Genomic DNA, 72,089 nt, shown 5'->3' with positions numbered 1-72,089 from the left:
CAATACAGAGTTGCTTGCCAGGAAGTGTCAGCCCCTCTTTTCTCATACCAGGTGAGTGGTAAATTAATGAAAATGGCTATGCCAAGTTTGCCAACTTGGCAGGGTTAAAAAAAATTCTCGCAGGGTTCAATTTTGGGCCCCCTTTTATTCACTCTGTATGTGAATAATATTGCACTCCCTTCTCCGCACTGGGATGTCCATTTCTACGCAGATGACAACATTTTATACAGTAATGGCCCTACATTGGAAGTGGCCACTGCAAATTTGCAGACCGCCTTCAATAGGTTTCAACAGGCTCTAATTGACCTCAAGCTTGTTTTAAACTCTAATAAAACAAAATGCATGGTTTTTACTAGGTCTCCAGATTTAAATCCCTTTACTGGTATTTATACTCTGAAAGGTGAACTAATTGAGCTGGTCACTTCTTATAAGTACCTGGGCATTTGGCTAGATGCCAAGCTCTCATTTAAGGTTCATATTGAGAACCTAATCAAAAAACTAAGAGGACAAATAGGTTTCCTTTATAGAAACAGGTCATGTTTTTCTTTTTCCAGCAGAAAGACTATAATTCAATCTGTAATAATGTCTGTTTTTGACTATGGGGATATATTGTATATGCATGTGTAGTGAAGTGCAGTGAGCTGGGATTGAACCCGAGGCTCCCACTCGCCAGTCCAACGTGTTACCAGTCATGCCAATAGGGCTGAGCCCGATTGGCAGGTCTTTTGCACGCCGGTTCTGGCTACTATGACTGTGGGGGCTACAATCACCCCCCTGATCTTTGGAGCGCATCCTCGCGCTTCGCACTTCACGCCGCGGACCACCGTACACGACGTCCCTCATGTTCCTCACGCAAGGATATTACGCTCCTCATCCTGCCGACAACGCCAATCCATCCCACCCAATTGCATCGTCGGCCCGACGATGACTTATCCCAACACGACCAAACCCTAACTCCAGGGTCTATACAAGGCTGAGACAGCGTTCGATGCCGAAACAGGGGTGGAGACCAGTCCTCTATCCACTGCCTGTGGAAGATGGAACAGGTTGGAATGTTGGCCAGCTGTAGACCTGGAAGTTCGGCGTTGGACAGCCTCGCCACTACTGGATGGATCCTCCGGTTGAGAGACCAGTGATCTAGAGAGTGGAAGTACCCTGTTGGACTCAACTAAGTCCACAGGCACATCCGCAGTTGGTTCAAGAGCCGCCAGCACAATGGGGACCAAATCACCATCGTGAGGTTCCCCATACTCTGGACTCATCTGTGGATCACTGTCTCTGTTGCCGGATGGTTCGTCCAACCGAGGAACAGAGGATCCTGAATGTAAGTCTATTAATACCAGCAGGGTGCTCGTTCGGATTAACAGGCCCAACCGAGATGTAATCTGGTTGGCTAGAAGGACACAGGGGAGGCCCTGTTAGAAGTGGACCTGCGGGTGGGACCAGTCGGGACTGAGGCATGTCTGAAGACAGAACAAACCAGTCTCCATCACTCTGGTCTTCACCCGCCAAGGGTGGTGACTGCAAGGGAGGTGACTTCTCGATCCGTTGGTCACTTGGGGAGGTGCCGACCGGAGACTCTCTCCCAATCCGTTGTTTGAGGAGGGAGCGATGGATATGCTTCACTCTGCTCGGGTCACTGACCGGCGCAATAGTGTATACGGCCCCACCAGGCATGGGCGCTCTAAGTACTCTATAGACTTCGGAATGCCACAGGTCGTGAATTTTGTGGCGGCCTCTTACACCAAAGTCACGAAGATAAACTAGCTGCCCCTCTTCCAAGGACGGGTCCCGGACTTTGAGGTCATGATGCGCTTTCCGGCGGTCTGCCACAACCTTCAACCGATCCCGAGCCCCCTCGAAAGCTATCTGAAGCCGGGTCTGATGTTCAATGACCCAGGCGTTTACACTACCCGCTACCGGTTCCGGGACCCTCCCCAACAGGAAGTCCACAGGTAGACGTGGTTCCTGCCCGAACAGTAAGTAGTAGGGGGTTTCGCCTGTGGCCTGATGGGGGGTGGTGTTATAACAGAATAGCATCTGGGGAAGGTAATCGACCCAGTCCCTCTTACGAAAAGAGGGCAGAGTGCGCAAGAGGTTATGTAGAGTTCGATTGAAGCGCTCGCACTGTCCGTTCCCAGCCGGGTGATATGGAGTAGTGCGAGACTTTTGAATGCCGTACAGATTACAGAGCTGTTGGATGAGTGATGCTTCAAAGTTTCGGCCCTGGTCAGAATGAATGCGGCCAGGGACCCCTAGTTTGTAAAACCATTCATTGACCAGCACCTGGGCAACAGTTGACGCCCGTTGATCGCTAGTGGGAATGGCCAGTGTATATTTACTGAAGACGTCCGTTATGACCAAGACATTCTCCAACCCTGTCCGGGAAGGTTCTAAGATGGTAAAGTCGACGGCCACAATCTCGTTGGGCCGGGAAGCCAGTAAGTGGCCCATGTAACTTCGTGCAGGCGGTCGGGTGTCCTTGGCCACCTGACACCGCTCGCATTCCAGGCACCAGCGGGCCACATCAGCGGACATACCGGGCCAATAGCACCGCTGACGCACCAACTCCGTGGTGCGCTCGACTCCCTGATGCCCGTGGTCCTGATGTAACTGGGTCAAGACCTTGTCCTTCAGGACAATGGGCAAGACCAATTGGTCTGACTCTGCTCCTCCATCCGGGCGGAAAACCCTACCGTAGACCACACCCTCCTTCTCAACCAAGCGGTCCCATTGACCAAGCAGTGCTAACGCTGTCTTTGACAGCTGTTTACGCTCTGTAGGATTTGGACGCGTCCCCTGCCTCCAGTACCCGAGAACCTCTTGAATGACCGCGTCCCCTGTCTGTAAAGTCTGCAAGTCAGACAAACTATGGCCTGGCAGTGCTGTGATGGTGGCCTGAGTAGCCAGAGCTATTTGCTCCGGTGGCTCCGCCAATTGCAGCATCGTTGGAAGGGCTGTCCCCGGAACCAACCCCTGTAGTGCCGTAAGCCCTAATGGATGCTGTCGAGAAAGCGCGTCAGCATTTTGGTTACTCTTGCCTGAGCGGTACTTAAGCTCGAAGTCGAATCGCGCCAATTCACTGGCCCAGCGCTGCTCCACCGCGCCCAGTTTGGCCGAAGACGGGTGAGCAAGTGGATTGTTGTCGGTATAAACGAGGCACCGTTGTCCCAGTAAGTATTCGCGGAATTTCTCGGTCATAGCCCACTTGAGCGCCACAAACTCCAACTTCATAGAACTGTAGTTGGACATGTTACGCTCAGTGGGACGGAGACCACGGCTGGCAAAAGCCACGGGGCGCACCTTGCCTCCCTGCTCCTGGGAAAGGACAGCGCCCAACCCGCTGTGGCTGGCGTCCACCTCCAGAATGAAGGGCAAGGAGAAGTCGGCGTAAGCAAGGACAGGGGCGGATGTAAGAGTCTTCTTCAAAGCGTCAAAGCTCAGCTGGCACTGCTCGGACCAGAAGGAAGGAAAGTCTCTTTCTGATGTTCTAAGGGAGGCCCTCTTAGACTTCGTCCCCGCCAGCTGAGCTACCAGTGCATGTAGGGGGGCCGCCATTTTGGCAAACCCCTCCACAAAACGGCGATAGTAGCTGGCGAAGCCCAAGAATGAACGTAACTCTGATACTGTGGCCGGCTGACGCCAGTCAGCGACAGCCTCGATTTTACTGGGATCTGTGGCGACTCCCTTGCTAGAAATGACATGGCCTAAGTAATGAACTTCCTTTTGGAAGAAAGCACACTTCGCCAGCTTTGCTTTTAAGCCCTCCCGCTGCAGCCTGCCAAGAACGATTTCCATCCGTTCCAAGTGCTGGGCTACAGTGGAAGAAAAGATGACAATGTCATCAAGGTAGAGGAGTAAGGTCTGACATTGTTGGTCCCCGAACAAACGCTCCATCAGCCGCTGAAAAGTCCCAGGAGCGTTGCAGAGCCCAAATGGCATTCGGTTCCACTCGAAGAGGCCAAATGGGGTGCAAAACGCGGTCTTAGCCCGGTCCTTCTCAGCGACTGGCACCTGATTATACCCGCTAGCAAGATCCATGGCTGAAAACCAACGCGCTCCGGACAGAGAGTCCAGGGACTCCTCGATACGAGGCAAAGGGAATGCGTCCCTCCTAGTCTTGGCATTCAGCCCCCGGTAGTCCACACACATGCGGAGGCTACCGTCTTTCTTCTTTACCAGCACTATGGGGGACGCATAAGGGCTGCTACTCTCCCTGATGATATGGTTCTCCAGTAACTGGTTGATGTGGGCTACCTCATATTCAGAGGGGGGTATGCGCCGGTACCGATGACGAACAGGAGCCTCGTCAAGAAGGGGGATCTCGTGGGAGATCAGGTCAGTGCAACCCAAATCCCCCTCGTGAGTAGAGAACACTCCACTATACTTCCGATGCAGGGCCCTGGCCGGACCTTGATCTTCACTCGACAGAGCACCCAAATCAAGCGCCTCAATCTGTTCTGGTATGGAAGTCGACGCGGTTGTAGAGGAGATGGTAGCGGCAACTGAACCAACCTCTGTGACACCTGAAGGCAAGGTGACTACCTGAGTGCTACTCAAATGGCCCAAGATAGTCCGTGGATAAAGTAATACATCGATAGTCCCTACATTGACTACGGGGACGTAGACCGTGCCTCGAGTCACTCTGAGCAGGGCTGGAGAGGCCAACAAGCCAACCGGTAGGCCCGACTCAGGGGGCTCAAAGAGGACGGAGGTGGGAGATTCCTGCTCTATACACGTTGCCGCAACCAGCTTCATCGTGCCTCCAGGGATGCGCCATGCGTGCTTACCACGAACCTTAACCCGTCCCAGGCCACCCACAGTAGATTTAATCTCGGCCTTGTGGCACCGTTGTAAAGCCTCTATAATGAGACTGGGGGCCTGTAACACAGACCGTGTTTTAAAGAGGCCTGCCCCATGCTGGCCAAAGAGCTCTCTATAACGCCGAACCAGGACATTCATGCCCAGAACCCCCGGCGCCGGAGAAGTAAGAGTGGTGGGGGGATCTTTGACGATTAACACCCCACATTTTGGCACCGACTTCCCACAAAGCTCCACATCGAGCTCTATGTAACCCACGTAGGGAATAGGAAGGCCATTAGCTGCGCTCAACTGCAACCAGTGGCAAGACCGAAGACGATCCCGCCCCCAGGGTTCGAAATGCTGCCGGAAGAAGGACTCGGTCATTGTAGACCATGGACCCAGTGTCGATCAAGCAAGGGACACTTACGCCACCCATGCAAACATCCAAATGTGGGCAAGATGACATCAGACTTGATATCATACCTGCATCAGTAAGAACTCCCGAGCCGGTGGGGTCCCCACCCGAACTGTGGCTCTGCAGCTCGGTGGGTGTCAGTTTTCCGTCGGTGCACGAGGGTGCGACGGCCTGCCCCCACCTGAAGGTGGAAAGGCAGTAGGGGGGGGTGGAGGATCGGGGGGATACCATTGGGCCTCGCATTCCCTGGCGAAGTGGCCGGGCTGCTGACACTTCCTACAGAATACCGAGCCACCTCGAGGTGGTCGACTAGGCGGTTGAGTGCTGTGTAGGAGTGACACTGTCTGTGTGAGTTGGTTTAACTGCTCCTGTTGTCTTTTAAGCATCTCCTTCAACTCTGTAAACTCTGAGCGCTGAGGCGAGTTACTGCCTGCTGGGCGCGCCCCACCATGAACAGCGTACTGAGTGCCATGTGCCGAAGGAACGGAATAGCTACGACCCCTCGCACCCCCTGGCATGCCCTCCCTTTCCCACCGAATCGCTTCCTCTCGAACTGCCAACAAGGTACTGGTTGGACTACGACGTACCAATTGTTTTAGTTCCCGTCTAAGGGAGCTGTCCAAGACATGTTCAGTGAACTGATCTCGTAACAGGGCTTCGCTATTAAACATGCCAGCCGGTGCACGCTGTCTGACTCTCTCCATTAGGCTCATAAGAGCGAGAGAGAATTCCTGCAGTGTCTCTCCGTCTTGCTGTTTCCTGCAGAAGAAGGCCTCCTGTAAAGCTACATAGGACTGTGAACACCCATCTTCTTCTTCATCTTTTAGAATGCCAATGATTTGATTGGGATCCTCCCTCTCCGCAACAGGCCGATATTTTATCTCCTCTCGTGCCTCACCCTCCAGGTGATCAAATAAGAAAAAAGCTTGGTCTAGGGCCGAAAGATAGCGAGCATGCATACAAGCCTGTGCTTCTTCCACCCATTCATTTATACTTACACCTGACTTGCCCCCGAAATATGGGCACTTTCTATCTCGCGGCACAAAGACCAACCTTTCTGGTGCAATCGCCCCAGCACCACCCAACGGGGGTGCAGGAGGAGGTGGGGCTGACACGTCAGAGGGAACTATACTAGTACCTGGCTGTGTATCTCCCTGCTCCTGTCTTAATGAACAATTATCTGCCCTTAGCTGAGCCACTAGCTCCCTGAGCTCCTGCAGCTCCGCCTCCATAGCGGTGACAGATAACTTCCACACTTACAACCAAATTGAGAACACAACACAGGTCCTGAAGTGGAAACCAGGGAGCCCGTTTAGGCGACCAATGGGTCCTCTCACGTCCACTGATACCCCCTGCTGCTCTGCTTTGCTTTAAACAAAAGAAACACAAATTAACAACAAAAACCAAACAAATTAACAACAGAACAGAAAAATACAAAAATAAAGCTAAACACGTCTCTGCCTTTGATCTGTACGTCCTGCCGACTACGCCAATTTGTAGCAGGGCGGTATGGGTAAATATATATTATAGCCAACTACGCCACCTGGGGAGTTGCACCCCAGGAAATGATTACAGTGTAAACCAATCGCCTGAACAAAGATTGCTCCTCACACAAGTTCGTTGTAAGATCAAATAATTAAAAGGCAGAAACAGTGCTTTAGGCAAATATACAAAAAGCTTTATTATAATTAAGAACAGTGTAAATTCATCAATAATAAAAAAGGGCAAAACAATTAATAGCTAAAACAAAGTAACAATGCAATCAATAATAAAACCTAGGTGCCGGTAGGGCCGATGCTGGGGGGGAAGGGGGAGGAAGAGCAGGCCGACCGACCCAGAGGAAGGGCACCCCGGCACAGCACACGGTTTCACACTCAAAGCACAGCAAAGGGGGGGGGGTTACCACAACCCGACTGGGCGGCCGCCACCTGCTTCCACACACCAAGAGGTCCCCAGCAAAAGGCCTGCAAGACAGAGAGTAGGTTTTAGTGGTGTCGGACAATTAGAGTAGTTTAACATTGGACTTGGATTAGGGGAGCTATGTATAATATATATATATATATATATATTTACTATATCTTATATATATTATAATGGAATGCCGTCTGTAGGCCTAGTCTCACCCAGAAGAAACAATAATCATAAAGCACTAAATAAACAAAATAAACAAATAACAAAAGTAATAAGCAAATAACAAAATAAGTAATAATAAGCAAATAAACAAAAGCAGATAACAAAATAAGTAATAATAAACAAATAAACAGAAGAAGCAAATAAACAGAAAAGGCAATAACGCTAAATAATAAACAAATAAACAATAAGGCTGGCTGAGAGCCTGAGTGGGGACATTTGCGTCGGGAAGTAATACTCTAAACCCGTATGAGGGTGTACGCTCAGCTGAGCCAGTTGGTCCACGCCGTTTAGAAACGGGGAGAGGAGAACCTCAGCGAGGAGCGTCAATAGGAAGGGTTTGTAATACAGGCGTGGATGAGTCAAAAAGCAGCAGAGCAGCAGGTGGTATCACAGTGCCTGAAACGATAAGTGGCCGTGTCATTCTACCAATTTATAATACTAATGTTCATTAAGACAGGAGCAGAGAGACACACAGTGACGTACCGCTATGCAGCAAAGGCGGAAGCCATGATGGCCCGCTTGCAGCGGCGGACACCGGTAGGAATAACTGTAGCAATATAAAGGCCATGATTACTATAGTGCCGCTATGACATAGAATTAATTGGTTATAATGTGGAGAGGAAGGACCACCAACGTACCCGTTGTGCAGCGTGAAGCCAACACCGGACTGGGCGTAAAACGCCGACGAGGTGGATAAACACACCGAGGCTACAAATGACACAAACGGTCATGGTCAAGTTCACGACCATGCACCACACATTATAAGACAGTTGCATAAACAGCAAGACGGAGAGACATACCTGCGCTGGTGCGCGATGCAAATACCGACAGGCGAGCCCAACAGGCCAGCCTGAACAAGTAGTGGACCGGTGTGGAGACAGACAGACAGCTTGTGACAATTGCACATTATTATTATTAGTATTCCACTCGACCTGTGCATGTTATTATATTTGTAAAATATACTATATGTAACATGTTTGAAGCCATGAGAAAATATGAACTTGTCCTATTCACGTGAGCTGTAATGGGTCTGATTGGGGGGATAATTGAATCAGTGTTGCCACCCGAGGTTACTAATAGAGGGTGTGGTAGGGGAGAGTGGGGTCCAACGACGCACCCTTTTCTATTTCCCTCCCTGCAAAGAGATTACTTAATTTCATGTAACCATACTTTTTTGTGAACAAGAGACACTTGTCCTCTCCCATTACCCGCAGTCCGTTTTAATTTTAGTGAAACGAGTCGAACGCAATCGGTAAGTAAAGTGACGTTGCGCTACTCTCCGCACACGGCCGCCAGTCGGGACGAACGGTGCATACACGGGGGTCGGACGGCGCGGTCGGATGAAATGTCCTATAACAAGTACAAACGTTACATTTCTGGCATCTAACTCTCATTGATGCTTCAGTAGAACCCTACGAGCAAATGACCATGCTGATAGTCAAATAAATGTATCATGTTAATGTCCCCTCTGTCTGTTTCCTCAACTTTGTGTTTTACACATGCACCGTTCGTCCCTCCCTGTCCGTAATGCATCGAGTGGCTTAATGCGCCGTTCGTCCCTCCCTGCCCTCCCCGGATGTTTTGCTAGCTAGCACAAAAGCTAATGAATATTTTTCAATGGAACCTTCACTGAGAGTTAGCCCACAGATTAGCCTAACAGACAAAATCCATTTACAATCGGCACCAAATAAACACAGCAGTACAAATGGAAAACACTCAAATAGGGTATTTTTTACTACAGTGTGGAAATACACAAAAGTGGCTTCAACTCTGCCAATTTTGATCAGAACTGGGAAAAAAATCGTGTCTGATGTTTTCGACCGAAGACGAAGAGGGTGACGTCGCCGAATTTTAAGTGTAGTATGAAAAAAGGTCTGTGTTGCAACCGTCCCTGCGCGTCGTTCGTCCCGGTTCTACCCTACACAACAGAGGGGTTGAACGAACCAAACCGTTTGTGCCAGGTTGAACGGAGGAAGAAAGGAGAGACCTTGAAGCGCCAGTTTACCATTTAGTTCGAGTTTAAATGTGACATTAGACTGCAGCCAAGGTTAAGAGAACATTAGAGCCCAGCGGAGGTTGGAACCGGCCGTTTCTGCCGTGCGTTGGGGCTTTGAGCGCTGCGGTGGTGATCGAGACGCCGGCCGGGATTGGAGCCGACAGCCGAAACCGGTGAGATCAACCCGAGCGTTCTGCTCATTTTGGAATACAGATTAGAGGGGTACCCCGACATCTAGTTATTATTTGGGCCGCATCGGGCGGAGAAGACTTTTCTTTTCATTTGGAGCAAAAGGATTAAAAGGAACTGTTGCGTCGCGGGAGCGCGATCCAAAGAGAGCGGTCGCGGGACTATTTATTTATTTATTTAAGCAGCGTGCGTGCATGACAGACTCTTAAACGCCGTGTGCACTTGTTTATTGTTTGTATCTTGCATTGTGACCCGCGGGGTTACAAAGGACAGTGGGATTTGTTTGGGTGGGAGGGGCAGTTAAAGTGATTATTGTTTGTTTTTGATTTATTTGGTTGTTTGCTTGTTTATTTTATTTATCAGGGAAAGTAACAGGGACAGAAGTCATTTCAAAGTGATATTATTTGATTTAAACACCTTGTGTTCTGTCAATTTATACAAAGGCTTCTATATAAAAAATCTTATCAGTTAAAACACCCACCGATCTCGTTGTTTTTCCTTTTTAGTAGTAATTATCCTTTCAGATAAAAAGGCAGATTGTTACAAGCTAACTGAGTTTGAGGGTGCGTTAATACTGTTGTTGTTGAACTGTTGTGAACCATGACTATCTTGAATGCTCTTATGCTGACGTCATATCATTGTCATCTGTCAATCACAATCAGTAGGGGTTGTACTAACACAGCTGGTGGTAATAAAGAGATCACGGCTTGCTCACTCGTGAGATTCAGTCAGTGTCATGTGAACTACATGCAAGTGTGTGGCGTCTTTTATTCCTCCGTATTTGTCCAAGGCTATCTAGACCTTTGCTGGTATGGCTGCTGCGCCAACAGGTTATGGGCCCAGAAAGGATTTTGGAAGCCGATGGAATCGTTTGTGCTTTGACGGAGATGAGAAAAACTACGAGTTGTGGGAAACAAAGTTTCTTGGCCACCTGCGTCTACAAGGCCTGAAGAGCACCATATTGAAAGTGCCCGAGCCTGACAACGGCGGGGACGAAGAGGATGCAGAAGAGGCCGTGGTAAGAGCCGCAGAAGACGTTGATAAAAATGAAGAAGTCTACGCTGAACTTATTCAATTGTTGGACGATAAAATCTCTGATCATGAGAGATGCAGCGGATGATGGGAGAAAGGCGTTGAAGATTCTGAGGGATCACTACGCAGGTAAAGGAAAACCGCGTGTGATCAGCTTGTATACAGAGCTTACGTCTCTCCAGAAATCTGCCAATGAGAGCATCACAGACTATATTATTCGAGCAGAGACTGCCATCACAGCACTGAGAAATGCAGAAGAGATTTTGAGTGACGGTTTATTGATAGCTATGATTCTGAAGGGGCTGCCAGAGTCATTTAAGCCATTTTCCATCCACACTACACAAAGTGACGAGAAGATCACCTTCGCCGAGTTCAAGACGAAGCTGAGGAGCTACGAGAGCACTGAGAAGTTCAGTGGAAGCTCAGTTGAAGACAGCGTGATGAAAGTAAGAGGCAAAGACTTTAATGTGAAGCTGCTGTCCTGTTATAGCTGCGGCCAGAAGGGCCACAAGGCCCGTGAGTGCAAGGCTCAGGCTGCTGGTCACAGGGAACAACAGAGACAGTGGTGCAGTTTTTGCAGGAGTTCCACGCACAGTGATGCAAACTGCAGGCGGAGAGGACGACGAGACAACGGGAAACAGGCCATGGATGAAGAGGACCGCCACGACGACCACCACCACACATTCGCCTTCAAGGTACGCCAGGTGGACAGCGACCCGGGCGGTGGACTGAAACAGAGGGGGCTTATGGTCGACACCGGTGCTACATCGCACATAGTGACCGACATGAACAAATTCAAGGACTTTGACGAGAGTTTCGAGCCACGAAAACATGTCCTGGAGTTGGCTGATGGAGTGAGGGCCTCTGGCGTAGCGCTGAAGAGAGGTGCTGCAAAAGTTTGGCTGAAAGACAATACGGGTCGAGAGGTGGAGACGATGCTGACGGGGGCGCTGTACGTCCCATCCTTTCCCCAAGACATTTTCTCGGTCAAAGCAGCGACGACCAAAGGAGCCACAGTCATATTCAAAGAAGGACAGAACAAGCTCATTCACGAGAACGGTACGACATTTGACATTAAGGTGTATGATAGATTGTTTTATTTAAACACAGTTAATGATGAGAATGTTGATGAATGTCATGGGTGTTTTGATATCAAAACATGGCACGAAATTCTAGGTCACTGTAACTACGAAGATGTGTTAAAATTGCAAAATGTCACTGAGGGTATGGCAATTAAAGGCAAAACTGATACATCTAATTTGACATGTGAAGTGTGCACAAAAGGTAAATTTGCTCAGAGCAGGAGCAGAGAGCCAGATGAAAGGGCAAAGGCTGCACTGCAGCTTGTACACACAGATTTGTCTGGACCTATAGATCCTACTGCTAAAGATGGGTTCAGATACACATTAGCTTTTACTGATGACTATTCAGGAGCAGTTTTTGTTTATTTTTTGAAATCTAAGAGTGACACAGTCAAGGCTACTGAGAAGTACATTGCTGACGTTTCACCTTATGGCAAAATCAAATGCATAAGATCGGATAATGGTACAGAATATACTTCTGGTCAATTTCAATCATTGCTAAGTAAGAATGCCATCAGACATGAGACCTCAGCTCCTTATTCACCCCATCAGAATGGGACAGCTGAGAGAAATTGGAGAACATTATTTGAAATGGCAAGATGCATGCTAATTGAGAGTAACCTACCAAAAGAGTTGTGGACATATGCAGTTTTACCACGGTTCTCCGTTTACTACTCACTATGGGATATCAGCGCCCTCAGGCGATGAGACAGAGCAACACACACGCTCCCGGTGCCAATACTGATTGGCTAAGGGTATGTCACGAGTCCGGAAGACCCGGGAGTATAAAGCTCCCTCGTGACGTAGGCTCTTCCTCTTTTCTCCACTCTGCAAGCGAATGCGCAGAAATTCACACACAAGAAGCAAGAAATTTTTCAACTTAAACCCAACGAGGGAATACGGAGTATCTCCCCACGGGAAAATCCTTGCAAATCAGTTTCTCCCGGAACTTATTATTAAGTATTATTATTACCTATCCTCTCAGTTTTCCCTTTTCCTGGTCCTTGAAAATCGCCGGTAGCTTTTTTCATTCATTCAGCGGCTAGGCTACTGGTAGCAGCTAGCTAGGTGCTACTGGCCAAAGTTAGGCCGCTGTTTTTCCAGACCAGGAATGGAACCACCGAGGACCTGCGGACGACCGAGCTGCGACCTCCTCGTCGCCGCAGACGACCCCCACCGCGTCTGTATCTACTGCCTGGGGGTCGACCATGCGCTCACCGCTAAGGAGCGCCAGGGCGAGAGGGACGAGTGCCCAGGGTGCTCGTCCTTCACAAGCCAGCAGCTCGACGCCCGGCTGGACAGGGTAGAGACCCTGGTCCGCTGGGTCAGGAACGACTCAGCCGGAGCTTCCGCCGCCACCGGCACAGGGACCCCAGGAGTGCCGCCCGAGAAGACACTCATGGGACCCCCACCGGTGCCGACGCCGAAGATGAAGCGGCTAGCGGCGACGACGCTGACGCCACCTTCCGCCGCTGCCGCTGCACACATATCGCCGCGGCAGCTAACCAGCAGCGCCTCCACCTCCCCCCGTCGACACTATGACTGGGCTGCTTCGCTAGCCGACAGCGAGGAGTCACTGGCCTTCGAAGAGCTGGAGGACGAGTTGGACCTCGCGCCATACCAGGACGTCCAGGAGGTGTCCATGGCGAGCGCCGACGGGGAAGGCGGAAACCCCGAAACCGTCGAAGAAGAGGTCGTCGAACCGGTAACGGCGGTGTTTAAGTGGGCCATCGCCAGGTGCGGTTTGGTGCAGCCCGTGGAGAGCCGCAACGCCACCGCTACTACAGTAAGCTTCCAGGGCTTGGAGGCTCCACCAACACGGGTGGTGGAGTCCAAGAAGCTCCCTGAAGCGATGGGGTTCAAGACGGCCTTGATGAGCTCCTGGGGGGATCATCAAGACCCGCAAAGGCTAGCCTTCCCCATCGACCTCATCTCCGCCAGGGACCTGGGGCTGATCGAAGTCCCTCCGATGGACCCTGTGCTGGCAGAAGGACTGGAGGACATGCAGTCAGGTACGGTGGTGCTTGGGGGCGCCACACCGTCCTTTTACAATGACGAATTGAGAAAATCCTCCGCGGCGTTGAAAAAGACCTACGCCGGACAGGTCGCAAAGACCCTCAACGCCGTCACCATCCTCCAGGGCTCCTCTGCCGTGCGGCTCGCAGAGCTGAAGGAAAAATGGGGCGATGACGCGAAGGAGCTGCATCGCTTAAACCAGCTCACCATCTCCTGCACCCAACACGCCATCAATTGGACCGGCCGGGTGTTGGACGACTGCGCGACCATCGAGAGGGTGCGGTGGCTCGACCTCGCCACCTTCACAAAAGTCGCGCAGAAGATCGACGCGAAGAAAAAGCTGCTGGCCCTTCCACTCACAGCAGGTAACCTCTTCTGCGGGGCAGAAAAATACCTGAAGGACTCCACGGAGTCGGCGAGGGCCCGGAAAGAGGCAGCGGCGGGTCTTTTGGCCCCGAGGTCTCCCCAACCAGGCAGACCCCGCCAGGAGAGGTCTGCCTTAAGGGGGAGACTCTCCTCACCTCGCCAATCCAGCGCCAGCGGCAGCTCCCGCAACTCCTCAACCCGTCCCAACAGAGTGGAAGGGCCCATGTCGCTGGGAGTCGGCGACGTCCGTCGCAAGGACCCCCGCTCCCCCCCTCCCCCTTCTTCCCCAAGATCCACTCGACGCAGCGGGAGAGGACGTGGTCGCGGGCAGCGTGTTTGACAATTGCCCCCCGGTGTTACCGGTTGTTTGGCTGCCCCCCCCACATCCACACGGACGGAGTGGGGGGGGATTAGCCCCCCTGGTCACCTCGGGAAAAAGACTTGGCTTTTCCATGGCCCCGACGGACTTGAAAACAAAAAGACTAAAGATGACAATAATGTTACAGAGCCAGGCCTCTGCTGTATTGCCTTGTCAGAATGTTGTTTACCAGGGTGTATGTGTGACAAATGTGGTTCCAATAAATGTTCTGAAATTTACAAAACCTCTCATCATTTCACCCGCCTCAGAGCGGCGATGCGGAGGGACCCCCCTTGGGGGGGCCCCTCCGTATCAATGCCCTCCAACCATAAGCCCACAGCGCTTGGACAGTCCCTTTGGAGACTGTCCAAGCGCTGTTGGGATGAATACTGTGCATGCTATGAACAAGACAAAGGTATTAAATCCATTGCTAATTCTAAACGCCAATGTACAAGGGTCACGCCAAAATTTCCATTTTTACCATCCATCCAGCAGAGGGCGCCAGAGGCCCACTGTGAGAAGGAAGGTTTACAAGATGGCGGCGCGGGTCGAGGGTCACCCCAATGTTTACAGCCTGCCGTGCACCGTGTCACGCCAGCCTCTGGAGGGCAACAGAGTGCCTCCGCCAGTAGAGGCGGATCCGTCGCTTCCTTTAGTCAGGCCGAGAGGCCTAGTCAAGATGGCGGCGGACCTTGTAGGCAACAAGGGAATAGTGTGGAACACTTCCGCACTAGGTCACGTGATCTCCACACGCAGAACGTCAGGATCGATGCGGCCTCTTTTGTCTCTAGTGAGCTCCACAGCTGTAGCTCCGCTGAGCAGAGTTTTAGCGTCTCCGGTTCCCATGGTCACGGTTTCACGACCAGTGAAACTAGCGATGGCAGCATCCAGCGACAAGCCTCTCGCTCAATGCTTGGATCAATGGAAACTTTGCAAGCCGTGCCCTTGGGTGCTGCGCACCGTTCACAAGGGTTACAGACTGCAGTTTGCCAGGAAGCCACCCATGACAGACAAGGTATTGTACACTCGAGCGTCGGGCCAAGCGGCCAAAACCTTAAGAGAGGAGGTAGCCTCCCTTCTGGACAAGGGCGCGATAAAGAAATTATCTCCGGATCAGAACCGTCTGGGGTTCTATTCGGAATATTTTCTGGTGAAAAAGAAAGGGGGGGGGGGCGTAAGACCCATTTTGAATCTGAAGGGACTCAACAGGTTCCTGCGGGTTTTTCATTTTCAAATGCTAACGACCGTGAAGTTATTACGCACGGTGCGTCAGGGCGACTGGTGGACAAGTATCGATCTGAAAGATGCTTACTTCCACATCCCAATTTATCCCCCGCACAGAAAATTCCTGCGCTTCGGCTTCGAAGGGGAAGTGTACGAGTACATGGTTCTCCCTTTTGGTATGTCGTTGAGCCCACGGGTGTTTGTGAAGTGTACCAACGCGGCCATTGCTCCACTACGGAGACAGGGAATCCGTCTGTCGACCTACATCGACGACTGGTTGATAGCCGCAGGCTCGGAGGAGGAGGTGGCACGGCACACGGCCGTGGCCATCTCCCATCTGACGTCACTGGGTTTCACAATCAACGTCAAGAAGAGCGTTTTGGTTCCGTCCCAGCGGGCCACCTTTCTGGGGATCTCGCTGGACTCGAACACGCTCAGGGCACGTCTATCCAAGGAGAGGATAGACAGCGTTTTGGCTTGTGTGAGATCTTTCCGCCTGGGGCGGAATGTTACTTACAAACAATGCATGCAAGCAGTAGGTCTCATGGCCTCAGCCATTCACTTAATCCGCTTAGGCAGGCTCTACATGAGACCCGCTCAGAGGTGGCTGAGGGCCCTTCGGATCCCACCCACCTCAGGTCGTCGGCTTGTGATGGTGTCTCCATGGTGTGTGGAGGCACTCAGACCATGGTCACAAGCAGCCTTTCTGTCCCAGGGGGTCAGTATAGGAGCTGTGATTTCGTGGAAGGTCATCACCACGGACGCCAGTTTGACTGGGTGGGGTGCCGTCCACATGGGCAGGTGGACCAGGGGAGTGTGGGATCCGACACTGCAGTCGGCTCACATCAACTACCTGGAACTGCTGGCGGTTTTCCTCGCTCTGAAACATTTCGAGGCACAGATCTTGGGTTGTCATGTCGTGGTCAGAACGGACAATACGACAACCATGTGTTTTATCAACAAGCAGGGAGGCTTGACCTCCCTGGTGTTGGATGGTCTAGCACGCGAGATGACGCTTTGGTGCGAGTCACGGCTCGCGTCCATACGGGCGTCTCATGTACCGGGCCTCCTGAACTTCGGAGCGGACTTGCTGTCCAGGGGCGGTCTCCGGTACGGGGAATGGTCACTCCACCCGGTAGTGGCGAAGGATATCTGGCACAGATTCGGTCGCCCACAGGTCGATTTGTTTGCCTCCGAAGAGAACGCGAAGTGTTCTCGGTTCTTCTCAGTGAAGAGGGGGGACCGTTCCATGGGCATGGACGCCTTGGCACACAGTTGGCCGAGCGAACTGCTTTATGCTTTCCCGCCAATGGAGTTGATCCTCCCCACCTTGGAGAGGGTCAGGCTCCAGGGGTTGTCGGTGTTGCTGGTGGCTCCAGCATGGGGCACGTGGAGGTCGGAGATAGCTCCGCTCCTTTACGATGCGCCTCTGGCCCTCCCTCCCAGGGCAGACCTGGTGAGGCAGGGAGGGAACAAGCTGTTCCACGAGCGCCCTCAGGACCTAGACCTATGGGTTTGGCCCGTGAGAGGGCGAATTTGACTTCATGTGGCCTCCCCCCTGACGTGGTGGCTACCATCCAGGGTGCGAGGGCCATGTCCACAAGGGAAGCTTACGAGGTCAGATGGAATATGTTCGCATCTTGGTGTCTGGAGCAGTCACCAGTGGTGGTGGCTGTCCAGGCCCCGGTGGGCAGCATTCTTACTTTTCTACAGGGAAGGCTAAATCAGGGTTTATCCTTCTCGACGGTGAAAGTGTATTTGGCGGCCATTTCGGCTTGCCACCTAGGTTTCGACGATGGCAAGACGGTGGGTCAGCATAACTTCGTGCGCCGATTTATGAACGGCGCCAGAAGAGCTAGACCGGTCAACAGGCCACTGTTCCCAGTCTGGGATTTGACGGTGGTGCTGGATGCACTGTGCCGTCACCCGTTCGAGCCTTTTGAGTCTATGGATCTGAAGGTCATTAGTCTAAAAACGGTCCTTTTGGTGGCCCTGTCCACGGCTAAACGGGGCAGTGACTTGCATGCGCTCTCGGTGAGCCCGGAGTGCATGAATTTTCTGAACAACGACAGGAGGGTTTTGCTTAAACCAAACCTGGCGTTCGTTACAAAGACCGGGGTGGTGGCCCCAGATCCGGTTGAATTGGTGGCGTTTCATCCGCCTCCCTTCGCTTCGGCGGAGGACAGGCGGTTACATTGCCTCTGCCCGGTGAGAGCTTTGAAGCTCTATTGCCAGAGGACGGCGGCCAGTCGCTCATCGACACAACTCTTTGTCTCTTTTGGCGTGGGGGTTCAGAGGAAGGCGGTCACCAAAGCGACGCTTTCTAGATGGATCCGTGATGCCATTAAGCTGGCTTATGTGAGCAGTGGTGTCCCAGTCCCGGGGGGTCTGAGGGCCCACTCTACTAGAGGCATGGCTACGTCCTGGGCTCTCTACAAGGGAGCTTCGATCCAGGAGATTTGTGCGGCTGCAAATTGGTCGTCACCATCGACTTTTGAGGCCTTTTACAGTCTGGACGTGGCGGCGTCATCAATGGCGCACGCTGTCCTGGGTGTGGCTGCTGCCTCCAGGTCAGTGGAGGATAGGGAGTAGGCTTGGGGCCTTTTCTCCATATCTTTCGACTTCCTCTTTAGGTTTCCTTGGGACCAGCAGGGCTGTGTCTTGGGGATAGGGCCCTGCTCCTCATTATTATGAGGCGGACTGTGTCTGCCTGTTAGAGAATAAGGCAGACTCTAGAGTCTGTCAGGGCCTACTCTTATTATCTATCCCGCACCCCAGCCCGGTGGGCTGGGGGGGCGCCCAGGGGCCGTAAGGTCGTGGACCTATGGCCTGGGGGTCTTAGGTCACGTCCAGGGGGGACGTGACCTAGGGGCTGAGGGGCGTGCGGGGTTGTCAGGGTTGTGTGGCTCATTACCTCAAGGGGGGTTTATGAATCCCATAGTGAGTAGTAAACGGAGAACCGTGGTAAAACTAGAGGTTACGAATGTAACCCCGGTTTTAGTAGGTTCGGAGTTTACTACTCACCAGACACCCCTTTCTGTGCGCATTTGGCATGCAGAGAGGAGAATGTTAAGAGGAAGAGCCTACGTCACGAGGGAGCTTTATACTCCCGGGTCTTCCGGACTCGTGACATACCCTTAGCCAATCAGTATTGGCACCGGGAGCGTGTGTGTTGCTCTGTCTCATCGCCTGAGGGCGCTGATATCCCATAGTGAGTAGTAAACTCCGAACCTACTAAAACCGGGGTTACATTCGTAACCTCTAGTTATGACTGCTGCTGTCATTCGAAATAGGTGTTTCAACAGACGTGTAGGACAGACTCCATACTATATGTTGACAGGAAAGAAGCCTAATCTTTCAAAAATGAGAACATTTGGGTCACCATGCTATGCTTACAAGCAAGACAAGAAAAAGTTGGATTCAAGATGTGAAAAGGGTATTTTTGTAGGGTATGATAAGAACAGCCCTGCTTATTTGGTCTTTTATCCTGACACAGGAAAAGTACTCAAAAATAGGTTGGTCAAATTCATCACCAAGAGTGTAATTGAGAGTCAGACTCAAACAAAGCAGGAAACATGTGATGAAGATTTCAGTATAAGGAGAGCTGTAAACCACCTACCAAAAATTGTAAAGGCAAATGTAATCCCAAAAGAGTCACAGGAAAATGAGACTGAGATTTGTGATAACATTCAGACAGGTGAAGGCCAAAATAGCCAGAGTACATCTTATCCACAAAGGGAAAGGAAAACTCCTCAATATTTAAAGGATTATGAGTGTAAAGTAAAATCTGATCACCAAGAAGAGCTAACCCTTGATTATTGTTACAGAGTTATTTGTGATGTGCCCCAAACAGTGCAGGAGGCTATGGCATCACCAAATTCTCAATTATGGGCTAAAGCTATGGAGGAAGAAATTGATTCACTGAGAGAAAATGACACATTTACTCTGACCACACTGCCAGAAGGTAAACATGCAGTGGGGGGCAGATGGGTTTACACAGTAAAAGAAAACCCAGTAAAAACATGCAAAGCCAGGTATGTAGCAAAAGGCTATAGTCAAATTTCTGGTATTGATTATAAGGAAACCTTTTCTCCAACTGCAAATATGACATCTGTACGTAGTTTAATGCAAATCGCAGTACAACATGATTTAGAGTTGCATCAAATGGATGTTAAAACAGCATATTTACATGCTCCGATAGATTGCGAGTTGTATATGGAACAACCTGAAGGATTTGAGGTTAAGTCAGAGAAGGGGGAGAAACTGGTCTGTAAACTTAACAAATCACTGTATGGTCTGAAACAATCAGGACGGAATTGGAATAAAATGCTCCATGATTTTCTAAGTGAAAATGATTTTATTCAAAATCCGGCTGACCATTGTGTTTACAATAAACTAACATCTAAAGGTGAACAGATTATTTTAATAATCTGGGTTGATGATCTTATCATTGCAGGAAGCAACAGTCAAACAATCAAAAATGTAAAAGAAATTTTGGGAGCCAAATTTAAGATGAAAGATCTAGGCAAACTTAAGAACTTTCTAGGCATTGATTTCACACAGACAGATGGTGAAATAAAGATGAACCAGAAAAGGTACATCATGAAAATTTTGCAACGGTTTGACATGTCTGACTGCAAGGCAAGATCGACTCCATGTGAGTATAAACTAAAATTTGACAATGAAGGTGAATCTGTTGATCAAAAGAGGTATCGTGAAGTGGTAGGCAGCTTGATCTATGTAATGACATGTACTAGACCTGATCTAAGTTTTATTGTCAGTAAGTTGTCTCAACACTTATCCGAACCAAAAGAACAGCATATGGTAACAGCAAAACATGTGTTAAGATACTTGAAGGGAACTGTAGACCAGGAGTTGTGTTACAAGAGAAGTGATTCAAAACTAAAACTTGTTGCATATTGTGACGCTGATTGGGCAGCAGATCAAAATGACAGACGGAGCACAACTGGGTACTGTTTTAGTCTATGTCAGACAGGACCTGTTATTTCCTGGAAGTCTAAGAAACAGCCTACAGTTGCTTTATCCACATGTGAAGCAGAATATATGGCATTGGCAGCTGCTACACAGGAAAGTTTTTATCTTGTGCAGTTATTAAAAGGAATGGACACTGGAAATGTTTATGCACCAGTAACAATCTTTGAGGACAACCAAGGGGCAATTGCTTTATCAAAGAATCCTGTATGTCGTCAAAGGTGTAAACATGTTGACATCAAATATCATTTTGTTCGATCTGCAGTTAGTGATGGAAACATTATTATCGAATACTGTCCAACAACAGAAATGGTTGCTGATATGTTAACCAAACCTGTAACAAAGGTCATGATTGAAAAGTTTATGTATTTTATTTTTGGTGTTGAAGGTTAAAATGAAATTGAAAAGAAAAAAAAAAAGGTTGTAAATGTATGTCAAAAGGTTTTGTCAGAATAAGATCAAGTGGGGGTGTTGAACTGTTGTGAACCATGACTATCTTGAATGCTCTTATGCTGACGTCATATCATTGTCATCTGTCAATCACAATCAGTAGGGGTTGTACTAACACAGCTGGTGGTAATAAAGAGATCACGGCTTGCTCACTCGTGAGATTCAGTCAGTGTCATGTGAACTACATGCAAGTGTGTGGCGTCTTTTATTCCTCCGTATTTGTCCAAGGCTATCTAGACCTTTGCTGGTATGGCTGCTGCGCCAACAGTTGTCAATCAGCCCACTGATGAGTGGGCGGAGGATGGCAGCGTGGGAACCCACGCCCATACTGCTACACATGCTTCACTCTCCACACTGAAGCCTCTTGATGCAGTCTACCACAGTGCCCTGCGTTTTATTACTGGCGATGATTATCTCACCCATCACTGTATTTTATATGATAAAGTGGGATGGCCATCTCTCACAGTACGTAGAGAGCAACATTGTATTTTATTTATTTATAAGGCCCTGTGTGGAAAACTTCCTTTGTACCTATCCTCGCTTCTGAAACCTAAAGTTACAGGTCATTCAACACGTTCACAAACCCACATTAGATATACCAGTCCTTGTAAGAGCAGCAGTGAACAAGGAAAGACTGCTTTCATGTATTATGCTCCACACAAATGGAACAAACTTCAGGATACTCTGAAACTGGTGCGATTGGTCTCAATTGAGACATTTAGGGTGCTTCTCGAGGACACACTACATAGTGATTGTACCTGCTTCATGTAACTCTATGCTTATTTGCATCTGTGACACTGTAATATGACTCAAATGTTTGTTATTGTTTTTCATTATGTATGTATTGTATTTTGTATGCTGTCATCAGGGCGTCCTTGAAAAAGAGAGCTTGCTCTCAATGGGCTTCCCTGAATAAATAAAGGAAAAAGAAAGAAAAAGAAAACTCCAAACAGCCCCAAAAACACGATGCCAGCACTATAGTGTGTGGCAACGTGTTGTCACCACGGGGGGGGGAGGCATAGTAGCTGCAGACATACTTGTGGGGGGCAATGTTAAGTCAACCTGTTTATACCCCACAAAGATGTCCGCCACTACCAAATGACACTTGTTGACGCCCCCTTCAGGATTTTTGGCACGCACTATTTGACCCCACTGATTCCGAAAACAGAAATTAAAGGAGGCGGTCTGTTTTCGGCAATACAGATTTGTTTGCCAGGAAGTGTCCGTCCCTCTTTTCTCAGACCAGGTGAGTGGTAAATTAATGAAAATGCATATGCCAACTCCAAACAGCCCCAAAGACACGATGCCAGCATTATTTGACCCCACTGATTTTGAAAGCAGAAATTAAAGGAGGGTGGACTGTTTTCGGCAATACAGATTTGCTTGCCGCCCCCCTTTTCTCAGACCAGACCTGGGGCCTGTTCCTCAAAAGGTGAATTAAAAAAGCCTGGCCTTAAGCCAAATCCAGGCTTGACAAAGTCGGGTCCGAAAAGCCTCGTTTATTCCGTTCCTCAGACGCCAAGCCAGGCTGAAAAGGAGCAACTTTGTCGAGCTAGGCTATGTCAAGCCAGGCTGTGTCCTATTTCTATAAAAAACCATGAACTCGAGCGCAGATTCCTTGAACTTGACCAATCATGGCAGCGGGGAACAAAACTCGAGCAGCGTTTTTCTCTGTGGCCGAACAGCAGCAGCTCATGCAAGCATATGAGGAAGTGAAACATGTTATCAACAGAAAAGGAAACGCGACCGCAATAAATAGATCCAGGGAGAAAGCGTGGCAAAGTATTGCAAGCACACACAGAGTGTGTGTGTGTGTGTGTGTGTGTGTGTGTGTGTGTGTGTGTGTGTGTGTGTGTGTGTGTGTGTGTGTGTGTGTGTGTGTGTGTGTGTGTGTGTGTGTGTGTGTGTTTGCGCCGGACGGGCAACAGGACGTACGGACGGGACGGGGGTCACGGGACGGGACGCGGGGGGACGGGCGGGATGGACGGGACGGGGGGGGGTGAGTTTGGGTTGTGTAAGTTACCTTGCCATCATGATGTAACTCCAAAGGTGGACAAGAAATACAAAATAATTTCTCCATTGACTAGAAATTGATAATTTAAAGTATGCTCCTTATTGACTTACAAAGAGGCTCCTTTAAACCCGTAACTAATAATGTATATATATATTTAAATATATGTATATATGTATATATATATATATATATATATATATATATATATATATATATATATATATATATATATATATATATATATATATATGTATGTATATGTATAGGCTATGTATGTATGTGTTAGACATTTTTTATAATATTAAAAAAAAAGGTAATATATTATCAAACATCTAACAACAATATGAACTATAGTGTTAACAGAGTGACAATGACATATCACATGAGTTATTGTGAAACAATTATGATTCATGGTCACACACTATTTCGGTAATATAATTACATTGATTATATCTTATTGTATTGATTTCATTTTATTTGAATGCAGGGTCATTCAAATGAGTCCATATACAAACACATGTGTTGAATTAACTGTGGAAAAACTTGAAGAACAAAGACACCGGATAAAGTAAGCTTGGCTGTTAGCCTGCTCCTGACCAGGCTAACTTCACAGCTAAATTGCCATGGTAACTAAGGTAGGCTTGCTTCAATTCTCTTTTGAGGAATCGGATAAGGCTAAACTTAGCCAGGGTGAACTGGCTAAACTAATCTTCAAGATAATTCACCTTTTGAGGAACCGACTCAGCTCTAATCCTGGCTAAATTAAGCCAGGATAGGTGGTAAAGCCAGGCTTTAGCTCTAATTCACCTTTTGAGGAACAGGCCCCTGGTCACGACACGTTTTACCGTTTGTTGATAATGGAACTATATCTTAATTTTTTTGGTAACCCCAGTGGCACCTTCCAGCGACCCCACTTTGGGTCGCGACCCATAGTTTGAGAACCGCTGTCTTAAAGGATTTATATATATATAATATGAATTGCATACGGATACGATTTATACAATGTTTTGGTCTGGTTTTCTAAACTTGCACTCCGCCAGAAAACACCCTTGTCTCAGACAAGGATTCACAACTTCTAACTTTTTTATTTGTCCAAAGCATAAAAAACATATGTATTGATGACATAGGTGTAAGAATGTACTATTGTTATCATCTTTGTTTAAAAAATTTCCCTATAAAGTTGTGATCAAGATCTTTATCAACTTCTTCAGATTTCTACAAAAACATTACAATTTAATCAGGCATAAACAGGCTTAGCTATACCCCAAGGTCCCCTGTCTCACGTCCTGGTTTTAAAAAAAGGGCAGGAAAGCTGCGGAAGCTATTGTAAGCCTTCAAATTTTCGATAATGCATTAGATAATATTGCTATCAGATGTGCCTCAACCATAAAATGTCAACTCCGTAATTACAGGTTTTGTCCTAGTTCTCAAGACCGGGTGGTATATTATATATGGTGACATCAATGTTTGACCTAGCTATTTGCCTGTGTTAATTAATTATTTTTCTTAGCTTACCTTTTCCAACTTGACTGTCCTCGTCAATATTAACCCTTGTGGAGTTTGCTTTGTATGACTGTTAATAGGGTAGCTGCTACAGTGTGTGGTGGTTGGATTTCAAGCTCACCTAGTTCAAAGTGTCTCTCTTACATAGGATGAACCTGATGAACCCTACTGATTTTGTTGACCCAATGACCTTTCAACAGACAGGGCTGTCCGAGAGAAGTAGAGGACGCTGGCAGCAGCACAGAGAAGCAGCAAAGCTATGAGAAACTGGTAAAGTTACTTTACATCCAAAGTTCGCTGCAATCAAGCCAATGGAGATTAGCTGATCACACGCACGCACGCACGCACGCACGCACGGACAGGGTGCAAAACATAGTCTCTGCCTTTCGGCCTGGTGGAGAAAATGTGTAACTATTAAACCAGGGTTCTGGATTAATATGTAACACCTGTGATTCATTTTTGGTCTCTACCCATTAGTCATTGAAGAATATAGAAAAAACAATCAGTGACCTTTATTCATACTGCCAGGCACCCTGTGCCCATAGCTGTTTATATAAAATATGAAACATTGTACTCCATATATACAGAATGCCCAGCATTTTCTCTGTAGATTTTTTTCTTTCACATCTGTTGATCATATCGAAAAACAAATAAAAAATACGATTTAAACATACAAAAACTATTACAAAAATGCCTACTAGAACATACAGTATGTGGAAATAGAGACTGACATACAGTACGATACAAAAACAATGTATTAGCTGAATATGGTTGAGATTTGCACCACTGAAATAACATTCTGTTTGTTTATTGGCTCATGGGTGTCTGTCTACTGATGGACACACTGCATACAGTATTTGATTTGATCAGCAAGACAGATTTTTTTTAAAGCATCTGACAAAGGTTAAATCTGAGAGTTTAGAAAATATATTAAATAGGATATTCATGCCTCCATCCTCATCCCTGGCGTTAACCTCTGCATGACTTATATACTACTGTATTTACCCTTTTTCTCTTGTCACTCAGTACCTAATGTTCTCCTCTCCCCAGTTTCCTGAAGGCCTAGATTAATGGTCAATATAGGTACATAGTAAAAGGGAAATGTGGCATATAGCAGCATTGGGGTTTATGCACATAATGGAAAAATACTATACAGCATCGATAACACAGTGGGCTGTAAAAAGCAAACAAAACAACATTAAACACAAATATCAAAGAAAAATACTGTTTTTGACAATGTTCAAATTACATTCTTTTAAATTGTTTCCTTTGTGTAATGGTTATCCCCTGACGACCACACAGAACTACAGTACAGTGACAGGTGACATAGGTGGCATTTAATGTCAGCTATGTCACCTGTCGGTATTGCTTCTTCTCACGCTTCTTGTGATGGCCATCATGACATTTAACATTATTGCTGTGATAACCCATTCCTATGTTCTCTTCTTCTCCTCGTCACTCATTCCCACCACTTCCTTGTGTAATCAACACAGATCACCTCCTATGACCTCTTTTCTTGTTCCTACTCCTCTCTAGTTCTGTCCTCCCTTCTCCCCGTCATACCTCCCCTCTGCTGTAACCGCAGATGACCCCGACGTCTTCCTCATGTGAGCAGTTATGCTTTCCGATCTTTGACCTCTTGCACTCCAGCAGCGATCTCTCGCCGCCCTCGCACTCCACGTCATCCAGTAGGATCCTGACATGGCCGCCTGCCTCTCCCAGCACGGCCCTCTTCATCACAGCCAGCGCGCCGGTGAAGCCGAGCTGACGACATACCACCGTCGCTGCCTTGCTGGTGAAGAGATCGTCGCACACTGTCCCCCACTCTCCACGGATGAAGATCTCCACGCGGCCTCGGTCCAGCAGGCCGTCAGCACTTACCAGCCGCACCGCACCGGCCCGCAGTTTCCTTCTCCTCTTGAAACCGTGACCCCTGGCTCTTCCTCTGGGACTCTTCTGCACCTGGTTCCCCTCCTCAACGTTGTCCAGCTTATCCCCCAGCCGGAGCTTCTCTTCCTGGGCTATGAGTACGGTGGTGTTGGGCTTGGTTGACGTGGGTGGTTTGGGAGTCCAATATAGTGGCCGGGGGGTGGTCATCAACTGGGGGCGACGCGCAGGGGTCTGAGTCGCCTGGGGTCGTCTCAAGGAAGTGGTTACAGCTGTGACGGCGACAGGTTGTGGAGTGGTCCTAGGGGGGTGCTGGGGGGGTCTGCGGTCTTGGGGGGTGGAGGGTGGACGGTGGACGGGGGAACCATCTCGTCTTCGCGTGTAAGGCGTGGTTATATGAGCTGTCCTAGATGGAGCTGTAGCCATGATGGTGGAGTGATAACCTGAGGGAAAAGCACAATTACCCCCTTGTTTAAATATGTGTAAAATAACAACGTAAAGCACTTCTGACAGATGAAAAAATAAGAAAAGAGTAAGACCAATTTTTGCCATTTGTTATTTGTTATTAAAAGTGCTAAATGGGTTTCTTGACCATAGATTCTGTGAAAGCTACTGGACTGGAAAGAGGATTAAAGGTTTCATGACATTCCGTTTTACAACACATTAAAAGTCTTTGTCATGGTCTTTCAAACGTGTATAAAAAGTTTTAACTGAAAATTCCACTCTAGTGAGCCATTGCAGGGGTTTTTCTCTCACATTTCTAAAGCCTTTTCAACTGCAATGAAAAAAGAAATATTTGCCTGCGGGTGTCGCTGTTGAGGGATTTTGCCTGTCAATCATCACCTCTGCTCCCCCCCCCAAAGGAAAGGATAGGGGAGGGGCGAGGAGGAGAGTGGGCGGGATTAATGGCCTGTGACTTCACTATCCAAGGGCCAATCTCAGATTACTTTTCAGACTAATTATTCAGAAAACCCCAGACCACAGAAAATCCACTGAATGTTCAAAGTTCAGTTTTTGGGTGTAATTGAGGTCATAAAACCCCCCAAAAATATAAAAAATTAGAAAAGTGAAAATGAATGTCATAGAACCTTTAACATCTGACAACAGGGACAGAAAAGACAGACACACACAAAAATGATTGTCCAAACTGAGGCATTTATTCATATGCAAAAAGATTTATTTAAAATAAATAAGGCCATCATACCTGACTTAGACGCAATAGTGCAAATATTTTTTCTCTGTACACAATTAAGTACCTTTGTTCCTGCCATAGGTTTTTCTACTCACTAATAACTAAAACATTACCAAAAATGTAGATTATTAATTACCATCTACTTTATAAGCCAATACCACTGTACCTGAGTTTATTAACACACTAGTGCAAATCACTGATGCTGTCTATAAAAAATACTGGCACCTACAGAATGATCTACTGCTCAATTTTCAAGACATGAAATACTAGTGCAACTAGTTTGTTTAATTAGTTCTAGCTCTGCATCACCATGACTTCACTAGAAGACTATTTTAATTCATCAGCCCCTCCAGGATTTGGCAGAATTGTGGTAATTAGCAAACACAATTATGTGACATTTATTTTTATTTACACAGTAATTTACACTGTTCCCAGAAGTAAATGATTGAAAATGGGAAAGTAGGAAGGTACTGAGATGATTTTAGTTTTTAAAAAGGGAAAATCCAGCATTTGCATTGTATACTACACATTTCTGGAGGGTTGATTTTTTTTTCCAGTTACTAGAAAAGGAAAGTATAGATTGAAAATAAAGCGCAGAAGAAGAAAGGACCTGGTCTGATGCTTGTGGCTAGTCCCAGGGCTGAAGTGGGGGCAGTGGGTCTAGCGGTCGGTTTAACAGTAGGCCTAAAAGTAGGCCTAAAGGTACGACTGGGTCTTGTGGCAGCTGTTGTTGTCGCCATTGTAGTCCGCAACGTTGTGGTTGTTTTTGTTGTTGTTGCCTTTATTGTCGTTGTGGCTTTCATGGCTGGTTTTCTCGTTGTCGGTGGTGGTCTAGTCGTTTTTCTTGTTGTTGGTGTTGTTTTCCTTGTGGTCGTTGTGGAAACGGTTGTAGTGGTTGTGGTTGGTCTCTTGTCGATCACAAATTCTGCGGAATGAAATGGGTGCAATAAACCAATCAACTCAAAGCAATAGAGGTTAAAATGAAACCTGAGCTTTCTGAGTTCATTCTGATGCATTGTTGAGCCTTACCTTCCTTGGGGTGGAAGTGAATCAGCTTGCCCTTTACCTTGACTGGGCTGGGCTTGATGCTGCATTTACCTGGTGCGGCTCTCCTGTGTTGCAACAGTGGAGAAATTACACAAGGCATCGGTTTAAAGTGGTAAGCTGTAATGGTAAATCATTGAAAAGATCGCAATTTGCTTATTAAACAAAACAAACTATGGTTTGATTCATCATGGATCAAAATGTTTTTCTCTGTTCTATCCTTATTCATTTCTCACCTGGAAGGGTCCACTATCTTATAGATGACTCCTGCTCTTGCCGTTGCACTGGGAGCTCCTGTGGCGAGAAAATACAGCTCACCTTGAAGAGGAGATGAACAGAGGAGAGGCAGTGGACAAGGAGGCAGCAAGAAAAGGGAAAGGAGGGGAGACGATGAGAGGAAAAACTAAAATGAGTTATTGTAAGAACCAATAATGGCTGTGGAGACTTGGCATAAACCTTTAGGATAATCTCTTCCTCTTCAGTCCCCCGGAGAGGGAGAGATCACTCAAGACCAGCAGCCAGACTCTAGCCAGTAAATGCAGACAGTCTATGTTCTTTGAAGCCATTAAATGAAGCAGCCTTGAAGTCTGGAATTCTTTAGTTGGAAACCTGCGCTCTTAAAACTGTCACCCAAGCCCTAGTGAGGAACATCTGCACCACTCGCACAGCGCTTTGGGCTTATTTGAGGCCCTATTGTCCTTGTAACACTTGTCAGAGAGTGTCATTTGTCCTGTGAAACTGTCTCTGCAGTACCCTTCAACAGACACACACACACAGAAATTATGCACACAATACCTGCTTCATCCTCCGCAAAGGAGATGATGTATTTGTAGTAACTGTTGATGAGTCTAGGGAATCGACAGGTCTGGTCTCTTCCCATACAAATCTCAGTGTACTTCCATTCACCCGTAGTGGTATTCTCCTTCAAGGACATCAGACGTCTACACACACACACACACACACACACACACACACACACACACACACACACACACACACACACACACACACACACACACACACACACACACACACACACACACACACACAGTGTTAAAACACTGCTGTAACAGTGTTGGTGCAGATCGGAGCAACGGAGCGCCTCGCAAGTCCGGACGTTACGTTTGTGACGTACACCTACTAAGCAAAGAAAACATTTAAATTAAAAGGCAAAGAGGACGATTGGAATTAGGTGGGGAATGCTAGTCTGAAATGGTGGGTTTTGAGGTTTTAAACAGAGCAAGGGTGGGGGCGGCTTTGATGTGAGCTGGGAGTGAGTTCCAATGGGAGGGGGCGCCAAGTGACAAAGCCCTGTCACCCCAGGTTCGTTTCTTTGTCTTGGGGATGTCCAGAAGGTTGGCATCACCAGACCTGAGGGAACGGGAGGGGACGTGGCGCTGAAGGAGGAGGAGGTCAGAGAGGTAGGGGGGAGTTTGGCTGTTGAAGTCCTTGTAGGTGGTGAGCAGTATTTTGAAATCTATTCTGTGTTTGACTGGGAGCCAGTGACGGTCACAGAGGACTAGTGTGATGTGGTCTCTGGATCGGGTTCTGGTGAGCAGGTGGGCAGCAGAGTTTTGCACATACTGTAGTTTCTTGAGAACTTTGGAGGTGGCACCGTATAGGAGGCTATTGCAGTAGTTGAGTCTGGATGTGATGAAGGCGTGGATGTCTCTGCAGCACTTTGGGGTAATGTGGGACAGAGGCGGAAAAAGGCTGTTTTCGTGATCTGGTTGACGTGGGACTGGAAGGAGAGGGTGGGATCTAGGATGACACCAAGGTCGTGGACTTGGGTCGAGGGGGTGACAATGGAACCGTCTATGTTCAGGGACGTAAGTATGTAAGTATGACGTACGTATGAAATGACTGTTCCAAGCACTTGAAGATGCAGTACACAAATACAGTACCATACAATGTTGTAGTACAGTACATACCCGCTCATGAAATCCCCAAAGATATAGATTCCATTTAGATTGGGCATCTGACAGCCTCTGTAAATGTATCCTCCAGTAACTGACTTGCCCAGTTTGTGGGGGTAGGCAAAAATGGGCAAGATGTCATCTGCACAGAGATAAACACAAGTCACCTGTTATTCACCTCTTGAGCCATCAACAGAGGGTTTTAACCTTTTTTAGAGCTTTCTGAAGTGTATACAATCTCCATTTCACAACTAGCCGCTTGGCAATGAGGCCATGCACACTTAATATGTACACTGATTTAAATTGATTGTGGACACAAAATGGAGGGAGTGAGTAAAGGTACACTCACCTAATGAGGAGTTTTGACAGAGTTTGCGATCATAGCAGCTGAATCCTTCTTTGGCCCGCCATCCATAGTTACCTCCTTTAAGGATTCATTGATACATTTAGGGCAACTCAGCAAGTACAAATCCTGAGTATTAATTTAACTCAATTTATAAATGTACAATTCTGAGTTACACATGGATAAATGAACACTGAGGAATTTACTGAGTAGTTTCTAATACAGAATCATTTGGAACATGTATTATACAGAATATCAAGTATGTACATCTTTTAAGATAGGCTACTGAAGTACTGACTATATTAAAACTGTACTGTTATACCTAATGAGAAAGTATTACATTTCTACTATTTACACCTGTTCTGAGTCTGCTGAGCTAGTCAAATTAATCCTTTTTGCACACAAGCAGCAAAATTGAACCATGTATAATTTGACTCCATTTTAAAAGGCCATACGTTAATAATAGCTAACTTATTATTGGTGATCCCAGGATAGATGATATCATTAATTGACAGCTCTTGTTAACTGACAGTTGCCTTTGGCATCTGAAGGGTCTGTCTGTGTCCTGAGCCCCTATGGAGATGTATGGATAAACAGATGAAGACGGATAGATGGGTGGACTTGAGAGAGTATAACCTACCTTTTAAAATGAGGTCTATTTCCTCATATTTGTTCTGTCCTACGTCTCCGCAGAACATCCTGCCTCGTCCCTGGCCTGTCGTAGGATCTCCACGGTCAATGGAGCAGCGCCACATGTTACGCACCCCATAAGCATAGATCTCTGCAATGGAAGGAAGGTAGATTTGGGTATATATATGTAGGCTGTTATAGGTAGGTACACCTATACAACTATTTAAAGTAGACATCAACCAAAGACCACATGGCTTCACAACATCCCCAAGTAAATGTATGTTGAAAATGGCATTTCTTAACCTTCAGTAAATTGAAAGACCGTTCCACAACTATCACAAATTACATTATACTGTACACGTAAATACTATCTTAACATTAATGAAGCATCGTGGTAATTCGGGCAGACAGAAGTCAAGCCGGTCCCACGATCATACAGCCTTGATCCTAATGGTTCAATCTATGCCGTCTATTTAAACAGACCGACATTGACTCTTTCATCAAGGACTCTCGCTGCTACCACAAATAACTCATAGCTAATAGCTCATCAGTCAACAAACTCTCTCCACCTCCCCAGCTGCCTCCTATTGTAGCATTTAAGTTTTCACTATGTCAGCATGTCTTTCAATGCAGGTTTTTGTCTACATTCTTTTAATTTCTATGTATATATTTAGGTTCTGTCTATGAGTGGTTCATGTGTCTGTTATCATATACATACAAGTGCTGTGTATAGTTAGTGTTTGTCTACTCTGGGGGTGGGGGGGTGGGGTTTGATCTCAGCGTCTGTGTCACATTTGAGCCATGCTGCAATTTCATTACAATAAATGGTTGACATCTTGACTGAGAATAAACTAATGCAAGCAGATACGAGTAATGATTGAATCTGTATTAATGAATGTGCGAGGAAGTCCATATCCAACTGCTATGAATGTATTAGGTTATGAATGTGTTAAGTGGAGTTCCAGTAAAGTTTTACCAGATATAATGACATTAGATTATTTCTGTGCCCTGGTAGATTTAGTGTGCCACCATGTTTATTTGGCACAAGCCTTACCTGGGAGTGCTTCCTTCTCATCCAGGAAGGGGTTGTCTGAGGGGATACTGTAGGGGGCGCCATCATCGTTGTTGTCAACATCAATGCGCAACGCCTTGCCTAGTAGAGTGGACCTTTATACGCAGCCAGTGAGGTATTGAGTGATAGAGAGGGAGAAAAATACAGGTGAAAAGTGAGATTCCACCAAAAATGAAAAACTGGAATGTGAACAGATTTTAACTTGAAGTTTTGAACTTTTAATCCCATTGATTTGCTCCTCTCCTTTTTCCCAACTCTTAAGAGAAAAACCCCCCCACATAATATTACACAATAATGCATACCGGTATTTTGATATGTGGCACCATGAATTGCACATAATCAAAATGTTAAGTGGTGTTATTATAAATGGTGTTTTTAAGTTTTGCAATTTTATTTATAGCACTTTTTGAGGGGGGGGGGGGGGGGGGCGGGGGGCGAAAATGTACGTTTACTTGATGTGGCATATCTCCTTTTTTTTTATTCTCACTCCCAACACGACATATTTTGCCCCTTGGTCAGGTTTTGCAAATGTCAAACAACGTCTCGAATCGATGATTTAGATTAGAATATTGTGCGTGGTGTGGTAGGGGGGTTGTATGTATTGTGTGGCACTACTGTACATAAGACGGTAGACCATAATGCCTTGCAGCTCTAGTAACATTTCTCATTGTGCTAATAAAGTATTCAATTAAATCAATCAATTAAAAAGTGAGTGCCCACAAACTCTATTTAATTACTTTTAAAACATTGATACATGTACAGTACATGTTCAGAAGACATTGATAATATAGATAGAACTGTCCTGCTTTAATATTATATTTGATTATTGCTTGATTTATTTTATTTCCTATTACAGGAAGGAAGTTCAGGAACCAACTGTAGTTGCACAGACCACCCCCTGCAACACCTGCATCGTCATCATGGGTTCGTAATCTGTTGTACAATATTTTCATAGCCCATTATTCTATCAGAATAATGGGCTATTATTATATCAGTCTAGCAGTGATGTACAGTACTTGTACCACATAGAGGACTGGTTAACACTGCATTGTGCAATGTTTTTGATTGTCAAATGGCCACCATGTCATCGTTTCCCTTCCCCATCCTCCTCACTTTTTTATTCCTTCATTACGGGGCCAGAGCTCAGCTCTGGACCTGTTTTAATATTGCCTGTATTCTTCTGTTTCTGCCACTTTTCGCAGTTCTGGCTGAACCGTGCTGTCGCTTTTTACGAAACTCGGCCATATGGTAGATGGTCATGGAAAACTATCAAGAAATAAATCTCACAATCTTTCGTCAAAAGGTGGCGCTATAGCACTCAATTGAAAATGCCAACTTTGAACAGGTACAACTCATGCCCTGTTTGACCTACAGCCATGAAACTTGGATACACATATGCGTCTCTTCATGCTGAACAACTTTCATCCTCTGACTTTTGACCTCTGACCTTTAGATCTCCCACCATTTTGAATTATATGAAAAACAGTTAAAACCTATCTCCTCCTGGGATTTTTGAGTAATCTGCACGAAACGTTTTACACATGAACTTTGGACCTATGCCGACAAACAAGCAGCAAAGATTTTCCATAAGTGAAAAAATGAAGCTTTAATGAGCCAATGAATATTGCAGTTTTATGACAATTATTCATCTGCCCCTAACACATACATGCAGACTCACATTTCTTTGAAACTTTGCGTTAATGTTGAGGGTCATTCCAAATATTACTGAAACCAATCTTACTCCAATTGGTCAAAGGGGGGCGCTATAGCGATTTTTTGAAAGTGCAAACTTTAAACAGGCAAAAGTCATGCCTCGTTTGGCCGACAGCCATTAAACCTGCTTACACATGTGCCTTGACTCATGAGGAACACATGTATCACGTTGACCAGTAAGCTCCGCCCTTAGATTGTCCGCAATTTTGAGCAGTTTGAAAAACACTTAAACCCAGGATTTTTCAGCTATTTGCGTGAAACTGTATCATCTGTGTGATCTCCTTTTTCACAGATTCTTGTCTGTTGGTCCAATGGCTTCTCCCTTAAACGTGTGCCTCACAACCTGAAGGTTGCCAGTTCAAGCCTCACTTGATGCGGACTTCATTACAGTTGCATTGCACACAACATGATTGTGTCAATTAATACATGTGCAGTTGTTAAACATAACCTGAAATACTTATTTGAGAGGGTATGTTTTTGCAATGTATGACATACTTCATTCTGAAAATAGCCGATCTACAATCTCAAAACTTTTCAGATAGCAACGTGTTTCTGAGCTTGTAGATCGGCTGCTTTCACTGGTTCACTTTTATCTTCAACAGACAACCTCAGCCTGGACAAAGCTATAGCACTATAGGTAATGTTGCAGCCCGTCAATCCGAAGGTTGAGGGTTCGATTCCTGTTAATGGCAATAGGTTGACACGTCCAATCAATCCATTCTGCTTCCATCCTTCTCTCTCTTCAATCTATTGTTTCCATGTCTCTCTCTCTTCAATCTATTCCGTTTCCATGTCCGTTTCCATGTCTCATCCTCGGTTTTCACTGGATCAGGTCTGTTGGTCCAATGGCTTCCCGCTTAAGTGAATGTTTCATAACATCAAGGTTGCCAGTTCAAGCCTTACTTGGTGGAGACTTCATTTAAAGTGCATTGCAAACAACAAGACTGTATTAATGAATACATATGCAATTGATAAAGATAACATGAAATGCTTATCTGAGAAGGTATGTTTTTGCAATGTATGACATACTTCATTCTGAAAATAGCCGATCTACAATCTCAAAACTTTTCAGATAGCAACGTGTTTCTGAGCTTGTAGATCGGCTGCTTTCACTGGTTCAGTTTTATCTTCAACAGACAACCTCAGCCTGGTCAAAGCTATAGCACTATAGGTAGTGTTGCAGCCTGTCAATCCGAAAGTTGAGGGTTTGATTCCTGTTAATGGCAATAGGTTGAGATGTCCAATCAATCCATTCTGCTTCCATCTCTCTCTCTCTTCAATCTATTATGTTTCCATGTCTCTCTCTCTCAATTAATGCATGTGCAACTGTTAAAGGTAACATGAAATGCTTCTTGGAGAGAGTATGTTTTTGCAATGTATGACAAACTTCATTGTGAAAATAGCCGATCTACAATCTCACAACTTTACAGATAGCAACGTTTTGTGAGCTTGTAGATCGGCTACTTTCACTAGTTTTCGTTCCGAGGAGACACAAAAATGCCTTTATTGGTAAATGGTTTGTGAACCAGTGATCTAGAGTAGTTCGGGACACAGAGGCTTGGTTCATAATGGACGGAAATACGTATAAATATCAACGGACACTACCAGTAATTGTGTCAATTAATACATATGCAATTGATAAAGATAACCTGAAATGCTTATTTGAGAGGGTATGAAGTATGTATGACATACTTCATTCTGAAAATAGCCGATCTACAATCTCAAAACCTTTCAGATAGCAACGTTCTTTCTGAGCTTGTAGATCGGCTGCTTTCACTGGTTCACTTTTATCTTCAACAGACAACCTCAGCCTGGACAAAGCTATAGCACTATAGGTAGTGTTGCAGCCTGTCAATTCGAAGGTTGATGGTTCGATTCCTGTTAATGGCAATAGGTTGAGATGTCCAATCAATCCATTCTGCTTCCATCTCTCTCTCTCTTCAATCTATTATGTTTCCGTGTGTCTCTCTCTCTTCAATCTATTCCGTTTCCATGTCTCTCTCTCTCCCTCTCTTCAATCTATTCCGTTTCCATGGCTCTCTCGCTCTCTCGCTCTCTCTTCAATCTATTCCGTTTCCATGTCTCTCTCTCTCTCTCTTTCTCTTCAATCTATTCCGTTTCTCTCTCTCTCTCTCTCTCTCTCTCTCTCTCTCTCTCTCTCTCTCTCTCTCTCTCTCTGCCTCTCTCTCTGCCCCTCTCTCTATCTCTCTCTCTCTGCCTCTCTCTCACTGCCTCTCTTACTCTCTCTCTCTCTCTCTCTCTCTCTCTCTCTCTCTCTCTCTCTCTCTCTCTCTCTCTCTCTCTCTCTCTCTCTCTCTGCCTCTCTCTCTCTCTCATCATCATGTAGATCAGCTACTTTCACTGGTTTCTGTTCCGAGGAGACTTACAATTTCGGTAGATGGTTAGGGAACCAGTGATCTAGAGTAGTCAGCAAAACAGAGGCCTGGTCCATCAGGGACGGAAAGACTTATATATATCAACAGACACTAACAGGGTTATCATATCTATAGCTCAATGAGAAGAAAGGCAGCCCATGAGTCCGGAGGTCACTAGTTCGATCCCTGTCCCCGACGATGTGCTGAGGTGATCATGATTTGGCATTCTTGGGTTTACACATAGTGTTTCTTGAGGATAGGCTTAGGCGTTGTTTTACTGAGGTTAGGGTTAGTGATGGTTTAAAATGCTCATTTGTTAATTGCATGGTCTTCTTTCTCTCAAGTTCATTCTTCTATGTTTCTATGGCTTATTGTGCATATTACTTATCATTGCTTCTTTCTTTTTTCTCAGCAGCTTATCGCTGCTTGCAGCTATATTTCCCCTTGCTTTTCCCTCCCCCTTCTCCCCCTTCTCCATTACTCTCCATACCCCTTTCTCCCTCTTTCCATCCCCCACATACCAGCAATGTGTGGTGGCTCGCAGTGTGTAGAGTCAATATTAGATTTGGCAGGGTGTAGTCTCTCCCTCATGCCCAGCACAACTAATACAAGCATGTCAACAAAACCTCTCATCACTTGCCCTTAGCAACAGCGGTGCGGATCCCAGCTTTTCTACGTATATGTTTGTGATGAAAAATAGGCCTTCTGTTGCTAAGAGTTGTGCACCTGTTTCTAATGGCTCCACAAACGACAATCGATTGGGTCCCAATGAAAGACAACATTTCTCAAATTTGGGTTCTGAACTGAAATAGTTTGAGCAACTGGGTCCCTGTTTGATATTTGTTTTAACTTCTCTAGTTATAGCGTAGAATCCTGAGGAGAGAGAGAGACAGTAAAGAGACATGATGAAAGCAACACAACACCACTATCAATGCAAAAACTAATAGTAAACACACACATTTAGTCAATGAAATGTGACTATGACTTTAATAAAAAGCATAGCTATGCTTTGGCCATCCATGTTTGGGGAAGTACAGTGTTTTAAACCTTGCAACACTCATTCATTCATCTGTATCGTTCTGAGACAAGCCTGAACATCTCCTAGTTCTCCAGACTGTAGTAGTATGGTGGGAAAGTAGCATCCATGGCCAGACAAGTTTGCGGTTCAGACAGTTGGCCTGGTGAATGTCACACGCTGGTTTTACACTGCCCTGACTTACCACTGCACTACGAGACTGAAGGGGTCAGATTGTGTTTTATTTTTCCTGGAAATAGTCTCAGAAACGGCCCTGGATTTACCCTATATATATTCTGACCGAACTAACAGTTATGGCTGCTTTTAACCTTAGTGTGGAAAAATACATGAACACATTTTTCAACTCAAGGCTGAGTAACTCAGTGAACCTTGTAGTACTGCGACATCACTGTGGGAAAAATACAGAATAAAAACAATTGAATAATCTATCCTCCGTTATCCTGAATTCCAGTGATTCCTACCCTACTGAGCCAACACTACCATCAGTTACAGTAGTAGATCTGTCCCCACAATAGGGGATATGAAGTTTTGTGTACTGCGGTTGCAAAAAGCAGGATTTCGGGCATATTAGACCACGTAATTCATGCAGATCCGCTAAATGAGTGCCCATGGACTGAAACCACCAAACAATGCTGAAAATGTCAGCTCATTTTATGTGATTGGAAATCGTGCTTCATCCACTGAGCTTTGTATGTTGCTCGGTATGTTGAATACTTTTGGCATGCAATTCATCATTTAAACAACACAAATCTTTCTTATTTTGGTATTTATTATTATTATTACAAATTATTATATTTAAACAATTAGAATTTAAAATGTATTACAACATTATTCTTATGTATTAGTGTTGTTATTATTACTACTACACACCATTATTATATTAATAACATTATTATTATATACAGATATGATTAACACGTTCCCCTGCAGTGGTAATTTAACATCAAACAGAGAAACTTGTGTGCACATCCCACGCCTGCACTAGGCCAGGTGCTGGACATCAAGGGAAGAATCAAGGATAAGAAGAAGAAAGTCTGCACACTGTTTTTGGAGCTTGAGAACAGTGTGCAGACTTTCTTCTTCTTATCCTTAATTTAACATCAAAGCCATCAACCATTGTGGTTCAATCAGGTGTGACAGCCAGTCAGCATGAGAAAAACTAACTCACCCGTAAAAGACATTTACAGACATGCCTTCATGACTGCACAACAAATCAATACATCCAAGCATGCATACGTGGAGTAGAAGCCAACTCATTCATACGTACACAAACACAGTGGATCCATGTAAACATAGATGCATACGTAATGTGCATATACACTTCAAGAGGATTCATCCTTGCTCATAGCTAATGGATACATTTATGCTTACTTACTTACACACACACCCACAGAAGTGTACCTGCTGTAACAGCGTTGTTAAGGTACTGCAATCCATTAAGTGTACTGTATATTCTTGTAATTTAAAAGCCAAGGCCATACATGTGTATGCATGTGTTGAGAATTGAGTCATAGCGTTTACCGACACTGTAAAAGCCTGAAGTCTCTTAAACGAGAGGTCCATACATTGCGTGCATACGATGCTTATGGCATAAACGCATCACATTATCTGTCAGGATCCCATATGTCATAGCTTCTATTTCTGGCCATTTTGAATTACCCAGTTTCCTTCCTTCCTAATACTGATAAATGTTTGTTTCGTTTTTTGTTCGTTTTTTAGGGGCAAAACAAACTAAGCCAACAAATACCCTGAATTGGTGTGTAAACACTTAAACTATATACTTACATGACTGGGTCCCCCAAGGCTTTATATTAGGTTTGCTCCTTTTTCCCCTCAGAAAATATCTCACAACTGTTACTATTTTTGCTGACTGTTCACCCCAGAATAGGGATGCTAGGGTTCATGTGGTTAAGTGAATGTGACACCCAACCAACCATAAACCGCTTACAGTACAAGCCGAACTGAACATCAACATATGATGTCATTCTCTACCCCATCATTGCAGATGTGAATGGGTCTGACATCCGCCCACGACTTTCCATATGAAAGAGTTCACAGCATTTACAGTAGTCTGTAAATGTAATTAATTCCCTCCAGTGAACAGGACAGTACACACACAAACTACAAGTTGCCCCTGTATTATGCATTCAGTCTTATAAATGTAGGAATTGTTGAATTGGATTTGACACCCACTCATATAAAACATTAAGCTTGGGGTCTTTCCTAATGGTAGGACAGTGATGCCAAAGCATAGGATATCACATGTCCATCTGAAATATGAATTGTCCTTATGTAGCCTATTGGTATGTTCAAAGGCAGAAATGCCATTAATTTGCACAATATAAAAAAATCAAATCAAATCTCTTTTTCAAGAGTCTTGGGTGGATTATCGTTGCAGTGGAGGTCTACCTTTTTCGGTTCAAAATTAATTATTTTTCATGGGAACAATAAATTGTGAAATTATTTAACAGTATACGCACTTGTTCTGAGAGTTCCCAAACTTTCCAAAGGGATCACCGGCACGTCCGCCATCACCGATGAAGATGTACAAATACCCATCATGTCCAAAGATAAGCTGTCCCCCGTTGTGATTGGATGCTGGCTCCACCACTTCCAAGAGAGTTCTACACAGAAAGATGGGCTCATAAGGGGGTAAACATATACTTTTGTGCTCATGTACAGTATATGCACATATGTCTCTATGAATTGAATACACAGGACCTCAATGGAAATAAGCCCTGGGCTTTTTTGGGCTATCCTTTTAGCATCCTTTTGTATAAATCTGTACCAATGTACCTTTTTTGCAAACTTAATAAAGTATTCAATCAAATCAATGCACAGTTGCACACAAAAATATATAGAGAAAAACTGGCAAAACGAGCCTCGCTCACTGCAAAAAACATTTAAGGAAAAACTCCTTAGAGAGACTCAGTGCTAAAGTAACTTAGCACTGACGAAGGTCCCAGGACCGAAACGTTTGCTTTTTAATTCACTTTGAGCACAGAGCACTTAATGAGCATGTAAAATAGTCTCTCTAAGGAGTTTTTCCTTAAATGTTTTTTGCAGTGAGCGAGTCTCGTTTTGCCAGTTTTTCTCACATACATATACAGGAATGAACTGCCAGCACCCAGACATACAAAGTCACATGGAAACACACACTGTATGCAGTGCAGACACATCTAAACACACACACAGTTGTGTCATATAATTGTGAGGATGTCAAAACGTACATAACTTCCTGGCCCAACTTAACCCCCATTTGGTTCTCACAAGTATAGTAAGACCTGTCCTGTAAACAAACAGATACAGTAAGCCTCTCTCTCTTCATTCGATTCCCTTGTTGCTAGTGTCTGCACCTTCCCTTTACCTCTCAGAGGAGTGGTCCAGTTGGTTGTCATCATGGGCTGACAGCGTGAACTCACTGATGCGAATCCTCTCCTCCTTCTTGACAGATACAGAGTAGTACACGTAGGCCTTTCTGACCGTGGAAAGCCTAGGTATGGCCCGGGCAAAGAAGCAGTTTCAGTAGTGGTCAAAGGTCAAAGCCATATTTCCCTTTGGTTTGCTGTTGGGCTGCAACTACTGATGATCCTCTTAGCGATTTATTCTATCGATTACGTTTTCATAAATTATGTAAAGATTTTTTATAATGGAATAAATGTATTCACGTCTATTCAAGTCTGATTCACCACTTATGCCTCTGTTTTATACTTATAGTGTCACTCCAACATTGCTAAAATAACTTATTTACAAGTTCACTGCGTCACATCGTGGAACATTGTGAGCTTTACAGCTATTTGAGCTATTTGAAATTGTTTTTGGAAAGAAAATTAAAGTTTTTTTTAAACTATCTATTGAATCGATTAGTTCGATTAACTGTTGCATCCCTAGTTTTCTGACATATACTTTTCCTAGTCATTGTGTACATGGGTAGAACAACAATCAGAAAGCACAGAACATGAACCTGGGATGTAGGGCTATGCAGAGAAATCCCCTCTCATCCCCAGCCCAGGGCGAGGTGAGGACCGCACGGGTAAGGTTGAGAAATGGCCGGTCAATCCTGGAGCCATTGGCGAGATGCACCCACACGTAGCCCAGCTGTTCCGCCACAAAGAAGCGGTGGGTTCCGTCATCGGCGTGAATCATGGCCACGGGATTGCGGAGCCCGTTGGCAACCTCCTGCAGGCAAAGTTCCAGGCAGCCGTCAGAGTCTTCCACTACTGAGCCGAGGTTAGCATTTAATTCTGGGAAGAAATGGGGTGGAACACAGAAATGAGGGCTGTGTCAAACGTGTGTGTTGTTTGTGCAAGAGAGAGCCAGACAGACACAACAGACATGAAAACAGAGATAAGGCGTTACACACCGGCGAATATGCGAATATACGCAAAATTTGGACTCGTTCCGAATAATTAAAAGACGCTTTTTTCGCTCCGCGAAACTGGTGTGGAAGCTTGCATTGACTTTATACGGTTTTAAAAAAAAACGTATTATTCGCATGAAAAAAATCGCCCCGGTGTGTAAGGACCTATAGAGTTGAGGGATAAAGTTGTATGTGGGTGCATTTACCAATTAAGTCCTATTTTCAGAAATGTTCCGAAATAACCTGTCTATAAGCACACAGCTTGTAGATCAGCTATATTTTCACTATTCACGAAGAGAACCCAAAATCGGGATGCCAGGCAGACCGAGAAAGAAACATCTATTTCCAGAGTCTATTAGCACTGTTTGTGTTTTCATACTGTTCTAACCCCTACCTGCATTCGTCAGTACATTAGGGTAGCAGTATTGATTGTCCTTCAGCTCCAGAAAGTCACAGAACCTCCCGCGATCCTCTTCTATGCCCACGGTCACATTGGAAATCCGGGCCAAGGTCTCAGGCCCCATGCCCCCGATGCCTTCCAGCAGCACACTAAGGGTATTGCGGCACTGTTGCCAATAGTCTGAACAGTAGTCACCACACAGCCCTGGGAGCACCCGCATGGGTGTGTTTGCATCCTCTGCATCGTAGAGATGGGCCGCATATGGTGAACACTCCTGAAAGGGGAACGGAACATGTTATTTCATACTTAGAATACTGTATTGATGGGCTGCATATGGTGAACACTCCTGAAAGGGGAAACTGTATGGGCTGCATATGGTGAACATTCCTGAAAGGGGAAACTGTATAGACGGGCTGCATATGGTGAACACTCCTGAAATGGGAAACTAACATTTGACTTCATACTTAGAATACTGGAAAAAGTATTTCATAACTATCCCTACAATGAACACTGCACAATAAAGACAAATATTTAGATACAATTAAAAGTAAACCTAAACAAAAAAACTGTTACAAAAATGTATTATTCACACTTGCTTCTATTGTGAATGGCAAGAAATATTTTTGCTAACTTTCTCCCCATATTTATTCACACATGAATGAGGGGTCAACCTTAGTGTCTAGGTTGAGCTGCAATGTTTTGCTGTACATGCTGTTGAACTACGTAGCTACCAAGGAACATAACACATGCCTTAATGAAATATGCATACTGTATACTTATACCTAAACCAGACAATATTTTTGTGTTATGTATTTTTTCCTGTACGTAGAAAGCGAAGATGATCCACGTATTAGTCTCTCTCCTCAGCTTTAGAGAAAACGAATAGACAGTAAACACAGACCTATAATACTCAGCATCTATTAAGTGGTTGCGTATGTATCTCCCACTGTTGGTCAGCTGACCAGCGCCAGGCTATAAGCAGCCAGTGTCTTAAAATGCAGCCAGATTTCGAAGGAACTCAAGAAGGTCCAGTCAGTTATTAAGTCAGAGCCACACGGTACACACCCAGCATGGCCTGCACAGGCAGGCACGACACTCAAACCACCATGAGGTCAGCGGGTGCCTTCTCATTCACTCTGTTGTGTTGTTATACTCACGTATATTAGGTAGTAATCATCATGACCAAGAAATGGAGTCATGGCAAGAGACATGAAGACTGTTACATTATCGTCTTTCTTTCATCTCAGGGATGTCTATTGTTTTTTAGCTTTCTATTTTTAACAATGTCATTTTTGCAATATTGATAATGTGTCACCTTTCCATATTTCCTGCTTGTGCTTTCAAGAGGGCCTCTGTTAAATTCAGTAGTTGAATGTTGTGTTTCCCTTTTATTTATACATTTCTTTGCGTTTTTACTTTTTGTGTATCAGCAGTATAGTTGGTTAACGCTGCTTGACGTTTATGATTACGGTGGTTTATGGCAGCAGAGAGTGATAGTGAATGTGTTGTGTACAGTGGTAGTTTCAAGTTTGTCTTTTATCACATGCACTTACAGTACAGCTGTGGCAACATTGCAGGAAATGACAGTCTTGTATTTAGAACACCCTGAACAAACAGTACGGACAAAATAGAGCAATAGGCATGATAAGCAAAATGCTCAAAAGCAGTAAGGTGCACTGCAGCTACTGTAGGGAGCCCTTTATGCTTGTCATATACAACTGATTTTGAAGATATCTGTTTTGTATGTAATATTATTATTATATAATATATAGAGCAATCTCATGTAATGGCGTAATAATGACATCATCATGAGTCAGTGAAGCAATAATGATGAGAAATGTCTGACTTTGAGCTATTGAAGAAGGTCATCCCACAGCCAAGTATTTCTGGTTGTCAGGACCCCGGGTGTTTTTGGACCCATATGCAGGAACTCAGAACTCAAAGTAAACGCAGGAAACCAAGGAGGACAGTTAACCTTGTTTTGTTCAGTAAAATCGCCGTTAACACAAGCACGAAGATCGTGACGTTGGTGGGTAATTTGTTAGGACTGGTTTGCGCATGGCCTCAAAATGCCTTGATGTCAAGCATATTTAGCTACCGTATAGTAACTTAAATGGATGGTTTCCGTTTGCGTATGAGGACAGACAACCACAATGACATATGGCAAACATCCGGCTGTTATGTTGTATCCATAGAGTTAAAAATAATAGAGAGGTAACGAAAATCCCCGCCCACTTGAATGGAGTTGCTCACCCAGCGCATACTCCCTTTACACCCCTTCTTTTGGGTTGGAAAATGTGACAGGCGGGGCCTATTTGGGGGCCTCTGCACGTGGTCTCGCATGTGCAGTAGTGTCAACTCCGTGCGCAAGCTTGTGAGTCGAGCCCATTGGTCAAAACCGTTTTCGCTCGTTCATGTGTCTGGCCCCCAGCCGTAATGAGCTGCAGTACCTATGATCGGCCACCATGTCCAATTCGCTTCACTTCTCCCTCTCGGTTCTGGGGGCTTGGTTGTATCCCAATTTAGCCATTAGCTTGCTGCAAATGTACCTTAGATAAAGTTGGTACACACTGCCTTTGCTCAGCAGCACTTTGGCAATATTGGGCAATGTCAGTAATGGGGTTAAAATCAAATGAATAATGATTTGAATATTGGCTTTATCTTTATCTAACTCAGTGGTTCTCAAACTTTTTCATGTCAAGGACCCCCAAGTTGACATTTAACCCTTCCATTGTGTTAGGGTCTTTTTTGACCCGTTTTCAAGTTTGAATAGGTAAAAAGTACCCTTTACATTTCTTTATTGGAACGAGGCTTCATGATATCCTCAGAAATAGCCATTTTAACGCAATACAATTATTTATCATCATTTCAATTAATTCTGATGGTCTCAAAAAAAAAAAGTCACACTTGTGGTGTTAGGGTCCGAAATGACCCGGCAAAGAAGTGTGGCTCAATTCCCCCCCAAATTGTCAATATTCAATTTTTACATGTTTGAGAGTGAGAGAGACTTCTCCTCAATTAGCATTTGCTATCAGGAGTAAAATAAAGTTTGAGTTTATGAAAAATAAATGACTTTTTACCTTCTATGGTATACGGGTCATTTCGGACCCTAACACCACTAGTGTCACTATTTTTTATAATTTTAATTTTAACAGTATTTATTTTATTAATTTTTTTTGGAAGTGTGTTCTAATTATTATTCTTAATTATTATATTATAGCTAGATAACATCATTATCCATTGCCTTCATTATAGGAAATTTAATGAGTGAATTTTTACATTTTTATAATAGAAAACGAGATATATTGAAAGATGAAACCCTAGCCCTAACCCAACATAATATTTTTAAAAGTGTTTACATAGATATGAATGCATTACAAGTCAGCTATGAGGTGGGAGAAAAAAAAAATGAAAATACATTTTTTTTGAGTATTTTGGGCTGATTTAAATCACCGCTAACACCACAAGTGGATGCAGTTTTCTAACACAATGCAAGGGTTAAATAGCCTGCGGACCCCCATTTGAAAATATATGCCAGAGACCCCCATAAGATTTTTACGCCTCTAGCAGTGATAATTTCAAGAACCCCCAGTTTGATGCATTAGGCTACAGATCCCCATTTAATGGCATTTCTATCTCTGGGACCCCAATTTATATGGTAAAATCAATGTTAATGTAACTCTGAGAGTGTACAAATCTTAACGGGTCCATTTGGTTCCATTTGTATACTCTCAGAGTTACAGACCCATAAGGGTCCATTTGGTTCCTAACTATCTATCATTTAGCTGGGGACCCCCTGGAACTCCCTCAAGGACCCCTGGGGGTCCCCGGACCCCACTTTGAGAACCAACGATCTAACTAACCTAACTGTCTAGCTATTTTGCCAATCAGCATCCAATTCATTAGCACTGTAAGACAAAAGTGCACATGTAGTATTATTGCAGTAGCAGCAAAACGTCACACTGAATAGAAACTAGCATGGTTATCATGATAATCTAACTTTATCGTGAGACTGATGAAAATGTGGGTTTTTTCTGGTTCACTGGTTTTTTCTCTGTAACATTCTAAATGCGTTGTATGATGCGTTGTGAGCTTGTAGATTGTCTATTTTCAGCATGTTGTGTGATAAAGTATACATCGGGTTTAACAGTTTAGTATCTTCGCAAATCTTTGGTCTGAACTAGGCTTTAGTCAGCAATTCTGAAATGGTAACAAATGAGAAAATTGTGTTTGTATTATTATATACCGAAGAAATTTGTAGTCCAAGTATCTAACTATAATTTGACTAACCTCTGAGACCAACCTCTGAGCCCAACCCTCTGAGCCCTGCTCTGAGACCAACCCTGTGAGCCCAAACCTCTGAGCCCTGAGCCCAAAATGTTTCTGCCCGGTTCTCCTCAGTGCCTGGAGCTATTGATCTCAAATTGCGCACAGCCATTGACCATTACCATGTGCATGGAACTGTGAAGCCCGTTTTTCCATTACATCAAATCTCAGCTTATTATTACCGTTTATGTGTCAAACAATGGCAGATCACGCTGCGCAAGGTTGCCAGGTTTCGCGAGACAAACAAGCAGCAAGGTCTATGAAAACAAGGCCAAACGAAGCGAGCCCTACAAGCAACAAGGTCTATGAAAAGAAGGCCAAACGAAGCACCGTCACACATATACATTGCCTCTTGGAAAACAGCCGCTCTACAAGCTCACAACGCGTCCCCACACCCACCTGCACTTTCACAACCAACGCCAAAAACACACTTCCACCAATATTGCCCCTAAACCGCTTACAATAGGCGAACATGGCAACACCAAAGTCTGTCACACCATAGACTCCGCCCACTCTGGGCCGGGGTGGGAGCGGGAGGGGGCGGGCGAGTAACATGCCTACGCCAGGGAGTCACATTTCATTCTACATCGTGGCTCCGTGGTGGTGTGTGTGAGATGATCGCACCACAACTTGGGTCCGCGCCCGTGTATGCGTGGACACGCACGTGCGCATGCACGTTGGGGAGGCACGTGTGACATGTCACAATGTACATTATTTGTGTTTGCGCGACGCCCGTGTGTGTGTTCGCGACCGTCCACGGGCCGCAGTACCGTGTGTGTGTGTGTGTGTGTGTGTGTGTGTGTGTGTGTGTGTGTGTGTGTGTGTGTGTGTGTGTGTGTGTGTGAGCGCTCGCAACGGGTCGCGCGCGTGTGTGTGTGTGTTGAACGTGCTTCGCCCAATTTACAATCTCAGCTGTTTATTCGCATTTTTATGTCAAACACAGTCTCAATCAGACAATCTCGCCATGCTTATGATGCCTGGAGAGAGAGAGAGGGGGGAGAGAGAGAGAAAGAGAGGGGGAGAGAGAGAGCTGTGTGTGAGAGTGAGTGAGTGAGAGAGAGAGTGTGTGCATGAAATGCAATGCAATGCAATCTTTTCGTGCAAAGGTGGTAGCACGTCGCGTTTACGTAAATCTCTCCACCAGAGACACAAAAGTTAATCTCATCTAGCCATTACACCATGTCGACTCTCCGAAAATCTGTACAAGCTAACGATACGACCGTTCCACAATCTCGCCCCTAAACACGGTCGCCCAGTGCATATCTGCATGCACATAATTATATTGTTGTTGTTAAGTTGAAATAATAGTTGTACAAGTTGTAATAACAGTGTTGTATAATTATTTTTGCTGTAGTAATCAATTCATTCTAATATAAGTACAATGCATGACAGAATATATATGTGTGTGTGTGTGTGTGTGTGTGTGTGTGTGTGTGTGTGTGTGTGTGTGTGTGTGTGTGTGTGTGTGTGTGTGTGTGTGTGTGTGTGTGTATATGCATATATGTATATGTATATATGTATGTATGCACAGTAGGACGTGCAATAACCCCACGTTTGCAACTACTTTTGCCTGCGCACTTCACCGGGTATGGTCTAGTAGTTGTAACTCAAGTCAATTTCAGTTAAACTAGAGGGGTGGTTAAAAACAAATAATTTTATAATAAATGAAGTGAGACTTCAGGCCTGTCAAATATCTAGCTACGGTAGTAATCTGTATATAGCTGTGGATAGCTAGGCCACTGCCATTTCTAGGCTGCACCACGGATGAGGTAGCATACTTTGATGTACGTAGCCATAATGTCAATGTTAAACAGTGCCTTTGACTCTTTGAACTGAGGCTTGTGATTTTCAGTACTGTTGAAGCGAGACTGTAAGCAATGGAGGGCAGCTAAGATTAGTAGTTCATGCGTTTTCCTTCATGCGTTTGTGTGTGTGTGTGTGTGTGTGTGTGTGTGTGTGTGTGTGTGTGTGTGTGTGTGTGTGTGTGTGTGTGTGTGTGTGTGTGTGTGTGTGTGTGTGTGTGTGTGTGTGTGTGTGTGTGTGTGTGAACTGAAGGATGGAGAGAGAGAGAGCTGTACGTGTGCTGGAAATGACCCACAAGGCTTTGCATGAGTGGAACAAACTGTAGTATACTAAAACACACCACATTAGTCAAGCTCATGAAGTAGAAAAGAGTGGAAGAGGACTTGCAAGGAGTTTGTAACAAATGGCGGTGGCTCACAAACAACAGCGTTGCCTCCTCTCCAGGCATCTTCTCAGATACTGCGTCTGATGGCATTGCAGTTTCTTTTCAATGTATGTAGTAAATACTGTTTACAGTGTGGACTGCGGAGTCTAGACCCATGTGTTTGTATACTGTGGACAGTATAAACTTAAAATGTTCTCAAACCTAACCTGCAAATTATGGCTCCGTTATTTCCTGTCAAGTGTGGGCCTTCAGTGTTATGCAGCAAGCTCAAATTAAGTTCTGAATCACTTTGAACAGAAATTGGTGTCTCTAATGAATTCGCCAAAGAAAAAGAGCCATTGTGGGTCTAACAAGACATTTGTTGGTACAGGACATGGAAGCACAGCATGGGGCAGGGAAGACAGCATGGCCTGTATGGGAAACAGCCTTGGATTAAACCAAAGACAAAAGCTGCTCTTTAGTCTGTGCCAGTTTGAACTTTTGATGATTGTGTTTTTTGGAATACATGGTCGTGACCATCAGCGGACGTAAGCCTCAGTCTGTGCACGAGGTATTGTGTACTATGTGCCATTGTGGGATTTGAAGATTGGACAATGTCTGTTACTGCAGTGATTATGGAGTTGGAATGCCACTGCCGAAGATCAAAGAGAGATAAACTCTATCCTAATTAAGAACAAATTAGTATAGCACACGTTTATTTGAGTTGATAAACCACTGCATGGATGTATTAAACTCTAGATGAGGTATAGAAAAATGCCAGCCCATTCACTACATTTAAATCTGGTCGCCCACAGAGATGGTTTCAGTACAAGGCACATGTTGACAAGCACGTAGCGCAGCTCTGTGCCAAGCTCAGAGTACAAAGCAGGTTTGTTGTTGTTGTTATTTCCACATCAGAGCGGGCGTATCTGTCCATCCGCTGAGCAATTTATTTATACCACCATTCACCCAGTGTCTTTGATTTAGCAGTTTGAACGATGCATTAGTCCCTTTCCCACATGCAAGTATGCAACAGATCAGGGCCTTCTCAGTTTTAAAATGTAGCATAGGCTAGTATATAGTCTTAATTGTGTCCCCATATGACTCTTGCAGTAGGCTGTGGAAACCAGTACAGCACAGCTTTTGTTCTGACTGAGAGGACTTAATTTTGGCCTCTGTGATCATAGGGAAGAGTAAATACACCTAACAACTGACAGCTGTTTTATAACAATGGATTCACCACAACTAATGTACTGTCACTGACAGTACATAAGTTGTGGTGAATCAGTCTGTCAGTAGTACTTATAGTACACAGTTCAGCGGAGACACACAATGAACACTAACTACACTGAGGAGAATACTGGCGTCGCTGTCGGGCAAACACCTTGTATGTCCAAAACCTTTCAGGAAATGGAAAAAGAACCTGTGTTCCAGTGGATCCAAGGAAGTAATTGGTCACTCTTTTTAATCATTGGTTAAATAAAATATTTATAAAAAAAAACAAAGACAGAATAAACCACTTTCAACATCATTCAGAAATATAAAAAATAAATCAGATCTATGAGCTTAGCATTGTGCGCTATTTTTGTTTCTTTTTTTCTGCACAAAACGTTGAAATACCGGTATGGAGATTCTTCCTGACAGCAATGATATATTTTGTCTTATATCCGTCTCAGTTTCTTCATACCACATTATTACCATACCACTGTGTTTGTGATATTTGATGAGACCATTATATTTTGTACACTCAAAGAAGTTCTAGGGCTGTCACGATTACAAATTTAAGTTGACGATTAATTGTCACACAAATAATTGCGATTAACGATTGAATTGTGTTTTTTGCTTTGAACATCGGAACATATAAATACAATTTTAATTTATGTTTGTTTTTTAGGCCTCATAATTGCACAGGACAGATATGACAAATAACTTAAATATACAAAGAAACTGACACATTACTGACACATTTAATAATTTTATACTTTAAAATTTTGATCTTCAAGCTGAAATAGCTGATCTTCAAGCTTACAACACGTCAATTTGTAAGCTTGTAGATCTGCTATTTCTGCTATTTTGGAGAAATGTTAGAAAACATGAACATCTTTCAACATGGAAACGATTATGACGACTATGCAAAATAATTGCGATTAGGCGATTCTGTAATAATTGTGACAGTGCCTAAGAAATTCTAGAATCCATAAGTTATAGAAATCACACGAATACTAATGTATCCATGTTGTCATGTTTTGTTTTAAGTCAAGGTAAGTGGGAGAGAGGGATGGCAACCAGATGCAGCTGTTTAAAATGTGTGGACCAGCAGCACACACATGGTGAGAATTAAACACACACACACACACACACACACACACACGCACACACACACGCACGCACGCACGCACACACGCACGCACGCACGCACGCACGCACGCACGCACGCACGCACACACACCATTATTGTATTTATTGGCTAATTTGCTGGTAAGGCTGTATGTGTATACACATCTGTATACACATTATAATGGCTTTCAAATCTGGCAGTGCGGCTATAAGCAGTAAACCTGTCAGGTCTAGCAGAGTGGTTCATGACGTGGCATTTGGAAGCCTGTGTGAGGCTGTGTGAGATGATTTGGGAAGGTAACTAAACTTGAGGACTTTTAGGACTTAAAAAGGAAGAATATCCACACAATAAACACAGCGTGTGGTTGGTAGACAGAGGTAGACATTTCATGGGTCATGATTACTTAAACAGATTGAAAACCACTTGAAATGGGTGAAGAGCAATGACAAACTTGGGTAATGACAAACTTGGGTAATGACAAACTTGTAGATTATGTTTTACTCAGCTTTTTTTTTGAGAATTATTAACATTTTACATTATAGATTAGCCTACTTTTTCCTGAAGATTGCCAAATGGCGAGTGGGGCAAACAAATTATGTACATTAGATCTTTTAAGCTGTATATTGCATCTGAAATTATGATTGTACTGTTGCTAATCATAAATTAGGAGTTCGTCCACCATTTGATTGGTGGATTTGACACTTCATATGTAGTTGTGTCTTTTAACTTAAATCCTACATACTCAGCCGATCTACAATCTCACAACGTTGTGAGCTTATAGATCTCCTATTTTCATTGAATGTTGAATGTTCGCCCAGAATAGGGAGGGACACTAGCGTTCATGAGATTGACAACAGCATCTCTGCCCTGTCTCCCATGTTAACATCCCAGTCTTTTTCAGATGGGATAGTGCAAAGAGTTAACTGTGGGCTTCTTGGTTTAACTCCATGACTCAACAAAGAGTCAACAGAAAATACCTCAGAGGGGAGAGAGAAAGGGGAGTCTACCCTTGCAGACCCCCAGAAGGAGGTAGTGTGTCAGAGAAAGAACCCTTTTTAAAAGAGACGAATAAAAAGAGCAAAGGAGAAAATTACCTCTGGCCAAAGTTTGGTAACAGACCACATCATTAAATCAAATGGGCAGTAAAGTGAGACAGTGTACAGTAAGCAGACAAAGAGAAACATCATGAGAGAAAGAGAGAAGGAGAATGCCACATGTTCACACAGCCTCAAACAGAGTCCAGAATCACTCACTACTCACTTTAGTACAATATGTATTATTTTGTAGTGTTGTCCAAAATGTGTATTAGACTCCATCATAGCCCACAATGGATCATGAAAGGTATTGTACAACTGATGGTATACTATACGCATGATGGTATAATGTTTGGTTAAGCACTATACCATCATGCATTGTGCTGAAAGAAAGATGGAATTTGTGAAAATACACTCAGTATAATTTATCACCAAAATGAATGCCAGTATTTATTCTGGATTATCCACCAGCCGACAATAATATGGCACATTTTAATTTAAAGTGTTTTTTTCACTTTGCTGATTAACTCACTCCTTTACATTGACGTGTGAACAGTGAACACTCTATATAATGAGTAGGGCCAGTGAATGGGTAAATTATTTCATACACAGCACAAGATTTTCTAACGAGCAGAAATCACCACGTCCACAGATGAAAGCAATCTGCACATTGTGTGTGATTAGTCAGAAATGAATATCCTACACTCTGAATAGGCGGAGTCTTAACAAATGGAAGATTCAGCACTCGAAATCGAATCTAATATAAAACAATTGTGTCTGTTGACTTCTTCTGAATGTACTGTATGCTGTAGTTTACTGCTGTTAGATGAAAACATAATCTTGTCTGTCTGTCTGTCTGTCTGTCTGTCTGTCTGTCTGTCTCTCTCTCTCTCTCTCTCTCTCTCTCTCTCTCTCTCTCTCTCTCTCTCTCTCTCTCTCTCTCTCTCTCTCTCTCTCTCTCTCTCTCTCTCTCTCTCTCTCTCTCTCTCTCTCTCTCTCTCTCTCTCTCTCTCTTTTCTTTTGTGGCCAGAAGAGGAAGTGGATGTTTTGGTTGGTCAGTCGACTTGAGGGTGATGACAAGCCCTCTTCTGTCTTACTAACAGACAAGCGCGCGCGCACACACACACACACACACACACACACACACACACACACACACACACACACACACACACACACATACACACACACACACACACACACACACACACACACACACACACACACACACACACACACACACACACACACACACACACACACTTCTCCCATTTCTCCTTGATATCAGCGCCAGGGAGATCCAGCAGTGCAGCTCAAACAGAGGCCTCAGTGTGGTGGGTTTACCCAGGATAAGTAGCTTGGCAGTGGTATAAGTTGACCTCCTTAGAGGCCTCCTCTCTCTCAGACCACTGGACTACAATTTACAAACTGCAGTGAACTGGGACTTCTGGTATCAGAGGGTTTTGGTGATGTTCAAAATAAGAAATGTACATTAAATGGCAAAAATAGCACGTCTACAAGCTTGCTTGTCATTTTGGTATTTTCGGTTAAGTAAAACCAGATGCAGGCTTTCACATGATAACACCACTGTTTGTGAGTCACAAATGTGTTATTTGGGCCCTCGGTTGAAAACATATACCAAACATATACCAATTAACTAAGTAGCTACACTTCTAGAAATTCTTACTTCGGTACAGTATATCGAAAGACACAATATATATTTTTATAAAATTATCTAACTCTAATCATAATATTTTTGCTGATTTCCTTGACTCCCTTAAAAGCAAATACCACAAAACAAGAAAAATTGCCTTTTACAACGTCTTTAAATAAGCCTAGTAGTAGACTATACTGAATACTGTCACCAAATCACAAATCACTCTGCTTTTCAGTAATTTTTTGCAGCCTTCTGGAGCCATTTTTCACTGTGTGACTGACAGTTTTATGTCTTATGTTAGTGGCAGCACTGTTATTTGACCCAACGCACAGCCGCCGCTCCTCGGAAAGAACTACCGTAGGTTATAATCACCACAATGATACAAACCTATATTTAGGCGAAGGGACATGTCACTGTCTTAATTGCACACTCATAGTGCATGATGATTTCAATCTATGTGTAGATGCTGTGCATTCTGACACACAATGTACGGCAAGACGAGGCATTATTTTGTATAACATATTTCAACCACAAAGTGCTTTACATGAAACGTGAAGCATTGAGACATTGTAAGTCTTAACAATCACATTACTTTAGAATAGAAATGAACTAGAAAAAGTGCTCCTCGGAGCACAGGTCTCCGCCAGGTCAGGTAGGTTATTGTGGCCTCCTGGTGGCGCTATAATAGGCCAATGTGAAAAGGGTGCCATTTCTTCTTAGGCCTTGCACGGCAATCGGACACTGCATTCATGATTTGAGGCATTGTGTTCAAAAAATGTGTTTTGCTAAATTAGACCTGCTGGTGGCGCTATAACAGGCCAATGTTAAAAGGGTGACATTTGCTCCTCAACATAGTGAGAATGTGCGTGCAAAGTTTGACCGCAATCGGACGCTGCGTTCATGATTTGCGGCATTTTGTTCAAAACAAGCCACTACTGCAAACTTTAGATGTCAATCTTAGCCAATCAGGATGGAATATGAAAAATCAAACACATCCGTCTTGATCACATGACTATAGAGATCATGTGTACCGATGTGCGTGAAATTTGGATAAAATCGGAAGGAGTAATATAAAAAAAAATGTTTTACATAAGTTGGCCTCCTGGTGGCGCTATAAAAGGCAGATGTGAAAAATGCAGGGCAAAGGTTTTTCCTTGACCTCTAGGGAGTGCGCTTACAAAGTTTTACACAGATCGGTGCAGTTATAGGTAAAAACATGAATCGGCCTGTTATAGCGCCACCATGAGGCTGATTTGAAAATGCTCAAGTGGCATTTCTTCCTGGGCATAGTGGAAATATGCGTGGAAAATTTCAAGGAAATTGCATGCTGTGTTCATGATTTGAGGCATTTTGTTCAAAACGGAGCACTCCTACAAACTTTGGAAGACATTTTTAGCCAATCAGGATGGAATATGAAAAATGTGAAAGACCCGTTTTGTTTAATGACTATAGAGATACTGTGTACCGATTTGCGGGATTTTTGGACAAAATCTGTAGGAGTACTGTCAAAAAAAAAGTTTTGCACAAATCGGCCTCCTGATGGTGCTATAAAATGCCCATGTGAAAAATTTGGGGCAGAGGTTCTGCTGTGGCATCCAGGGAGTGTGTGTGCACAGTTTCACGGCGAGCAAGCCAACGGTGCCGGAGATTAGCTGTCCACAGACAGAATGACGGACACACGGACGGACACACGGACGGACACACACACGGACAGACAGACAGGGGGTAAAACATACTCTCTCGCCATGCCTTTCGGCCTGGCGGAGACAATAATCTTGTCGCACAAAATCCTCATGTATATTCCTGGGTGGTACGACACCAACATTGGATCTTTGAGTGTTATTACACAGTATTGAACATCTGCATGATGCTTATTTCAGAATACTGATTTTACCAACAGTAATACTGCTTCTGTAACTACTAGTAAGTAGTAATAGCTTTTGGTGTTTAGTCTAGTAAGTACTGTAGCTGAATCATGCCTGTCAGTGTCTACTAAACACATGTGTTCATGGTCAGGGAGGTTGAGAGTGACTTCTGGCAGCGGGGTGGCTTATGGTCTGATTTCTACTTAGTTGTGAGCTGGTGTCGTGCACCAAAAATCTGCAACATCACAACGCTTCACAGTGTGGCACATTGTCAGTTGTCCGTCGACTACTTCCAGTATAAGAATACATCAGGCTTTATTCCTTGTGAATTACATCTGGAACACTACCAGTAGCATATTATGTGCCTTGTGTGAAACTTAAAGGAGTAGTTCACCCAAAAAATGACACATTTTCTATCAATTACACACCCCTTGAAGCCTTGAATTCATTGAGATTCTTTTGTTTATGTCGCATTCCTAAGCCAATAATTTGATGACCGGCGGAGTCACTCAATTGAGACTCAATTGAGTGTCCCACTGAGTCTCCTACTGACCGATGAACCGGTCATCAAATTATTGACCAAAAAAAATGGTAATCTCCATGAATTCAAGGCTTCCTGGGGTGTGTAATTGATAGAAAATAAGATTTTTTGGGGGTGAACTACTCCTTTAAAGTAAATAATTTAGTTCTTCGGATTTTAGTTGGATCACCAACGAGTGCCTTAGTCTCAGTTCTGGCCCATACTGTAGGATTGCCAACTGGTTTGGAATTTGGTCTAAGTACAGATAGAAGCAGATTGTTTAAATAGGAGGTCAGCGTTGGTGCAGCACATAGGATAACAACCTTTTTCACCCACATGGGAGTCTAAACAACCACCAGACAGCCAAGGTTTAATTCCCCTCTGACTATGGGCTTTGTTTTTTTGTCTCAGGCATGTTGACTCTACAGTGCATGGTGGAGAGGATATGACTATTTAATTAAATAAACATCTCATAGGAGAATTAGGCCTAGGTGTTTTGTTTAATGCAATGTCTAAGCCATGGACAGGCTTACGTAGCCCTGTATGATTTTTTTACATTTTATTTCCCCCAGTACAATTAATACATTTTATAATTGAGTCTCAAACATATGGAGCATCACATTAGTTCAGGCAGTCAAGCTGGTCCCACACTTATTCACCCTCGGTCACATTTGCAATTGCCCACAATCTAACACATACGCCCTTTATTCTAATAGTTCAACCTAGAATGTCATTTTTTTTTGGGGGGGGGGGGCTTTTGTGCCTTTATTGGATAGGATAGTATTCTGACAGGAAATGGGGGGAGAGATGGGGAGTGACATGCAGCAAAGGCCGTCGGGGTCGGGACTCGAACCTGCGACACGCTGTCAGGCTACTTTGGAGCCTAGGTGGCTCCTAGAATGTCTTTTTAAGCAGAACGCAACTCGCTCTTTCATGCTACATGTTCAGCACAGGTCACCACCACCTCTACTGCAGCATTGGTGATCAAACTCCCTCCCTGCCTCCCCAGCCTCCTCCTGTAGTATAGCATTTTGGTCAGGTTAGGTCGGCCTGTTAATTGTGTGGATTCATGTGGATTGTATCATGTTTGATATCTGTGGATGTTTGTTTAGGGTATGCCCCATGAAGGGTTCCAATGTTCAATGTAGTGTGTCAGAGAAATGGGTGGGAGAAAAACACTTTTTTTAAAAGAGAGAAAGAAAAAGAGCAAAGGCACAAGGAGAGAGAAGAACATTCCCTGGCCAAAGTACAGACCACATCATTAAAACAAATGGGCAGTAAAGTGAGACAGTGTACATTAAGTAGACAAAGTGAAATATGAGAGAAAGAGAAGTAGAATGCCACATGTTCACACAGCCTTCCTCTTAAACAGAGTACAAAATCACTTACTATACTCACTATATAGTCCACTACATAGTGAGTTCACCATTTGGTACTGTTGTCCAAATGCATAGTGAGAATTATTATAGCCTATATGTATATATAGTGGACTCATCATACTCCACAATGCATCATGAAAAAAATGTACAACTGATGGTAACTAACCAAGCAGTACAGTATATGCCAACATGTATTGCACAGAAAGAAAACATATATTTGGTATTACGCTCAGTACTGTATATTGTACGTATTTATCACCAAAATGTATGCCGAAATGTATTATGGGTTGTCCACCAGCTGACATTGATGTCATTTTTCATTTTGTTGATTAACAATAGTTAGCAACTATATAATCCTCTAAATAGAACACCCTACTGTGTATAGTAAGTAGGAAATAGTGAATGGGGGAATCCCATACTGAATATATTCCATACCGAATAGGCGGGGTCTTAACTCAAGGAACATTCAGCACCCAAAGTGAAACCGCATCGATTATAAAACAGAAAACCGAAATAAATGTAACTATGCTGTCTGTCTGTCTGTCTGTCTGTCTGTCTGTCTGTCTGTCTGTCTGTCTGTCTGTCTGTCTGTCTGTCTGTCTGTCTGTCTGTCTGTCTGTCTAGTCTCTGGCTCTGTCTCTCTCTCTCTCTGTGTCTATCTATGTGTCTATCTATCAGTACCATCTGTTGTGGTCAGAAGAGGAAGAGGATGTTTTTGTTTGTCAGTCGACTTGGGGGTGATGACAAGCCCTCTTCTGTCATGTCCATGTAACTCTGTATCTTTAGGTTCTCCTTCAGGGGGGTTGAGAACTCATGCTTGTGCAGATCTGGAGCATCACAGGAGCAGAGCCACACGCCAAATACAATGCAATAAATGGTTTATCTTGACGAAAGCAATAGCATGATATTCAATTCGATTGGCTGACGGTTGCCAATTAGATTGTTGTTAAGGAACAGGTTTCCTTACCTTTTCAATCAGTCAATCAATATGAGGAACTAATAACTAATCGTATCGCTCTAATATTTTCATACTCTGTCTCTCTCTCACAAACACACTCATTCACTCACTCACTCACTCACTCACTCACTCACTCACTCACTCACTCACTCACTCACTCACTCACTCACTCAATCTCAGAGGTGTGTGTATATGTCTTACCTGACATAGAATGCTGCGAATGTACTTGCCACAGCTGGTGAAGCCAGAGTAGTCAAAGTTGTCCATGATGGCGTAGAACTTGTTCGATATCACTTCATCCTGTTCTTGACTGCAGCATCCGAATTTGGTGTACTCTTTACAGAAGACCAGTGGCTGTGGTGGTTGGAACGGAGGCTTGTAGTCCAGACATTGGGGGTGAGAGCTCCCCCACCAGGCCTGGAGGAGCAGCAGCAGGAGGTGTAGGAGGAGGGAAGGGGAAGAGGTGCTCTCCTGAATGAGCCAGGGTACCGTGCTGCTCCTCAGGGTCATGGTGTGTAGACCGAGTTCCTCGCTCAGGTCAGGACAGCTCGCTTCCACAGTCGGTCACACAGCAGTTTGATGCGGCGGATGCTATAATCTGAGAGAGGCGCTCATGCAGCAAGCTCAGCACATGTGGGCAGACCAGAAGAAGGTTTTGAGACACCACACCTATGCCAAATATTTTTCAAGTATAGGCTCAAAACACACACCTAGGACGTGGGAGGTTAGAAATTGGTGCCTAAGATATTGCAGGATTTCATATTCACTAATATTGTCTATGTTGCCATAGCATTACCGCCTCTGCTAAATGTGAGGATTGGCTTAGTAAAATGTGTGGGCGTGTGCTTATGGGTGCATGCATGAGTGCGTATGTGTCAGACAAACGGACCTAACTTTACACCTGCCTGTAGAGTGGGCAGATACATACTGTAGCTACCATAATATCATTTAGGTTATCTACATACCTACAGTCCTTTTGGTTTGTGTGAATGAACAAGTACTAGATCTAGGATGGCGAACCTGTTAAGAGCGAGATATAAAGATAGGAAGAGAATTGCAAGGTGTGTTCAAACTGAAGTCTGGCAGCATCGATATCTCAAAGTCCATTTCCAAACTTTTGCAGGGTCAGGCAGTTCAAGTTAGTTTGTAATATCCATCCATCATGGCTACTTCTCAAACAGTGCTTGGCAGAATTCAGGCAATACTTCCTTCCTCCCCAAAATAGAAACGAAAAAAAACAAAACACTTTGTTGAACGGAAGTCCACTTTGTCAGGGAGGAAGAACCACAAACAGAACCAGATTTCTTTGTAAGTCCCAGGTAGTTTGAAGTTTCAGCTTCAGCCACAGCTTCTGTTGAATGTTTACTTCCAACTTTTGTGCCTCTTGGAGAGTCTCAGTGTGTTTGCTCTGGACATGTGCTTGCTGGCTCCAAGTGACAAGACCCATGCGTGCAGAGGGAGAGAGTGAAAAAGTGAGAAAGACTGAGAGAGAGAAGCTCTTTCATTCAGCCACGCTGCAACTTAAACTCTCAGATCCCTCCCCCTTTGCTTCTTTCCTCTCCTCTTTCTCTCTCTCTCCTCTTCGCACTTGCTTCCTTGCACTCCCACAAAGACACGTGCATTCCTTCACATACTGTAGAGCGCGGTCTCATGCGCTGAAGTTATAGCTTTCTCTCCCCCTCTCCTCTCTTTCTTACGCCCTGCAGCATTCCTAGACCTCTCTCCCCCTCTTTCTATGATTTCCAGACAGACATATACACTCTGGGGTGTGTGCGCGTGTGTGTGTGTGCGCGCGTGTGCGCGTGTGTGCGTGCGTGTGTGGGTGGTTGCGTGTGCGTGCGTGCGTGTGCGTGTGTGTGGTCAGATGAATGAAGACGTGTTCTGGAAATGAGGACCAATGGATTCTCCCTGAAGAGCTCCAGACTTTCATGCATATACAGTATGAACATAGCAGTATCGCACAGTCAATCCCACCCCATTTGGGAGAATTTGTACACTCTCTGGGTGGAATTAACACTGAGGATTGGTGTACACATTGTTAATCAAGAAACATCACAGTAGCAGTAGAATGTAACATTCTGATAGTCTTGGTGCCCTCTGTGAATTATTGTGTTTACACATCAGCTAAATCCTAGGTGTTATGTAATTGAACTCTGCATTACTGCGAGTGTAAAATTGGACACTTTTACACTTAAGAGTTAAATGATGACTGTGTGTGTGTGTGTGTGTGTGTGTGTGTGTGTGTGTGTGTGTGTGTGTGTGTGTGTGTGTGTGTGTGTGTGTGTTTGTGTGTGTGAGTGTGAGTGTGCGTGCGCGTGTGTGTGTGCGCGTGCGTAAATAGACATACATCTACCATCTGTGTCTCATTATAGTCCAGTCACAGTTTTAGAAGAGAGAGACTCTCATCTGTCTGGCTGGAGATCAGACACTTCATCACTCCACTCTACCATAATATACTGACACACACTTTCACTGGATTCAAAAGCTGGATTAACACTTTATCATGTCTACTTCATCACAATGTAAACTATACGAACAGATGAGTATGTAGTATGGTGCCAGCAAAGCCAACCAACTCTAAACCCCCCCCCACCTGATACTGTCATTGGCATTTTCACAGACACAAGAGACCAACATCTTTTCTTATAATCTCTTCTTTTCTAAGATTTTAATCGTAGACAAATATTTGTAAATTTCATCTGAAAAAGTATGGATGAAAAAGTATTGTTTCTCCATATAAATAAATAAACATGAATAAACATAATATGTAAACAAAGTCAGACATGGTATAAAGAGGCACAATCTTCAATAATAAATGTCTATGAGTGTTTTATCAAAATAACTACAGTATATTGCTAAATAAGGATTTGGGATGTTATAGCTCCATTCAACTCCATTCATTTTTCAGAGATTTCCAAAGATATTTATGTCAATTATTTTAAGCCTAGAATCAAGCCATCCAGGGCAATACCCTTTGTTTAGCGGTTTTAAATAGTCTTTTTTCACAGAATCAAACATGTTATGGTCATGATTCACCAGGAGCCTGGATGGCTTGATTCTAGGCTTAAAATAATTGATATAAATATTTTTGGAAATCTCTATGGGAAAAGTTAATGGCCTTTTCTTTTGAGTGGAACAACAAAATGGCCGCCACTGCTATGCCCTACAACTGCATTATGATAGAACTGCTTATGGCCTGATTGCTTACAGCCTGATTACTGTACTTATTTTCTAACCAGAGGTACTTTTTGCCTGCAGACAGATTTGTACTTCCCCTTCTTAGAAACAGATAAACAACCGGTATTCTTTGAATACTAGGCCTATTCCAGGAAACACTTTTTTTTAAATTAAATTGACATTAGACATAATCTCAAAAGCTCGAACAACAACTATGCCCTAGCTACCTGAGCTAAACTAACATCAGATGCACAGTGTACTTTAACACATTACAACCACAGAATTTGTTATTCCCTCTGTACTATAGCATTAATCTCCACAGATTATCCGTATCTATTTATTTACAGATACTCACAGATACATAAATCAGGTGAAATATCTATACACCTTCTTCTGCCTCAGCTGTGATTGGTTGAGGCACAACAGGCTTCCCTTTCAGACTGAAACTTCAATTAAATGAGCAAAAAAGCCATTTAAGGTCATTCAGTTGTAAGATTCAGTTTTCAGTCAAGTGTTTTCATCAGGTCATCTATCATCAGGACAGAAAATAAAGGAATATACCTACATTACTAATAGTTTGCAGTGGATATTTTGTCTTTGTGGCTGCACAAAAGTGAATTGGTTTGATTGTGGTTTGACATCCAGGAGGAGAGAGAAACTGGTTTACAAAGAGTTAAAAGACAAGTTTATGCTTGTAGTATAACAGCTTGTAAACTCTACCTACTATAGAAGGACTGAGTGGATGAGTCAACTTTTACTGGAAAGCACACACACAAACACGTGCGTGCGTGCGTGCGTGCGTGCGTGCGTGCGTGCGTGCGTGCGTGCGTGCGTGCGTGCGTGCGTGCGTGCGTGCGTGCGTGCGTGCGTGCGTGCGTGCGTGCGTGCGTGCGTGCGCGCGCGCACACACACACACACACACACACACACACACACACACACACACACACACACACACACACACACACACACACACACACGCAAACCCTGTGGTCTGTCTCAAACCTGGGGTTGACAGTGAGAACAGAGCACACTGTATAACTGATACCTGTGTACAGTATGCCTACTGAATGCACACATGGAAGCACACTTGCAGGAATCAATGGAAATGTATTGTGTTGTAAGTATTAAATAGTTTCGTGTGAGGTATGCTTTACACATGCATCATTTTCATAATTCCACCACATCCGCAAAGCTTATTGTGACATTATAACACTGAACGTAAAGTCACAACTGTACTTCCACATGAATGAGAGCCCAAAAGAAAGTAAGTGCTACAGTACAGTGACTGTGTAAGGGCATGTTCACACTATCTTCCTCTTTTCTTTTTTTTAAAGTAGGCATAGCCAAAACTGAAAACTGATCAAAAGGCAGCCGCATATCACAAAAGCGTGCCAGTTCCCTTTTTTGGCAGAGTGAGGCGCTTTCACAAGTTGGGCATAGTTTGACTTTTTGAGAAGTGCGCTTCACGATATGTGATGATGTGGTGATATGATTGATATGTGATGATGTGGTGATATGATATGTGATGATGTGGTGATATGATATGTGAGGATGTGGTGATATGATATGTGATGATGTGGTGATATGATATGTGATGATGTGGTGATATGATATGTGATGATGTGGTGATATGATATGTGATGATGTGGTGATATGATATGTGATGATGTGGTGATATGCCTCGCACCAAGTTGATGGTCTCTTTAACTTGTGTGAGCAATGTTGTTATGGTAACAAAATACGCATCGCACGCCCCCCCTCCCCCCCCTTTATTTTTTCATTTTCAGCAGAATAAAGCGCTCTAGGCAGCTAGAGCTGTTTCTTCCTAACAGGCGGACAGCGTAAACACACCCTAAGGTGGGACTATAGGAGGTTTAGATGTGCCAAAGAAAACAGAGAGAGAGGCCAAGGCAACAGTCCACCTCACAGTTCTACTCTGTCCTCAGAGAGTTCTCATGCCTTATATAGACTGCTTTTTGCCTTCATTATTTTTTACTATTGAGTCAAAATAACTGTTTGTGTGCGTATTTGTCTATGTTTTTTTTGTTTTGTTTTTCATTAGAAGCAATTGTGAACAATAGCCAACTAAGATAAGGTATCCATTGCCGAATCATATGGTTCACTGCAGCTCAACAGTCAGTGTGAGGGGTGGTCAGGAGATGTATAGTATACTGTGTGTGTGTGTGTGTGTGTGTGTGTGTGTGTGTGTGTGTGTGTGTGTGTGTGTGTGTGTGTGTGTGTGTGTGTGTGTGTGTGTGTGTGTGTGTGTGCGTGTGCGTGCGTGCGTGTGCGTGCGTGCGTGTGTGTGTGTGTGAGAGAGAGAGAGAGATGTGCATGGTATGTGCAGTATGTGATATGAATATGACATATGTTGTGTGTTACAATACATATTTAACATTGGTTCATATACTGTGCTCTTTTGATGCATACTGTATATGGTTATTTATCTATTTTGTTATGCTTTAAAATGCATGATAAAATAGAGAAATAACCCTTTGTATGAAATGTGATATAAGCAAGCCTTATCTGAGTATGTGTTATGTCCTACTAAGCCCACGTATCAGACAGCCAATCTTAATTACCCTGAAATGTTGCAGTCCAAACCTACAGTAAACATTTTTCTTTGTTAAGCTCTCAGAGGAAAAGGAAAAACAGACTGCAGATTAAAGCTATTATTATTGAAGCTAGCCATCTCAGACAGCAGCGATGTCAACAGGAAAGCCTTCAAGAGGAATATCATAGCTTGCTTTATTGCAAATGCAGACAATCTCTCTTTTGCTTATTGTGCAGAGTTTCCGAATTGTTTATCACGGTGTGAGATTAGTTTGACACTTGTAACACACTAACACTAACATTAACGCTAATGCTTATACAGTATTAGCCTTAGATCAAGACTATCAATATCATAGATGAATTTTATCGATTTTGACATTTTTATATCTGCGTAGATATGAAAGTAAAAGTCAGACTCGATAAAATACATCTATGATAGTCTTAATCCAAGGTTAATACAGTATATAAATGGGATTATTTATTATGAGAAAAACAATCATGACATTTTGGTCGGACTGACCTTCATCAGATGAAGTCAGGTCAGCCTCATCTCAGGGTTTCAGAGATGTAATAAATCCCAAATAATGGGATCACAGTAACCTGCCTACTCTGGTGTCTTTTATCCACTTCTTCCTTATTCCTTCAAGTCTCTCCAAGAACCAGGAAAATAGCAAAAAAGACCACTAAAGAGACGTTAATAGCTTCCTGTTTGTTTTACACATGCACATTTACAGTATGTATTTTTCCTGACACAGACGTAAAGGGCTTTCTCATGTTGCTAATTTTTCAACGTCCATGCACGTATTGAGCAGGAAACTGCATAGATCTTGTAAATGTTAAAGACCCTTAGGAAATCCATGGCATTGGTATGATTAAATGGTTTGATAGTTTAGGTTTAGGTTTGATATAAGATCATGACATGCTCTCTCCATCTTCCATACTTATTTCCAGAGCTCTTATATGACCCTTCAGGTCCATAGGCTACAGAGGAGAAAGTTATAGAGAGACCTTGATTGGCATGCATCTCAAAGGAAATTCCAACAATTACTTTCACAGGAGCCAGCAGTTTGTATTTTGAGTTTGTAATAATGAGTTGAACCAAGTTGGAAACTATATTTATAGTGAAAATGTACTGCAAAAAATATCTGTACAAAACCTACATGCATTCCATTGAATGTTAGAAGTAAGTGGCTTTCATATGGGTCTCAATGGACCATCATAGCTAAATGCTGTACCATAACTTTTACGTAGTTTTGGGCTCGCTTCAGCATTGATGTATTTATGTGTTTACCTTGCTTATTGTAAGTCGCTCTGGATAAGAGCGTGTGTTAAATGCCTAAATTGCAAATTGTAAAATTGTCGGTTTAGACACCGAAACCACCTTTCTAAGCAATCTTGGGTGCAATTTTCAAAATTAGACCTTTCCGCAAGTTACATTTTCCTAGATTTTTTGTGTGCTGTTTTAGCATGCCCAGTAGTACCATAATTGATTGAAAAACCATGAGCATGTCTGACTGACAGACAGACAGACAGACAGACAGACAGACAGACAGACAGACAGACAGACAGACAGACAGACAGACAGACAGACAGACAGACAGACAGACAGACAGACAGACAGACAGACAGACAGACAGACAGACAGACAGTGGCGTCTTTGAGCATGTATAGCAGGCAGGCAGGCAGGCAGGCAGGCAGGCAGGCAGGCAGGCAGGCAGGCAGGCAGGCAGGCAGGCAGGCAGGCAGACAGACAGACAGACAGACAGACAGACAGACAGACACATTAATCCTCTCAACCAAGTGTTCATCATGGAGGTCTATTTACCATAGTTCTACCCCACTGTAATTCTCCCTAATGAGTCTATATGTACAGTAGGCAAGGCAAACACACACACACTTGTGCGTGTGCGTGCGCAACACATGAGTGTTATTGTGTTTAATTAAAACGGGTGGTCCAGGGGCCATGCTGCTTGGTCAAAATTCACGTCTTCCTCCTGTAGCCTAATCTCATCAGTCATCATCTATGTTATCTTTATATAGCAACTTAATAATGATATGGTCACTCTCAATTACATGTATTACATGTACAGTAGGTTGTTTTTAAACATGATGGATGGCTGCATGCTCTATGTGTCAGGAGCCATGGAGCTGCGCTTTTTCTGCCAATCTGTTGTGGTCCTATGGTGCTTTTAGTATGAAAAGCCTCAAGAAACCAATATTTTTTTTTTACTGTAGGATTTTTCTTATTGACCTCAAAACCTTTATTATATTTGTGAAAATGCAAATAAAGGAGATTTCAGTGGAGTAGTTCAAGGGATCTATAGGTGGAGGATGCTGTATGTGTAATTAATATATGTATTTATTGTATGTTTGTGCACTGTATATGTACTAGAGGTAGGGCGCCCTGCCCCCTAGCCGCGCACAGGGCTCTAGTGAGGGCTAGCTTATTTTTGGGTTACAAAATCGTGGTATAAAAAGGAATAAAAAGAAAAATTACATCGCGGACCCCCTGGGAGTCTTGGGGGCCGCACGAAACATCGCGGACCCCTTCGGACCCCATATTGATATGTATATTATTTATATAGATCCACCGTCTTGCTCACTCTGGCTTTAGTTTTTTAATGAACCTGCTTGCTTGTTTCTGGCGCTTGTTTTTCTCCAACCTGGCAATGCTGACTGAGTGACGAGTCGGCAGTGTTAGAGGCTGCGTTTAGACGCTGGCGCGGGTAATAATGTATTGTTTGGGATGTGCATGGCACGAAAATGATGGACATATTCGTGAGTGTGGTGGGATAGAGACATTACCAAACCGAAAGCAAGAGCGGGGGTTGAAGCGAAGGGCTCGCGTCTGTTGTTGTTGTGCAGATGGAGAGATTTCAATGGCCGCCACTTCGTTTTGCCTCGGGTGTGGCCGTCGGCGCTCGGGTGTGCTCACGGTAAACGGTGCTAAAGTGTTTCCCGGTCCGGTGTGGTCGGTAATGTGGTGAGTTGAATTTAATTATGCTCCGAGGAGGCAAATGTGTAGTGAGCAATGAAAAGTAGCCTACGCCACCCGTAAATTCATCGCGCACGTTGTGGCTAGTGCTGTGGTAACATGTGATAGGTTGTGTTTATCCCAAAACAATGAAATCAGTGTGGCGTCAGTGTGGCGTCGGAAGCTGGGAGATTTTCCAAATGTATGGATAGATATACAGTGAGTGTGGGAACTGGGCACTGTATGTATGTGTACTGTATGTGCTGTAGGCCAACGATTCTCATCCTGTGAGCTGGGGCCCACTGGTGGGCCATGAGGATATCGTAAGTGGGCCCCCAAATAATTGGCAAAACCTTTAAAACCCCTTTAAATCTTTAAAACCTTGAAAAATTAGTTTTCATTGTAATACCGATAATCAGGAACTTAAAGTATGATATGTCAGTTCCATTTGATCCAAGCCACAACACAATCGACTGATTGATCATTAAAATGAACATGCTCTGAAAACACCACGTCCAGGCCACCTTAACACGGCAGCCTTTTGGCTACCTTTAATGGCCAGATGGGTGGGCCGAGAAACAGTTTCAAGATGTTCCTGTGGGCCCTGATGCAGAAGCGGTTGAGAACCACTGCTGTAGGCTTTTGTATACAGTATACAGTGTAGCCTATATACACTGTATCAATGTGTAGTGTACTCTATTTTTGCCAATAGATTAAAACATACATTGAAAACATATGATTGCAAACAGAACAGCCAACATGATATTCTATAATTGTAAAATTATACTAATGCTACAGACATCAAGTGCTTTGTTTTTAACTATTTGGATACCCGCTTTACGCTGCCAGCTAATTTTTCAAAGTTTTAATTTTGGGTGTCAGCTCACTTCTACCCAGGTTGAGCATTAGCTGCTGAATGAAGTTGAAAGTGCTTGCATGCATGCATGCATGCATATACGTGTATGTGCATAAACACGTCACATATCCCCATAGACACTCGCCTGGTAGAACTAGATGGAGCATGAAGGATTGCCTGAAGTCCTAACATCCAACGCACGTGCGAACCGGAAAATAAATAAAATAATAATTTGGACAGCACACACCGTCTCGGTGCAGAAAGAGAGAGCGAGGCAGAGAGTTGAGTGTGTGACATAGAGGAAGACGATGAGAGAAGACAATGACAGTGATAAGAGGTGAGGAGCGCAGAGTGACATTGTCTGATCTTTATATCACTTAATGTAGCTGCTACAAGGTTCTGATGCCGGATACTGTACGTTCATGCATTTGTCCCCCTGCAACAGCTCCTGTATGTAACGGGGGTCATTATTTATAAAACATCGCACTGGCAACTACAGTGAAATCTCCCCCTAGGACTCGCATCTAATTGCATCGTTTAAGACAGTAGAGACAATAGCACGATGACAATATCCAGCAGGTGCCAAAGTGAAAAGATTTATTTATACTGGCATGTTGTGACATTTTGTTCCCCAGCTGACAGGAAATTGTATTGATGTAATATCCCTTCACTTTGAGCAAAAATAAATCAAGCTGGCATCCCAAGCTGGCATCTATAATTGTAAAAATATACTGCTGTGTATAAATATACTGTATACAATTTTTGTCGAGCGACAAAGTATATATTTAATGGTTAAAAATAGCCTCATTTATTAACAAGTTACGTGTCAACGACAGCTTCCTGTGTGTGTGTAACTGAGGTATCCATAGTGACATACAATGGTTTCAGTCCTGTGGTACTTTCCTTTCTTTTTGACAAGTGTGTTTCACTGGGAGGAGGAAGACTGGATGTGAATGCCTTGGTGAATTAATTCACCATTGTATTGTTGCAGAAGAGACAAGCTTCTCCGAGGGCAGGGGGTCACAGGGTGTATTGCTCCATTCAAAGAATGTAAATGCGTAGAAAGGACACATCCTCGTATATTATGGCAAAATCCTTTGGTAGGCTTAACGTGAATACCATAGGAATTTTAACAGGGTTTGGAAGGTCCTCCTTAGCAGAGAGACGTTAGTTGCACTGGCATCTGTTTTTATATGAAGCCATAATTGGAGATTGTCCAAATTACATCTCTTCATTGTTGGAATGGTCCTCTGGACCCTATCGTACACAATTAAATAATTGGCTCACACTTAAGTGCCCAGAGTTTGTACTGAACTTGGTAGATCTGCCTTTGACTTCTGTGCCCCTATAAACCTTGCAGGATACACTGGAATTAGACACTCTGGTGTCCTTGGGTTGGTAGAACCTTGGTGAATAAACAGGTCACCACAATTTGAAATTATTTTTAGATTTTTGTTCTGAAATTGTTTTTGTTTTTGTTTTTTATCGAGAATACATATATAGCTGGTATGAATGTTAAAGAGTAATGTATATGTGATTGGAATTCTCGTTATCTTTAATAACGTAGTGAGTTAACGGCTATGTTATTCAAAAACAAGGAATTTTCCACCAAATGTGCATTTCTCAAGGCTGTGTTAGGCTGTGTAAACTACTCTATTTTGACACAGATTGAAAACCTCATGGACATGGAGGATTAACTTTGGTGCTGGAGAGGTATTGTACAGTCTGATTAAGTTGATTACGTAAATATGTGAGTGAATATGTTATTGTAATTCTACGTGAATAAAAAGCTTGGTTTTATTACTCAGTCGAAGTTAGTTGGAGAATGTTGGGGAACCTGGTGAATGTGTAGCTGGATAGGTTTTGGAAGATGTGATACAGGCTGGCTAAGATCAGTGGAGGTGCAGAAAGAGACAACCGAGGCGGATGTTGCAGCTGTAGAAGGCTTGCATGTTCATTTTACACACAATTTGATTGGCTGTTGAGGAACAGCTGTGGCGGTGTAATTTGTTCTTTACACAGTTGTAGTGAAAGTTCTTGAAGATGAAATAAATCACAACAACAGTAGTTCTCAAACATTTTAATTTCAAGGACCAACAGTTTGATATGCATTAGACCACGGACCCCAATTTGATATGATGTTCTCTGGGACCCCAATCTATCACTGTGAAACCCGTGAGAGACCCGTAACTCCTCAAGTACCCTTGGGGGTCCCTGGACCCCAGTTTGATAAACACTGCTTTTCACACACACGCTAATAATCAGGTATTCAGGGAGACCAAGCAATGTGGCTTGACTGTGTGGACTGCAGTTTTACAGGGACAGTGATTCTCAGTCAGAGCTAATTGAGTGCATAAAAGTGTCTCTGCATTTGGGACTGGGCGTGGCCAAGACTGGTTTGACAGCAGAGACAGAGACAGGGACTTTTGTACATTAGTTGTATCAAGATGAAAGCATATCACCATCCATTCATTTTCTGTTCTGTCGAGACAAGGCACCATCATTATTTATCCAGTGTTAGCTTAGCTGACATGACGGCCGGCCACTTTTCATTCATAATGAAGACCAATTATATTCATTCATCGCTAGTAGAGGATGCTCACTGAACATTCACCCTTGATTAGTACTGTGATGTCTGATAGATGGCAGTTTAAGTTCAAGTTATTAATAGCATACAGTTGATTGTATGCTGTGTCTATTGTATTTTACTAGAAGGTCGGGCCGCTACGCGGCCCTCCCGTCTAGTAGCCTGGCCCGCACATCGGAGACAGAGACAGAAGAGCGTGTAGACGTTCCTTGCAACACCGGTGCTTGTTTCTCGCACATGATTTGGCAACGCGCAAAACGAAAGCGAAACCTAACTGCAGCATGCAAACCAAAAGCGAAACCTAACATGCAACTGACAAACGGACAAACTGACAATTTCCCAGTTACAGCAAGTTTGCCGATTGTAATATAGATATGATATGATTTGAGACGATAAGTTCAGCATCTGTATAACGACTGTCATTACCCATACTATAGTTCATGGGGTGTGACATAAAAATAAACTAAAATGAAAACCTTTACTGTACTAGAGCATTGATAAATACTTTCTCTATTAAAGGAGAATACCGGACAAATTAAGTGTTGTCTTTAATGTCTCGTTACTCACCCTGGCAACACGAGTTGCCAGGTTCTGGAAAGAAACAAGCATCCAGTGTTAAATCGTTCGGCAGTAGCGCTAGCCTCTCAGGCTAGCTACTCTCATGTTTGACTATCATGAGACTCCACAATGACTAGCAGTAGAGAAAAAAACAACTTTGCATCGGTTATAATAGACGAATCTCCCTAACCCACGCGCTCCCATTATGACAACGGAGGGGGTTTAAAAAATGACGACAGGGGAATCGATGGAAAAAAAGAACGCCACTTTTCACGTCAATAGGTGAGTAACGAGACATCAAAGACAACACTTAATTTGTCCGGTATTCTCCTTTAAGTAACGTATAATTTAAGTTATGTCTCACATTCAGTCTGAAGGTTTGTCTTGTTGTTTGATGGTAGTTAAGCTACAGTACAACAAGTGAGCAGTTAAGTTAATTTAAATTGGGGTTTAACTATGATGTGAGTGGACTTTTGGAAGCATAAAAATGCATGAACATATGGATATTCAAATCCTGGCTGTAACTAATAAGAGTCAAACATCTATAAAAAAGCAGATGATTGTCACACTAGTATCTCACATTCCAATCAGTTTAT

General features: G+C 44.0%; 1 protein-coding gene across 1 annotated transcript; it reads right to left on the bottom strand.

The window, feature by feature from the left end:
• Positions 1 to 25,065: 25,065 nt before the first annotated feature.
• Positions 25,066 to 60,382, bottom strand: LOC308085346 (HHIP-like protein 1). Its single transcript, XM_080428472.1, has 14 exons — positions 58,987 to 60,382; positions 42,536 to 42,815; positions 41,746 to 42,025; positions 41,149 to 41,274; positions 40,262 to 40,405; positions 32,640 to 32,752; positions 31,596 to 31,736; positions 30,962 to 31,036; positions 30,628 to 30,754; positions 29,492 to 29,637; positions 28,933 to 29,014; positions 28,682 to 28,764; positions 28,263 to 28,577; positions 25,066 to 26,903 (listed from the first exon to the last, which is right to left on the bottom strand). Exons 1-14 carry the CDS (start codon positions 59,293 to 59,295, stop codon positions 26,131 to 26,133), a joined length of 2,994 nt encoding a protein of 997 aa, XP_080284598.1. The 5' UTR covers positions 59,296 to 60,382; the 3' UTR covers positions 25,066 to 26,130.
• Between the last annotated feature and the right edge of the window lie 11,707 nt (positions 60,383 to 72,089).

Source organism: Gymnoscopelus braueri, assembly GCF_963280865.1.
Source record: "Gymnoscopelus braueri genome assembly, chromosome: 5".
Classification (NCBI taxonomy): domain Eukaryota; kingdom Metazoa; phylum Chordata; class Actinopteri; order Myctophiformes; family Myctophidae; genus Gymnoscopelus; species Gymnoscopelus braueri.
Note: the sequence above shows the minus strand (reverse complement) of the source record. Positions and strands in the feature narration are given on the sequence as shown.

Excerpts from the sequence above, each read along its gene's own strand:
- LOC308085346 (XM_080428472.1), bottom strand. The coding sequence starts at position 59,295 with ATGACCCTGAGGAGCAGCACGGTACCCTGGCTCATTCAGGAGAGCACC. Across the intron at positions 31,737-32,639 it reads TGAGAAGGAAGCACTCCCAG|AGATCTATGCTTATGGGGTG; the intron begins GTAAGGCTTGTG and ends CTTCCATTGCAG. Across the intron at positions 26,904-28,262 it reads AGCCACAAGCATCAGACCAG|GTTATCACTCCACCATCATG; the intron begins GTCCTTTCTTCT and ends CTTTTCCCTCAG.